The sequence below is a fragment of the Tamandua tetradactyla genome, chromosome 2 (genome assembly GCF_023851605.1).
Source record: "Tamandua tetradactyla isolate mTamTet1 chromosome 2, mTamTet1.pri, whole genome shotgun sequence".
Classification (NCBI taxonomy): Eukaryota; Metazoa; Chordata; class Mammalia; order Pilosa; family Myrmecophagidae; genus Tamandua; species Tamandua tetradactyla.
Genome location: NC_135328.1, coordinates 202,334,858 through 202,406,946, shown reverse-complemented (window position 1 = coordinate 202,406,946; position 72,089 = coordinate 202,334,858). Strand labels below are relative to the sequence as shown.

The 72,089-nt window shown below is 42.0% G+C and overlaps 2 protein-coding genes across 3 annotated transcripts; both read right to left on the bottom strand.

Annotated features, from left to right (window-relative positions):
* Nucleotides 1-18,737: 18,737 nt before the first annotated feature.
* Nucleotides 18,738-39,578, bottom strand: FUCA1 (alpha-L-fucosidase 1). Its single transcript, XM_077150844.1, has 8 exons — nucleotides 39,152-39,578; nucleotides 37,084-37,218; nucleotides 34,554-34,691; nucleotides 33,148-33,253; nucleotides 22,328-22,528; nucleotides 20,871-21,058; nucleotides 19,655-19,754; nucleotides 18,738-19,440 (listed from the first exon to the last, which is right to left on the bottom strand). Exons 1-8 carry the CDS (start codon nucleotides 39,550-39,552, stop codon nucleotides 19,300-19,302), a joined length of 1,410 nt encoding a protein of 469 aa, XP_077006959.1. The 5' UTR covers nucleotides 39,553-39,578; the 3' UTR covers nucleotides 18,738-19,299.
* Nucleotides 39,579-40,798: 1,220 nt separating this feature from the next.
* CNR2 (cannabinoid receptor 2) lies at nucleotides 40,799-62,139 on the bottom strand. Of its 2 annotated transcripts, none has more exons than XM_077150873.1 (2): nucleotides 62,017-62,139; nucleotides 40,799-44,907 (listed from the first exon to the last, which is right to left on the bottom strand). In XM_077150873.1, the coding sequence occupies exon 2, from the start codon at nucleotides 44,860-44,862 to the stop codon at nucleotides 43,789-43,791; it is 1,074 nt and encodes a 357-aa protein (XP_077006988.1). In that variant the 5' UTR covers nucleotides 44,863-44,907; nucleotides 62,017-62,139; the 3' UTR covers nucleotides 40,799-43,788. The 2 variants fall into 2 exon arrangements, with proteins under 2 accessions (XP_077006988.1, XP_077006989.1); XM_077150874.1 differs by lacking the exon at nucleotides 62,017-62,139 and adding an exon at nucleotides 48,827-51,241.
* Nucleotides 62,140-72,089: the final 9,950 nt, after the last annotated feature.

Sequence of the window (72,089 nt, the reverse complement as noted above, 5' to 3'; positions counted from 1 at the left end):
TTCATAAGAGGCTCAATCCACAGTCTTTACTGTAAATTATTTTGGCCTGTCCTGGTAATTCTAATGCTGAATTATTTAAGACATTTGAAAGAGTTGAGGGTAAACTTTTGCAAGGAGCACAAATACTCCAAAGGAGATATACTGCATGCAGGTTTGCTAAAGACATTAAATACAATTTGGAAGGTTTAAGCATTGGGGACACACTATGGATCTCCATTTTGAATTCAGCTGTCTTCACAGCAAACCATCTTGTCCATGCACCCTTCACTGAGACATTCCACATGATCATGGAGGCTGAAAAGAAACATCACACCTCCAACTTTGATTTTTGTAAGGAGTTGAATCTACCAGTCTCCATTAGAACCATCCTGGAATCACACTCAATAGCTTGGACTTACTTCAGACATTTAACATCATATTGAATAGTTAAGAGTTGGGGACACATCAGGGGCTCAGTTTCATAAGGTGTTGGATCTGCCAGTTTTCACAGTAGTCATTCCTGAATAACATCCAACAGCATAGACTGGTTCAGGTCACTGGATGCAATATTGAAGACTTAGAGTAGGGGACATACTTTAGAACCCAATTTTGAAAGGAGTTTGCATCTATGCTTCTCCATTAAAACTTTCTTTGAATCATGTCTGTTTTAGTTTCCTAGGCTGCTTAAAGAAGATATCATGAAATGGGTTGGCTTAAAAAATGGGAATTTATTAGCTTACAGTTTGAAGCTGTGAAAATATCCAAATCCAGGCATCAAGTCAATGCTTTCTTCCTGAAGACTGGCAGCTGGGGATCCTAGGCTTCTCTGCCACATGGCAAGGCACATGGTGGTGTCTGCTGGTGTCATGGTCAGGTTCATGTGTCAACTTGGCCAAGTTGTGGTACCTCTTTGTCTGGTTGGGCAAGTGCTGGCCTGTCTGTTGCAATGAGGACATTTCATAGAATTAGATCATGATCACATCAGCTGATTCCATTTGTAATCAGCAAAAGGGGCGTGTCTTCTGCAATGAGTGATGCTTAATCAAATCATGGGAAGCCTTTTAAGGAGGATTCAGAAGAGACAGGTTCTATTTCTGCTCCGGCTGGTGAGCCTCTCCTATGGAGTTCGTCCAGACCCTCCATCAGAGTTGTTGGCTTCACAGACTGCCCTCCGGATTTTGGACTCTGTGTTCCCACGGTTACATGAGACACTTTTTAAAATATATTTGCGAGTGTTCCCTGTTGATTCTGTTTCTCTAGAGAACCCTTACTAATACATCTGGTCTCTCCCTTCCCTTCCGGGTTTCCTTGATTTCAGGTCCTTGCTTCCGTGGCTTTCTTTCTCTTTCTCTGTATTCATTCGTTTTATAAAGGACTGCAATTATAGGATTAAGTCCCATCCTGAATGAGGTGGGTCACACCTTAACTGAAGTAGCCTCAACAAAAAGTTCTACTTACAATGGGCTCACATCTACAGGAGTAGATTAAATTTAAGAATATGTTTTTCTGGGGATACATACAGCTTCAAACCACTACAATGCCCAACAGGTCAGATTTATTCCAGATATTTTATGCAATCTAGAATATTTAAGAGTTGTGGATGTATATTGGACCTCAATTTTATAAGGAGTTGCAGATACTATTTTTTTCACAATAGTCATTCTCAAAGAATGCTCAGTAGTGCAGATTTACTTGAGACATTCAATGCAATATAGAACATTTTGAGTTGGGAACACACTTTGGGACTCATATTTGTGAGGAGTTGAACCTACCTCTCTCCATATGAACCATTCTGGCCTGTCACTCTCCCACCCTGAATTATTCCAGATATTTTATACCTTCTGGAAGATTTGAGCCACAATTTTGTAAGGAGTTTGAACTACTTGTCTCCACTGTGAACATTCCAACTTAATATCATCCAGATGGGATTCACCAACTCAGACTTACTGGTCACATTTCCTTCAATCGAGAGACTGAATCATGAAAACATCCAGCAGATCTGAGAGTCTGGCCTGGAGCCATCTTGTCATCTGGCTTTATCTATCTCCAAGTACAGTTTGGGCCTTGGAGCTACTATAAGTGGGAGTCTTTTGCATAACTTTTGTTAATTTTCTTTTAGGTCACTTTTATCTTTGGTTGTTATGATGAATGTAATTTTGGCATTGTTTTTTAGTTTCTGAAGAGTAGAAAAGCAAATTTTTTTGTAATTGAATTTTTTAAATTAATTAAAAAAAATTTAACAAAAAACAAACTAAAACATTGACATGTGATCATTCCATTCTACATATATAATCAGTAATTCACAACATCATCATTTAGTTGCATATTCATCATTTCTTAGAACATTTGCATCAATTCAGAAAAAGAAATAAAACTAAACAGAAAGAAAAAAAAAAGATTATACATACCATACCCCTTACCCCTCGCTTTCATTGGTCACTAACATTTCAAACTAAATTTATTTTAACATTTGTTCCCCCTATTGTTTGTTTTTATTCTGTATATTCTACTCGTCTGTTGACAAGGTAGATAAAAGGAGCAACAGACACAAGGTTTTTACAATCACACAGTCATATTGTGAAAGCTGTATTCAATCATCATGAAGAAACATGGTTACTGGAAGACAGCTCTATATTTTCAGGCAGTTCCCTCCAGCCTCTCCATTACATCTTGAATAACAAAGAGATATCTACTTAATGCATAAGAATAACCTCCAGGATAACCTCTCGACTCTGTTTGGAATCTCTCAGCCATCAACACTTTGTCTCATTTCACTCTTCCCTCCTTTGGTCGAGAAGGTTTTCTCAATCCCTTGATGCTGAGTCTCAGCTCATTCTAGGATTTCTGTCCCACATTGCCAGGAAGGTCCACACCCCTGGGAGTCATGTCCCACGCAGAGAGGGGGAGGGTGGTGAGACTGCTCTTCGTGTTGGCTGGAGAGAGAAGCCACATCTGAGCAACAAAAGAGGCTCTCTTGGGGATGACTCTTAGGCCTAAACTTTAAGTAGACTTGACCTATCCTTTGTGGGGTTAAGTTTCATATGAACAAACCCCAGGACTCGGGGCTCAACCTATAGCTTTGGTTGTCCACACTGCTTGTGAGAATATCAAGAATTCAACTTGGGGAGGTTGAATTTCTCCCTGTTCCCACCATTCCCCGAAGGGGACTTGACAAATACTTTTCCACTCACTGATCGAATCACTCTGGATTCATTGGGGAATCACTCTGGATTCATCGGGGCATCACTCTGTACAAACCAACAAAATTTCATGTCCTACCCAAGATTCCAAGTACTTATGGTGTTCAATCAAGCTATCTACATAAGTTATATTAGGAAATGCACTAGTCAAAATATAAATTTTGTACCAAATAAACATATTTTGCTTTAGTCTCACACATAAGGTGAAATTTTAAAATATTAATTACCATCTATTTTCAGCACCCTGCAGTAATGACATTCCTTTGTTCTTCCTCATGCAAAAACATTTTTAAAATTTGTACATTTAGCCACTATTATTATACACTCTAGGAATTCCTAGATTATACCATCTCAATCTTTATCGTCTATCTTTCTTTGAGATTTCATTTATGCCCCCAGCCCTCCTCCCTCTATCATTCTCATATGCAGCTTCATTCAGTGTTTTAACATTGTATGTAATTGAATTTTTTATATTGTACATAGCAGCTTGTTAAACCATGCTATTCTAATAATTCATCTGTATATTGTTTGAGGTTTTCTATGGGGACAATCACATTACAGAGAACAATACAGTTTAGTGTCAACCTTACTAAACCTTTTACCCCTTATTTCTTTTACTAGTTTTACTGTGTTAGTTAGGTCCTCTCAAACTACATTGAATACAGTAATACTGGGAACAGAGTCTCATTCATGATTGGAAAGGTTTGTTTCTGACATCTTGCCTTTAAGCATAACATTTGCTGTAAATTGTTAGTATACAGCCACTTCTAGTCCTGCTTTGTGAAGAGCTTTATCACAAATATATATTGAATTTTATCAAAAGCTTTTTGCAATACCATTAAAAGTATCATCTGGATTTTCTCCTTTTATCTGTTAATGTGGTGAATTCATTCACAGATTTTTTGTGTGTGTCAAAACAACTTTAAATTCTTAAGATATCACCAATTTTGACACGAATTACATTTTTATGAAGATTGCCTGGATTCAGTCTGCCAACATTTTGTTTGGAATTTTTTACATCTATGTTCGTGGGTGAATTGGTATATCCTTTTTACTTTTCCGTGATGATTGGGTTCAGGTGTCAACTTGCTCAAGTGATGGTGCCCAGCTGTCCGGTCAGGCAAGCACTGGCCTAACCATGAAGACATTTCATAGACTGAAATCATCAGTCAGTTGATTGCCTCTCTGGCTGATTACATTTAAGATCAACTAAGGGAGAGAATCCAATCAGCTGGATTTGATATGGTTGGTTGGCTGTAAACCAATCCGTTGACGATTTTTAAGGGAGAAGTCAGAAGAAAGAACTTTTGTGTCTACTTCAGCCAGCAGCCTCACCTGGGAATTCACTGAAGATCTTTATCTTCGTTGCCAGCTCACAGCCTGCTCTCTGAAATTTGGACTCGTGCATCCCCACAGTTGTGTGTCACTTTGATAAAATCTCTTATTTACAAGTATCTCCTGTTGGCTCTGTTTCCCTAGAGGACTCTAATACATCTTCCTTATCTAATTGCAGTATCAAAGTTATCATGGTACTATAAATGTGGTATACCAGAAATGAAAAGGCTTTTAAAAGGGGAATTCAATAAGTTACAAGTTTACAGTTCTAAGCCTATACAAATGTCCAAATTAAGACAAAAAGGGAAAGATACTTAATTCAAGGAAAGCCAGTGAGTCAGGAATGATGTGGGGCGCACTGAGAGACCACATAATTCAAAACTGCAAGCCAATTTGGAGTCTTTATTAGCCGGCCGACGACTGCCTCAGAAACTTCCAAGAAGGAAGATTCAGAGAGCAGCCCCCAGAGGTTTTCAAGGTGTGCTTATAAAGGCTAAAATCATGTTGTGGTTTTGCAGTTGCTAGCAAGCAAACATATCACAGAAGCAGAAGATTTCCGTTAGCTGTTGCCAAAACACATCCCGTTCCCTCAGTTTCCTAACACTGGTTATTGTTTAACTTTTGGGGACATTCCATCCCAATGTTGTGGGGACTTTCCCTGCTTGGGCCTGATTGATTGCTCCTGGCCCTCCACAAGGAACACCTCTGTCAGCTGGGAAGTCACGTGGCTGGCATCTGCTGGTCCCTTGCTCCTGGGCTCCGCTGCTTTCAGCCTCTGTTCCTGTAGGGCTTCCTCACTTTGCTTCTCTGGGGCTGGCTTTCATTGCTTGGCTTCCCTTGGCTCTCTCCAGGTTCTGGCCTGCTTAACATCTCATGTCGACATCTTCTGGGCTCCAAGTGTCTCCAACATCCGTGTCTCTATTCTCCAAGGGTAGGCATCTGTGTCTGCTCTGCTCTGAAGTTTCTGTCAGCTCTGTCATTTCTGAGGCTTCTGTCATTTCTGACACTCTCCAGCATGTTTCCTCTTTTAAAAGCTTCCAGGAAAATAATCAGGACCTATCTGGAATGCATGGAGTCACATCTCCATCTAATCAAAAGGTCAACCCACAATTGGGTATGCCACATCTTATGGAGGTAATCTAAAAAAAATCTCCAGCATACATTATTGAATCAGGATTAAATGAAATGGCTGCCTCAAGATTGAATCACGATTAAAACGTAGCATTTCTGGGGTACATAATACTTTCAAACTAGCGCAGGTGTGCTCCCTTTTTCTACTGTATGAGGAAGTGTTAAGACTGAAATGATCTCTTCCTTGGAAATTTTGTGGGGCACTCACGTGTAAAGCCACCTGTGTTTGATGTTTTGTGAGAAGATTGTGCACTGCTGATTCATTTTCTTTAAATGTTAAAGGACTGTCAGATTTTGTTTTCCTTAAGCGATTTTTCTTAATATTTTCTAGGAATGAGATCACATTGTTTTACATTTTGTTGGTATAAAATCATCCATATTATTCTCTATCATTTTAATATTGGTATTATCTGTAATGTATCCTTTTTTATTCCTATAATTGTATATCTGTGTCTTATCTCTTTTCCCCCCCATTTCTGTTTATCTGTTCTGTCGTATTTCAAAGAATGATGTTTGGGCTTGAGGCTCATTATTGTTTTCTGCTGTTTTACTTCCAGCTTTTAATTTTATTACTTCTTTCTTTGGACCAGTGTGCTTTCTTCCCCCCCCCCCCCCCCCCAATTTCTTTATATTATCACTTAGCTCATTAAATTTCAGTGTTTCTCATATGGAATAAAAATAAATGATGGGGGAACAAATGTTAAAATACATTTAGTTTGAAATGCTAGTGATCAATGAAAGGGAGGGGTAAGGGGTATGGTATGTATAAATTTTTTTTCTGTTTTCATTTAATTTCTTTTTCTGAATAGATGCAAATGTTCCAAGAAATGACCATGATGACGAATATGCAACTATGTGATGATATTGTGAATTACTGATTATATATGTAGAACAGAATGATCAAAATAGGAATGTTTGAGTTTGTTTGGTGTTTTGGTATTTAAAAAAATAAAATGAAAAAATTATTTTAAAAAGTCAGTGTTGGGCGGGCCGCGGTGGCTCAGCGGGCAAAGTGTTTGCCTGCTATGCCGGAGGACCTCGGTTCGATTCCCGGCCCCAGCCCATGTAACAAAAACGGAGAAACAGAATACAATAAAACAAGAAAATGTTTAAAAATGTTTCCCTTTCTTCCTTCCTTCCTTCCTTCTATCCTTCCTTCCTTCTCTCTGTCTTTCCTTTAAAAAAAAAAAAAAAAAAAAAAAAAAAAAAAGTCAGTGTTTCTCTTTTGCAACATGAGCATATAAAGATATATTTTCCTTTACATATGTATTTTTTAAGCTACATCTCACAAGTTTCAAAACATAGCGTTTTCATTATCATTGTAAGTATTTTCTAATAATTCCTTCTATGGGGTCTCCTATGATCAATGAGGTATTTAGAAGTGCATTTTTAAATTCCCAAACATACTGCTTTTTTCCCTCCAAATTTTTGTTATTGCCCTTTATGCTGTAGATATAACATGTAGTCTATATGAGACTGTCTCTTTTGTATTTAAGATGTGTAAATATTCCATATGTGTTTGAGTGAAGCATATATTCCTTTTTTGTTTTGTTTTGTTTGTTTTGGGAAGTGCATGGTTCAGGAAATGAACCTGGGTCTCCCACATGGCAGGTGAGAATTCTACCACTGAACTATCTTTGTATTGCCTGAGAAAAGCATATATTTCTTAAATGCTGGGTAAGGATTTCTTACCAAATACAATATACAATAAAAATGGTATAGAGGGAGATTTCCAGAAAGATTTTTTGGAATAGGGAGTTGTACTGCTCATTCCTCTTCCAAAAACAGTTAGTGGACAGGAAGAAACTCTCTGAAACAACAGTTCTGTGCACTGGAGACTGGTGGAGCTCTGCACAGCATCCAGGGAACAGTGCAAGAAAGAGACTGAGGAACAACAGGGAAGAACCGTAACTTGCTCAGCTGCATCTCCTGGCACCCATTCCTGACCCTTGAAGCAAGCAGCTTCTAGCTGGCCTGGTCCCTACCTGGTGGGCTGCTGCAGACGGAGAGCGGTGGCTGCCCTCCTCCCCAAGAACAGAGAGGGCATGGCCTAGTACTGAGCTAACAACTGGCTGCAGAATTTAGACCACTAGGTCCCGCTGCTTTAGCCTGTCTCTGGCAGACAACACAGGGGTCATTGTTGCTATCCAGTCAGAGGTGGAGCTGCCAGAGGACAACTGGTCTCCACACATCTACATCTGCTCTGTCATTTCTGAGATTTCTCCAAAATGTTTCCTCTTTTAAGGATTCTAGCAAAGTAATCATGACCTACCTGGAATGGGTGGAGTCACATCTCCTTCTAATCAGAAGGTCACACCCAGAATTGGGCGTGCCACATTTCCATGGAGATAATTTAATCAAAAGTTTATGCCCTGGAGGGGCCAAGATGGCGGCTTAGCAATGTGCGCATTTTAGTTTGCCCTCCAGAACAACTACTAAATAACCAGAAACAGTACCGAACAGCTCCCGGAGCCACGTCAGTGACCAGACACACAGCGTACCCCAGTCAGGACAAGCTGGACCGGCTGCAGGCCTCCCCAAAACCATGAGTTCCCCAAGCCGCGGCAGCCAGCGCCCGGCGCCCCTCCCCCACAGGTGGCTTCCCAGATGGAAAGGAAAGAGACTCTAAACCTGGTCAAGGCAGAGGTCAATCATTGGGCTCACAGAAAAAGAGGAAAGGGGAGGAAACGGAGGCTTTAGTGGCTGTTTCTCTACAGAGACTTGGCAGCCTCTGGATTCAGCGACGGGACTTCTCAGGCTGCAACTGCCCCAGGCATAGGCAGAAACAGGCTGCTTTCAGGGCTGTCTCCCACCTGTGCCTTCCCTAGGAGAGGGGTGAAGTCCAACTCAGGTGGAATCCCTCCATCAAGGAACTCAGACCCCAGGGCTTGGCAATTTGAAGCCATTAAAACCAGCCTATAACCTCTCCTCTGTCTCCATCACGCTCCCAGCAGGGAGAGTCTTCCAAAGTTAAAAGTGCCACAACATCTTTTGCTAGTGTGACCTGCAGGCAGACGCGCCACATACTGGGCAGGATAAGAAAAACAGAGCCCAGAGATTTCACAGGAATGTCTTTTAACCTGCTGGGTCTCACCCTCAGGGAAAACTGACGCAGGTGACTCCTTGCCCTGACAGGAGGCCAGTTTAGTCTGGGAAAACCCGGCTCGAGTCTATAATACCTACCTAGACCCTCTTAAGGGTGGGGAGGGAAAAGGCACCATACAAGCAGGGCAAGAAACAAGAAAACAAGAACTGAAAAATTATCCTCTGTTAAACAAAACCTAAGCTAGAGATCCAGAAAAGGCTGAACTGAAGGTCAGAGAACAGACAACAAATTCATCTAGCAAGAAAACCCTAGGTAAGAGAAGTGAAAGCAATCACCAGAATAAACTAATTAAGGTAATTAAGTGTCTAGACGCCAGCAAAAAATAACAAATCACACCAGGAAAATTGAAGACATGGCCCAGTCAAAGGAACAAACCAATAGTTCAATCAAGATAGAAGAGCTGAAACAACTAATTCAGAATATACGAACAGACATGGAAAACCTCATCAAAAACCAAATTAATGAATTGAGGGAGGATATGAAGAAGGCAAGGAATGAATAAAAAGAAGAAATGGAAAATCTGAAAAAACAAATCATGGAACTTATGGGGATGAAAGATACAGTAGAAGAGATGAAAAAAAACAATGGAAACCTACAATGGTAGATTTCAAGAGACAGAGGTTAGGATTAGTGAACTGGAGGACGGAACATCTGAAATCCGACAAGATACAGAAACTATAGGGAAAAAAAATGGAAAAATATGAGCAGGGACTCAGGGAACTGAATGATAATATGAAGCGCACAAATATACATGTTGTGGGAGTCCTGGAAGGAGAAGAGAAGGGAAAAGGAGGAGAAAAACTAATGGAAGAAATTATCACTGAAAATTTCCCAACTCTTATGAAAGACCTAAAATTACAGATCCAAGAAGTGCAGCATACCCCAAAGAGAATAGATCCAAACAGACATTCTCCAAGACACTTACTAGTCAGAATGTCAAAGGTCAAAGAGAAAGAGAGGATCTTGAAAGCAGCAAGAGAAAAGCAATCCATCACATACAAGGGAAACCCAATAAGACTATGTGTAGATCTCTCAGCAGAAACCATGAAGGCAAGAAGACAGTGGGATGATATATTTAAACTACTAAAAGAGAAAAACTGCCAACCAAGAATCCTATACCCAGCAAAATTGTCCTTCAAAAATGAAGGAGAAATTAAAACATTTTCAGACAAAAAAGCACTGAGAGAATTTGTGACCAAGAGACCAGCTCTGCAAGAAATACTAAAGGGAGCACTAGAGACAGATACGAAAAGACAGAAGAGAGAGGTGTGGAGAAGAGTGTAGAAAGAAGGAAAATTAGATATGACATACAAAATACAAAAGGTAAAATGGTAGAGAAAAGTACTACCCAAACAGTAATAACACTAAATGTTAATGGATTGAACTCCCCAATCAAAAGACATAGACTGGCAGAATGGATTAAAAAACAGGATCCTTCTATATGTTGTCTACAGGAAACACATCTTAGACCCAAAGATAAACACAGGTTGAAAGTGAAGGGTTGGGAAAAGATATTTCATGCAAATAAGAACCAGAAAAGAGCAGGAGTAGCTATACTAATATCCAACAAATTAGACTTCAAATGTAAAACAGTTAAAAGAGACAAAGAAGGATACTATCTACTAATAAAAGGAACAATTAAACAAGAAGACATAACAATCATAAATATTTATGCACTGAATCAGAATGGCCCAAAATATGTGAGGAATACACTGCAATCACTGAAAAGGGAAATAGAAATATCTACCATAATAGTTGGAGACTTCAATTCGCCACTCTCATCAATGGACAGAACATCTAGACAGAGGATCAATAAAGAAACTGAGAATTTGAATATTACAATAAATGAGCTAGACTTAACAGACATTTATAGGACATTACACCCCACAACAGCAGGATACACCTTTTTCTCAAGTGCTCATGGATCATTCTCAAAGATAGACCATATGCTGGGTCACAAAGCAAGTCTCAACAAATTTAAAAAGATTGAAATCATACAAAACACTTTCTCAGATCATAAGGGAATGAAGCTGGAAATCAATAATAGGCAAAGCGCCAGAAAATTCACAAATATGTGGAGGCTCAACAACACACTCTTAAACAACGAGTGGGTCAAGGAAGAAATTACAAGAGAAATCAGTAAATATCTTGAAGCAAATGAAAATGAAAACACAACATACCAAAACTTATGGGATGCAGCAAAGGCAGTGCTAAGAGGGAAATTTATTGCCCTAAATGCCTATATCAAAAAAGAAGAGGGCGAGTCATGGTGGCTCAGCAGGCAAGAATGCTTGCCTGCCATGCCAGAGGACCCAGGTTCGATTCCTGGTGCCTGCCCATGTAAAAAAAAAAAAAAAAAAAAAAAAGAAGAAAGGGCAAAAATTCAGGAATTAACTGTCCACTTGGAAGAACTGGAGAAAGAACAGCAAACTAACCCCAAAGCAAGCAAAAGGAAAGAAATAACAAAGATTAAAGCAGAAATAAATGAAATTGAGAACATGAAAACAATTGAGAAAATCAATAAAACCAGAAGTTTGTTCTATGAGAAAATCAATAAGATTGATGGGCCCTTAGCAAGATTGACAAAAAGAAGAAGAGAGAGGATGCAAATAAATAAGATCAGAAAAGGAAGAGGAGACATAACCACTGACCCCACAGAAATAAAGGAGGAAATAACAGGATACTATGAACAACTTTACACTAATAAATACAGCAATGTAGATGAAATGGACAACTTCCTAGAAGGGCATGAACAACCAACTTTGACTCAAGAAGAAATAGATGACCTCAACAAACCAATCACAAGTAAAGAAATTGAATCAGTCATTAAAAAGCTTCCCAAAAAGAAAAGTCCAGGACCAGACGGCTTCACATGTGAATTCTATCAAACATTCCAGAAAGAATTAGTAGCAACCCTGCTCAAACTCTTCAAAAAAATTGAAGTGGAGGGAAAGCTACCTAATTCATTCTATGAAGCCAACATCACCCTCATACCAAAACCAGGCAAAGATATTACAAAAAAAGAAAACTACAGACCAATCTCTCTAATGAATATAGATGCAAAAATCCTCAACAAAATTCTAGCAAATCGAATCCAGCAACACATTAAAAGAATTATACATCATGACCAAGTAGGATTCATCCCAGGTATGCAAGGATGGTTCAACAGAAGAAAATCAATTAATGTAATACACCATATCAACAAATCAAAGCAGAAAAACCACATGATCATCTCAATTGATGCAGAGACGGCATTTGACAAAATTCAACATCCTTTCCTGTTGAAAACACTTCAAAGGATAGGAATACAAGGGAATTTCCTTAAAATGATAAAGGGAATATATGAAAAACCCACAGCTAATATCGTCCTCAATGGGGAAAAACTGAAAACTTTCCCCCTAAGATCAGGAACAAGACAGGATGTCCACTATCACCACTGTTATTCAACATTGTGTTGGAAATTCTAGCCAGAGCAATTAGACAAGAAAATGAAATACAAGGCATCTGTTCTAGTTTGCTAGCTGCTGGAATGCAATATACCAGAAACGGAATGGCTTTTAACAAGGGGAATTTAATGAGTTGCTAGTTTACAGATCTAAGGCCGAGAAAATGTCCCAATTAAAACAAGTCTATAGAAATGTCCAATCAAAGGCATCTGGGGAAAGATACCTTGGTTCAGGAAGGCCGATGAAGTTCAGGGTTTCTCTCTCATCTGGAAAGGCACATGGCGAACACAGTCAGGGCTTCTCTCTCAGCTGGAAGGGCACATGGCTAATACGGTATCATCTGCTAGCTTTCTCTCCTGGCTTCCTATTTCATGAAGCTCCCCGGGAGGCACTTTCCTTCTTCAGCTCCAAAGGTTGCTGGCTCGTGGACTCTGCCTCGTGGTGCTGCAGCATTCTCTGCTCTCTCCGAGTCTCTCATTCTCCAAAATGTTTCCTCTTTTATAGGACTTCAGAAACTAATCAAGACCCACTCAGATGGGTGGAGACGTGTCATCCCCTAATCCAGTTTAACAACCGTTCTTAACTAAATCTCATCAACCAGGGAGATGATCCCATCACAGTCCCAAATACACAGCATTGAATAGAGACTATTCTACCTTTAAGAAATGGGATCCATATTAAAACATGGCTTTTCTTAGGGGGCATACTTCCCTTCAAACCAGCACAGCATCAAAATTGGAAAGGAAGTAAAACTATCACTGTTTGCAGATGATATGATAGTATATGTCGAAAACCCTGAAAAAGCCACAGTAAAATTACTAGAGCTAATAAATGAGTACAGCAAAGTGGCAGGTTACAAGATCAACATTCAAAAATCTGTAGTGTTTCTATACACTAGTAATGAACAATCTGAAGGGGAAATCAAGAAACGAATTCCATTTACAATTGCAACTAAAAGAATAAAATACTTTGGAATAAATTTAACTAAAGAGACAAAAGACCTATACAAAGAAAACTACAACAAACTGTTAAAAGAAATCACAGAAGACCTAAATAGATGGAAAGGCATACCGTGTTCATGGATTAGAAGACTAAATATAGTTAAGATGTAAATTCTACCTACATTGATTTACAGATTCAACACAATACCAATCAAAATCCCAACAACTTACTTTTCAGAAATAGAAAAACCAATAAGCAAATTTATCTGGAAGGGCAGGGTGCCCCGAATTGCTAAAAGTATCTTGAGGAAAAAAAACGAAGCTGTAGGTCTCACGCTGCCTGACTTTAAGGCATATTATGAAGCCACAGTGGTCAAAACAGACCACTGGCATAAAGATAGCTATATCGACCAATAGAATTGAATAGAGTGTTCAGATATAGACCCTCTCATCTATGGACATTTGATCTTTGATAAGGCAGTCAAGCCAACTCACCTGGGGCAGAACAGTCTCTTCAATGGTGCCTAGAGAACTGGATATCCATATGCAAAAGAATGAAAGAGGACCCGTATCTCACACCCTATACAAAAGTTAACTCAAAATGGATCAAAGATCTAAACATTAGGTCTAAGACCATAAAACAGTTAGAGGAAAATGTAGGGAAATATCTTATAAATCTTATAATTGGAGGCGGTTTTATAGACCTTACACCTAAAGCAAGAGCATGAAGAAAGAAAGAAAGAAATGGGAACTCCTCAAAATTAAACACTTTTGTGCATCAAAGAACTTCATCAAGAAATTAACAAGACAGCCTACACAATGGGAGACAATATTTGGAAACGACATATCAGATAAAGGTCTAGTATCCAGAATTTATAAAGAGATTGTTCGACTCAACAACAAAAAGACAGCCAATCCAATTACAAAATGGGAAAAAGACTTGAACAGACACTTCTCAGAAGAGGAAATACAAATGGCCAAAAGGCACATGAAGAGATGCTCAATGTCCCTGGCCATTAGAGAAATGCAAATCAAAACCACAATGAGATATCATCTCACACCCACCAGAATGGCCATTATCAACAAAATAGAAAATGACAAGTGCTGGAGAGGATGTGGAGAAAGAGGCACATTTATTCACTGTTGGTGGGAATGTCAAATGGTGCAACTACTGTGAAAGGCAGTTTGGCGGTTCCTCAAAAAGCTGAATATAGAATTGCCATATGACCCAGCAATACCACTGCTACGTATCTACTCTGAGGACATAAGGGCAAAGACACAAGCGGACATTTGCACACCAATGTTTATAGCAGCATTATTTACAATTGCAAGGAGATGGAAACAGCCAAAATGTCCATCAACAGACGAGTGGCTAAACAAACTGTGGTATATACATACGATGGACTATTATGCAGCTGTAAGACAGAATAAACTTATGAAGTATGTAACAACATGGAAGGACCTTGAGAACATTATGCTGAGTGGGACTAGCCAAAAACTAAAAGACAAATACTGTATGGTCTCATTGATATGAACTGACATTAGTGAATAAACTTGGAATATTTTTTTCATAACAGAGACCATCAGGAGATAGAAATAGGGTAAGATATTGGGTAATTGGAGCTGAAGGGATACAGACTGTGCAACAGGACTGGATAAAAAAACTCAGAAATGGACAGCACAATACTACCTAACTGTAATAAAATTATGTTAAAACACTGAATGAAGCTGCATGTGAGAATGCTAGAGGGAAGAGGGCTGGGGACATATTGAAATCAGAAAGATAGATGTTAAAGATTGAGATGGTATAATCTAGGAATGCCTAGAGTATACAATAACAGTGAAATGTACAAGGTACAATTTTAAAAATTTTTGCATGAGGAAGAGCAAAGGAATATCATTATTGCAGGATACTGAAAATAGATGGTAATTAATATTTTAAAATGCCACCTTCTGTGTGAGACTAAAGCAAAAAATGTTTATCTGTTACAAAATTAGTATTTTGACTAGTGCATTTCCTAATATAACTTATGTAGATAGTTTGATTGAACTCCATAAGTACTTGGAATCTCAGGTAGGACATGAGATTTTGTTGGTTTGTCCAGAGTGATGCCCCAATGAATCCCAGAGTGATTCGATTAGTGAGTGGAAAAGTATCTGCAAAGCCCCCTTTGGGGAGTGGTGAGAACGGGGAGAAATTCAACTTCCCCAAGTTGAATTCTTGATATTCTCACAAACAGTGTGGACAACCAAAGCTATAGGCAGAGCCCCCCCGTCTTGGGGTTTGTTCATATGAAACTTAACCCCACAAAGGATAGGTCAAGTCTACTTAAAATTTAGGCCTAAGAGTCACCCCCAAGAGAGCCTCTTTTGTTGCTCAGATGTGGCCCCTCTCTCCAGCCAACACAACGAGTAGTCTCACTACCCTACCCCTGTCTACGTGGGACATGACTCCCAGGGGTGTGGACCTTCCTGGCAATGTGGGACAGAGATCTTGGAATGAGCGGAGACTCAGCATCAAGGGATTGAGAAAAACCCTAGAATGAGCTGAGACTTAGCATCAAGGGATTGAGAAAACCTTCTCGACCAAAAGGGGGAAGAGGGAAATGAGACAAAGTGTCAATGGCTGAGAGATTCCAAACAGAGTCGAGAGGTTATCCTGGAGGTTATTCTTATGCATCAAGTAGATATCATCTTGTTATTCAAGATGTAATGGAGAGGCTGGAGGGAACTGCCTGAAAATGTAGAGCTGTGTTCCAGTAGCCATGTTTCTTGATGATGATTGTATAATGATATAGCTTTCACAATGTGACTGTGTGATTGTGGAAACCTTGTGTCTGATGCTCCTTTTATCTTATTTGTCAACAGATGAGTAGAATATATGGAACAAAAGTAAATAATAGGGGGAACAAATGTTAAAATAAATTTAGTTTGAAATGCTAATGATCAATAAAGCGAGGGGTAAGGGGTATGGTATGTAAAATTTTTTTTCCTGTTTTTATTTTTCTGATGTCTTTTTATGTCTTTTTCTGAATTGATGCAAATGTGTGGGAAATGATCATGATGATGAATATGCAACTATGTGATGATATTGTGAATTGCTGAGTGTATATGTTGGGAATGTTTGTGCTTCTTGTAATTTTTTTTTAATTAATAAAAAATTAAGAAAAAAAGTTTATGTCCTACAAAATTGAATTAGAATTAAAAGAAACAGCCGCTTCCACAAGATTGGATCAGGATTAAACATGGCTTTTTTGAGTACATAATTTCAAACTGGCACACTACTTATTTCGACTGAAAAATAAAAAGTGAAAGGCTGGAAAAAGATAAACCACACAAACAGTAATTAAAATAGAACTGGGATAGCTATACTAGTATCGGACAAAATCAGACTTTAAATGCAAAAATGCTAAAAATTTTAGCATTTTTTAGGGTCCATTGATTTTTGACAAGGCTGCCAAATCCTCAACTGGCACAGAACAGTCTCCTAAACAAATGGAGCTGGAAGAACTGAACATCCATATCCAAAACAATGAAAGAAGACCCCTATCTCACACCTTACACAAAAATTAACTCAAAATGGATCAAAGACCTAAATATAGGAGCCAGGGCCATGAAATGTAGGGAAGCATCTTCAAGATCTTGTGGTAGGCAGCAATAGTTTCTTAGACTTTACATACAAATCACAGTCAATGACATGAAAAAAAAGATAAATGGGTCCTTCTCAAAACTGAATACTTTGTGCTTCAAAGGACTCTCAAAAATGTAAAAAGACAGCCTACTCAATTGGGGAAAATATTTGGAAACCACACATCTGAAAGGGCTTAATAGCCAGAATATATAAAGAAATCTTACCACTCAACAATAAAAAGACAACCCAATCAAAATGGGCAAAATATTTCAATAAACATTTTTCCAAAGAGAAAACTCATCTGGCTAAAATGCATATGCAAAGACACTCAACTTTACTAGCTGTTAGGGAAATGCAATCAAAACCACATCATTTCACGTCTACTAAAAGGGCCACTTTTTTTTTTTTTTTTTTCGCTTTTAAAAAGGGAAATTTATTGAGTTGCAAGTTTACAGCTCTAAGGCCATGAAAATGTCCAAATTAAGGCAAGGCTATGAAAATGTTCAAATTAAGGCACCAACAAGAGGTTACCTCCACTCAAGAAAAGCCAGTGAAGCTCAGGGTTTCTCGCTCAGCTGGAGGGGTACATGGTAAAATCTGCTAGCTGTCTCTCTAAAAGGGCCACTATTAAACAAACAAAACTACAAAGGGTTGGAGAGGATGTGGAGAAATAGGAACACTTATTCACTGCTGGTGCAAATGTAAAATAGTACAACTGCTGTGGAAGACAGCGTGGTGGTTCCTTGGGATGCTACATATAGAACTGTCACATGACCTGGCAAAACCACTACTAGGTGTATACTCAGAACTGAAAGCAGGGACACAAATGCACACCAATGTACAGAGAGGCATTACTCACATTATTCACAACTGCCAAAAGAGGGAAACAACAACCCAAATGTCCATCAGCTAAGGAATGGATAAACAAAATTCAGGACATACATACAAAGGAGTATTGTTCAGCTGTCAAGAAATAAGACCCTGATGCACACAACATAGATAAACTTCGACATCGAATGAAGTAAGCCAGACACAGAAGGACAAGTTTGATCTCACTAATATGAACTAAATATAATGAGCAAACACATGGCATTAATATCTAGAATATAGGTGATGCTTAATGTGTGCAGAATTTTTAATAAGGTTAAATTAAAAGTTTGGAAAATGGATAGAGGTGATGGTAGCACATTTGTGTAGTGTAATTAACAGCAATGAGCTGTGTGTGACTGTGGTTGAAGGGAGAAGTTTAGGGCCGCATATGTCACTAGAAGAAAAGCTAGAGGACGAACATGAGAGTTTTTAACATAGTGAGCCCTGTTACGGATAATGAAGGTGGTTAATAGTACAAATGTAAGAATGTTCTCCCATGAACTACAGTAATGTATGTCACTGTTGCTAGGTATTAAGAAGAGTGTTAAATGGGGAAAAATATACCTAATGAGAATTATGGACTATGGTTAACAGTATTATTACAATGCTCTTCCATCAGTTTTAACAAAGATACCACACTAATGCTAACTATCAATAATTGGGAGCAGGGGTTTAAGGCTTACAGGTTTTTCTTTTTGGAAGAATGAATATTCTAAAATTGGTTGTGGTGATGAAAGCACAGGTCTATGATTATACTGAGAACCACTGATTGGACACAATGAATGGGTTGATGAGTGAATAAAACTGCTTAAAAAAAAAAGATCCAGAAAATCTGATCAGACCTATAACAAAGAGGATGAATTGGTATCAATTCAGAAAAATGGTACTAGAAGTGCTGAGCAATAAAAAACAAAGGGATTATATTCTTTGTTTTTTACTAAGGAGACTAGGGTAGGCCTTTTTTTTTTTTAATGGAAACTGATTATAAAGCGATAAACAGTCCAAATGGAAGCTAGGAAAATAAAGAGCTATAACATGCTTTTTTATTTAAATGATTTGACATAAGTATTTATTTGATTATATTTAAAAAGGCATATGGAAGAATCACATTCATTTTATTAATACTATTGCTGTAAACAGACTGAATTTAAGAACTCTTGCTTTGCTTTGGAAACTTCTGAAATGACTATTAAATAGCTTAGTAAGCCTCCTTCCCTTCCCTCCAGGCTCTCTGTTCTTTGGGCCTTGTGGTGATGGGGACAAGTGATGCCAAACAAACAGCAAGTGGTTGACTCTATGTCTTCCTATAGGCAACAGTATGACTAAAACCATTGAGTAAGCAAGTAGGTTAATAAACCTCAAGAGTGGAGGGAACTTTCCATTGTAGATAATTTCCAAAATTAGGAATGATGAACTCAGAGCTTAACTTTTCAGTCCCTTCTCCTGTCGACCAGGGAGAGGCATGCTAGCAATAGATTTCAGATCCCTGGTCCACTGGAGGTAAAAGTGCAATATATTCAGTTCCTTTGATTGAAACGTGTTAGAAAAGTTTTCTGCGGATGGGGAAGAGAAGTCAGTTTATTACAATGATGGTACAATAAGAGGAAAATCAAAGCAGTAAACGGCAGGCAGTGTTTCCTGTCCTCTTGAACTAAAATGATCACTTCACTTCTGTCAGCTTGATAGTCCAAGCAAACTCAACTGGGAGAGCAGAGGGCGGTAACTGGGGCAGAGAAATGAGGAGGCCTTGAACTGGATCACTAGACCACTTCAGAAATCCTTCAATTCCCAGCACTGTTATCTGCAGAAAGCAAAAAAAGGAATGGGAGAAAAACATTAAGGAATACAGGATGTAGTCTCAACATGGGGGGAGACACTCAGGATGGCCAAGGAAAGACAGTCTAAAGGGAGAATAAATATGCGAGAAACTTGGGGGAGGATGGAAGAAGTAATGAAGCTTGCCAATTCCTTCAGAAGAGGTTACATCCTAGAAAGGAGTGAATGAGATTCCTTACCTTTGTAGGCAAGGTAGTTACAGGGGATGGAAGGCATAAGACTCCATTATCTGGCCAGGACAGGAAAATGGCATAAACAACTGATCCTTTTGAGGTATACCTGGGAAAAGAGAAGCATCATTGACAAAGATAATGATGTGAACCTGACATATAATCTTACACATTTCCCTTTCTCTACCAATTCCAAGACCTTGAATCTCTCAGTGCTGCTGGGAAGCACTAATAACTTGATCTCAATTAAGGTCAATGGGAAGGAAGCAAGCCTATAAAACTATTTCTTGGGATCTCTTTCACTTTCTTTTTCTATGGGATTATTAAGACCTTCAAAAATTTTTTTTAACTCTTCCGCTTGTTTTTGATATTGAAGCCATTTACCCTATCATTAAAATCTTTTTTCATCTCCAAATCCATGTGAAAGGAAATTCATAGAGAATATAGCAAGGGTAAGATATGAAATAAATGTAAATGTGTTGTTCTGAGATTTTACTGTGTTTAGAGATGAGGAAGAAAATCACTAAATGGATAACTCAGCCCAAACCGAGGGACTGACACATCTCCCCTGACTCTTTGGTCTTTAGTGGTAACACTAGCAATTGCCCTTTACTGAGTCTCTATGTACCTGGCACTATTCTGGGGGCTTTACATACAGTATCTCATTTCATCCTTATGAGGTCAAGTTTCATCGCTCCACTTGGCAACAGAAAAAAGAGAGACCCAAGAACAAAAACCAGAGCTAAAATTCTGAGTTTGAATCATGGTTTCTCCACTTGCTAGTTCTGCAATCCTAGACAATAATAAAGCTACTGCTCTGGCCTCCAATTCTCACCTGTAACATGGGGATAACAGTCTCTACCTTGTGGGATGGGTGAGATAAAACAAGGGGAAAGCACCCTGGACAGGGCCCAGCACACTGTAAGTGCTGTCCAAGCATTAGCTCCTTCTATTTCCAAGAGGCAGGGTGACAGTCCCAGCTAAACTGGCTGATGCTACTTTGTAGCTCCTTTTCTTGTCACCAACCCCACTGCCTCCGGTCAAAGATATCCTGGTGGCTCGAGACACAACCCAGCAGACACACAACTTTTATAGCAGAAGAGTGGCTCTGGGGTTTCTTCAAGATGACTTCCAGACTGGTTTGAAAGATTGTGTACCCAAGGTCATACTTCAGGACGGGCCATGGTGCCACACATTCCTGCAGGTGGCTGAAGACAAGACTCACCACACAGTTGCATTGTTATCTGACTGCACCCTCCATGGTTTGGAGGCATAGATAGCCTCCCCATTGATGCTCAGCCACTTCCCAACAGCAAGAAGCCTTTCTTGGAAGATGGGAACAATCACTCCATCTTTAGTAGGTCCAACGTTGAGAAGATAGTTGCCTCCCAAACTTACTGTCTGAACCAGTTCCTGGAGAGAGGAGAAACAATGAAGTCCTCGCTCCAAATGCCCAGCCTGGTACAATGCTTAGAACACACGGATGGTATGAGAACATAAAAGAATCTAGAGCACATCCTCCCTGCTTTGTGAACAGCCTTTATCCTTTTACGATAGTATTTTTATTTTTGTCATTATAAAAACAAACAGGCTCCTATGAGAAAACCAAAAAATCCATTTACTACATGGAGAAATAAACTAACTCACATTCCAGGAAGGGATGATTATGGTTAAAAAAAAAAAAAACCAAACCAAACCAACACAAAAATGAGAATCGGAGGTGAGACTGCACTTCCTACGGTGCGGGGGCAGTGGTCATGGGCCAGAAGCACCAAGTGTGAGCAGAGGAGCGGAGCAGGCGAGCAGGAAGCAGAAGGCAGAGAAGGGAATGTGTGGCGCGACAGAGAGAGCACAGGGGACAGAGAGGAGAGATTTTGAGAAGTTGCGGTGGAGACTTTCGGGAGATAAAGAGATAGGAAGAATTTCAGAATACTCTACTGTGTGATGGGCTGTAAAAACTTGCATTCTGAAGAAAACAAACTCTGATAAGCATGTTCTTCAAGGTTTCTGGGGTGGGATTTGTGTGTGTGTGTGTGTTTACTGTGATCTCGAGCAGGTGTGCTTCAAGGAAACCCAGCAAAACTAAGAGTGCATACTGAAATTTTAAAAAGCAGAAATTCATTATAACACCCCAAAGACACCATCATTAACATCTGATGTTTCCTTCTGGTCTATTTCCTGTGCAGTTCATTTGACATAGTTGTGATAAAGCTGATATACATGTAACCTAATTTTGCACTCAACCCTCTAAGCATTAATGCACATCACATTCATAAACACTTCGGTGGTGAAGGAAGAGTCCCAAATCTACATCTTTATGGTTGCAAGAAATTCAAACAGCCTATGTGTCCAACTGAAAATAATTCCGGAAAGAATATCTCTGCATGTACAAGTTTACTCTGTATTTGTAATTATTTCCTTAGGACAGATTTCTTTTAGTATGTTCAAGAAGTCTGAAGGGTTCTACCAACTTACAGTCCCATCCAGAGAGCCTCCTCTTTGTTAGGAGGCTGGTTTCAGGTAAGTCGTTATAAACTTACCCACTCACAAAGCTGACTATGGTGATGAATGCACAACTGTGATGATACTAAAAGCCAATGATTGCACACGCTGGTTGGAAGTTTGGTAGGTGACTAAATCTCAATAAAAATGCTTAAAAAGAAAACTGAGAGATGCACTCACCGAAATGATTTCTGATTCACTGGAGATGTCAGACATGACCATGTCCCGCCGGTAGCCCCAGGACATCTTGTCGATGCTGGTACACATCTCCCACTTGTGATGTGGCAAGGTCCCCGGCTTGAATTTATCCTGACAGTTGTAGTACCCTCCGTGGTGACAGGAGCAGTTCTGACCCCATCGATCATTTACTACCACATTATCCTAGAGGAGGAGAGAATGGTCACTGGGGGTGACACCAATCAGCTTCCTTAATGCGGACTGTGTAAGAAAGCGAGTCCATATGGAAGCAAGGGAAAGACTTGGTTGAGAGCCCCTGGTTCTCAATCAGGAGGAATTGTGCCCATTTCACACACACACACACACACACACACACACACACACACACACACACACACGCCCTCCCGGGGGTGAAGGGAACATTTGGCAAAATCCAGAGACATTTTCAGTTGTCACACTGGGGTGGGGTCACTGTCTGGTGGATAGAGGCCAGGATGCTGCCCAGCACCCCCCGTGCACAGGCTGCTCCCCACAGCAAAGGAGGATCTGGCCCCAGGCCCCCACAGCACTGAAGCTGAGGAAGCCTGGCCTACAGACACATAAACACCATCTAGTAAACCACTTATTCTATCAGAAGAGAAATGGAGGCTCCGAGAGGAGAGAGAGGCCTTGCCGGAAGTCACAGCCCTGGGCCGTGGGAAAGCTGGGACTATGAATCAAGTTTCTGAACCCAACCCAGGACACTTTACAGCACGTAACTATGACTTTCTAGGTAAAGGGAAGTCAGCATTCAAAAATTATCCTTTTCCCTCTTTTAAAGTTTAGCTGAACTATGAGAAATCGTCAAATGGACTATCTTTTTTTTAAATTTATTTTAACATGGGCAGGCACCAGGAATCGAACCCGGGTCCTCTGGCATGGCAGGCGAGCATTCTTGCCTGCTGAGCCACCGTGGCCCACCCCACATGGACTATCTTAATATGAATGTTTAATATAGTAGCACATTTTATAACAGGGTGGTCAATACAAGGTGATAAGTGAAAATACTTTCAGCTCTTTATGGCAGAAAGGAGAGTAAAATTCCCATTTCTTCTTGCCAGTTTTGGGGTTTTTCATATTGCTGAGAAAATTTTTTCGTAACTAGGAAGTGCCAAAGCAAATCCAAAGGATACTGATTATATCTGTTGCAGTGTTTGATCCCGTGTCCTGGATCAACCAGCAATGACTAAGGTCCAGGCCTGCCCCAGCACCTATTACTCAGGGCTCTTAGGTAGGTGGGATCACCTCTTAGGTCCTGGTTACCTCTACTGTTAAAAAAAAAAAAAAAGGACCATATCACCTACCTCACAGAGGTTTGTTTTCTTTTTTGTTGTTGTTTTTAAATTTTCTTTTGTTTGCTTTTTTGCTTCTCACAGAGTTTTTGAGAGGAATAAAAGCAGCAGTGAATACAGACCCTGGCAGAGCAGCTGTTCCCTCATGCACTCCCTCATTCTCAGACATCTCAAAACAGAAGCTGCCTTGAACCTGTTTATAGCTGCAGCCTCTAAGGCAATACCCTGCATGTCAGGTATTCAGGTCGAAGTCCACAGACTGTGAAGAGCTGAGGACACAGATCGGTTGGTGCACGTATCATGCTATTTGCACGCTTCTCTTTCTCTTCAGACAGTGAGTTCCTCAGACAGAGACAATTTCATTCCACTCTGCATCCCCAGGGCTTAGCCCAGGACATGGCACAGGGCAGACTTCAACAAATCCTCGCAGAAGTAAAGGAAAACCTACAATCCCGGTATATCTATACAGACAGCATGTACAGACGGCCTCATCAGGAAAAGCAAACTGTTCTGGTTGCTCTGGAATTATTAAGAGATGCCAGAAAGCCTCGGTTCCCTTATTCAGTTGTGCTTTTAATGACATCAGGGTTGCTGTTTTCTTCCTTTCTTCCAACCCTGCCTCTTTGCCTTATCTTTTCTCCTTTCTGTGATGCTCCTTAACCAGGGACACTTGCTTATCAGCCTACACAGCATGTGACCTGGCTTCTGTGAAAGCTAATTAAGGGAAAAAAAGTATTCAAAAAAGAAAAAGATTAGCAAGAGCTGACATGGAGAGCAGAAAAAAGAAACTAAGACACAGACGTTGGAGATGCTAAGCTAAGAGATGAAATCCAGAGTTTGTTCCTGAGAAGCTAAATGAAGGCCCACTGAAGCTTAGAGCAAAAGCCACTGGAATCAGAAGCTGAAAGCAATGAACCAGGAGCAAGGACCAGCCAATACCAGTCACATGCCTTCCCAGCTGACAGAGGTGTCCAGATACTGGCTGCCTTTCCTCCGAGAAGCCATGGAAGAGAGAGCAATTCAGCAAGATGAATGTAGGCAGATCTTGGCAGAGAAGAAAAAAAAACAGAAAGAGGAGAAACTGGCCCAATTAAAGGCCCAAGAAGAGGAGTGCCAGAAGAGGGAGGCAGAAAAAAAGGAAGCTCAATTTGAAAAAAAAAAGAGAAGGGACTGAAAAAAATGAAAGAAGTAGAGAAGCAGAATAGAGAGGAACCAGGAGCTGCAAGCAATAGCCAAAGAATATTATGAAAAGTTCTTGATAAAGAAAAAAAGTCTGGAGCCTTGGGAGAGATTGAGAATGCAAAATAGGCAAAAGATCCAGGTGGCAGAAGAACATCACTCTTCAGCCATACAGAGGTATACCCTAGTGACCTGGTTCCGGCGTCGTCAGGAAACGTGGCTCAAAAGATGGCCTGGCTGATCGGTTTTATTCTCAGGTATTGCTTAGGAGAGTCTTCCACAGCTGGCTACAGTACCTGACTCATCCAGAGGAATAAGTAAGAAAACTCTGTGTACATTTTTCTTTTTTTTTCCAAAAGATTTTCAGGGCCTGGTTTAACAGGGTCAGGAAGGTCAAGATCAAGTCTCAGAGCAAGTGTGAGACTGTGGCAGAGCCTAGTGACAGGAAGCTTCGCTGGATCATGTTTTAGATGTGGAAGAAGCATGCAAAATTTATGAAAGAGGTAAGACCAAAAGAAGATAGGAGCGATCAACTCCATAAGAAGGTAGCTGAAATTCTTCCAGACTTCCAGATGCTGGTGCAATCATGACTATTAGTCGCCTCGCGTGAGACAAGCCTTTGGCAGGCAGTGGACAAAAACTAGTGTGGTGTTGAGGAGGGGAATCACGATGGGTTCATGGTGAACATCTCCACACACTCACATCCACACCTATACACACATACCTGACTCGCTTCCTGTCACATACTTCTAAGATCAAAGCAATTATTTTAGAACCTTCCTTCTTTGATTTCTCTTGGATTGCTACTCAGGAGTTCACTAAAACAACTGTCACATGAGATCATTACAAAGGAACAGGCTGGAGTCCCATTGTTCAAATGTATCCCGCTTAGGTTTAGCAGAGTAAACTTTAAGAAGGGTGAGTGTTTGCCTGCTTGAGCACGGTAAGGAAAATATGTGCCTTATAGTTTAATGAGTTGTTGAAAAATATTAACTTTAAATAGAAATTAGTAGTAGCAGGTATTTAGGAAAGGAGGTGGAGGCTGTCAGTCCTGTAGTACCTAGGATCAGAGCTGGCATCCTAGCAGACCCCGTTCTCTCCGCACATCTCTGTGTGTGAAAGGTCCTCTGCACAGCTGCTGCAAAGAGTGGCAGCTTATTCTGATTTCAGAGAAACCGAGACACCAAAGATACTTCTCTTCAGTGGACCTTAATAAACATGAAGCAACATTCCAAAAGCTAATGACTAGATTAAAGACGATCTAGCAACTCATTAAAATGTCTGCTGATGCTCCTGACTGCAATTCCTAAATAATATACTATCTGTCTTCTAGTCCTCAGCTCAGTTTGATCTACATATCAGAATATTTGTCTTCAGTATGAAATGTTTTAATCTTTCATGCTGCTAAGGCTATAAAAGACTGAAAAAAATGGTCCCTTCTATGAACAGGTTTTCTAGAGAACCAGAAAAATTCTTCATTACAAAATGCATGTTTATTACAACAAATTCAAGCAGTCCATAAACGCACACACTAAAATGAGAAAGTCCCTTCCAGCCCTGCGGTAACTGTTAGTTGGTATATTTGAAAATAGGATTTGGTGAAATTAATTACCATGGTTGTTTAAGTGGAAAACACAATACAAAAGATTAGCAATCCTAATCTTTGGTTTTTGAGGAGTATTTTACTCCAGGGAAGTGCAGGGCTTAGCTACCATGCAGGTACAGCAGACAGAAGGAATGGTAAAGAAGGGGACCTATTTCTTTTGATGACTAAGACCCCACCCTCATGCCTTGTGGAGACTGCTGTGCTCCCCGGGTGCACCGCAAAAGCGAGACCAGAATGGACTGGAGAGGATGGAAGGAGCAGGAAAGTAGAGCGGCAGCCAGCATCCCGGCATCTCTGCCCCTCCCAATTTGTCTCTGAGCTATCTTAAATTTGCCATCTGGATATGGCTTTGAACAAAAGTAACCACATCTCTCCTAAAAATACTTTCCTAGCATGAGTACAGGTCTAAAATAACCTCTTTTCTCCCATCCGAGAATGCATCTGGAATAAGGGTGAGTACCACGTCCCTCCCAAGGGCCCATGTCGGAGCCCACCCCCACCGCACCCCCAACCCCACTGGGAGAACCTTGGGGAGAAAGACGATGGTGAGTAGCTGGGGGGGGGGGGCACATCAATAGGTCTCAGAAAACCACTCTGAAATTGTCTTTATTCATCACCCAGGATTCCTTTCCCTTTTCCCTCCTTTCCGTTTTCCAAGTTTAGTAATAGTTACCCAATAAGCTCCCAAGAGCTTTAGGAATCTACCAGGTACTTCAGTTCAAAGTGGTTTTATACTTAAGATTGGTTCTTTTTTTTTTTTTTTTTTTTTTTATCCTCAACAAATTTAGGAAATGTAAAATTTTTAAATTTTTCTTTGGTGAAGATGGAGACTTCTGCTACTTTGTACGTGTACTGAAATACAAACCTAAGCAGGGTGTGAGAGCTGAGCCAGAGGAACAAGCAAGGGTGGAAAGTGCCGCCACGGAGAATCACCATCTCGACACTCCCCGGCCCCCTCCAGCAGCTGCATTCTCGTGACACACCCCAGCAGTTGCTTTCTAGAGATAAATTCCCCTGAACAAATATCCGTCCTCCTCTGGCAGTTACAACCTTGTGGAACTGAAGCAGTGTTTTAATTTTTTTTTATTAATCAAAAAAAAGAAAAGAAATTAACACAACATTTGGAAATCATTCCATTCTACAAATGCACTCAGTAATTCTTAGTATCATCACCTAGATGTATGATCATCATTTCTTAGTACATTTGCATCGATTTAGGAAAAGAACTAGCAAAACAGCAGAAAAAGATATAGAATGTTAATATAGAGAAGAGAATAAAAATAATAATACTAATAAAAAAATATATATATATAAAAAGGAAAAAGAAAAAACAAAAACAAAAGATACAAACAAACAAACAAACAAACAAAAAACTATATTTCAGGTGCAGCTTCATTCAGTGTTCCAACATAGTTACATTACACTTAGGTATTATTGTGCTGTCCATTTTTGAGTTTTTGTATCTAGTCCTGTTGCACAGTCTGTATCCCTTCAGCTCCAATTACCCATTATCTTACCCTGTTTCTAACTCCTGCTGGTCTCTGTTACCAATGATATATTCCAAGCTGATTCTCGAATGTCGGTTCACATCAGTGGGACCATACAGTATTTGTCCTTTAGTTTTTGGCTAGACTCACTCAGCATAATGTTCTCTAGGTCCATCCATGTTATTACATGCTTCATAAGTTTAGTCTGTCTTAAAGCTGCATAATATTCCATCGTAGGTATACGCCACAGTTTGTTTAGCCACTCGTCTGTTGATGGACATTTTGGCTGTTTCCATCTCTTTGCAATTGTAGATAATGCTGCTATAAACACTGGTGTGCAAATGTCCGTCTGTGTCTTTGCCCTTAAGTCCTTTGAGTAGATACCTAGCAGTGGTATTGCTGGGTCGTAATCCATTCTGCCATTCTATGTCTTTTGATTGGGAAATTCAGTCCATTAACTTTTAGTGTTATTACTGTTTGGATAATATTTTCCTCTACCATTTTGGCTTTTGTATTATATATATCATATCTGATTTTCCTTCTTTCTACACTTTACTCCATACCTCTCTCTTCTGTCTTTTCGTATCTGACTCTAGTGCTCCCTTTAGTATTTCTTGCAGAGCTGGTCTCTTGGTCACAAATTCTCTCAGTGACTTTTTGTCTATAAATGTTTTAATTTCTCCTTCATTTTTGAAGGACAATTTTGCTGGATATAGAAGTCTTGGTTGGCAGTTTTTCTCTTTTAGTAATTTAAATACATCATCCCACTGTCTTCTAGCTTCCATGGTTTCTGCTGAGAAATCTACACATAGTCTTATTGGGTTTCTCTTGTATGTGACAGATTGTTTTTCTCTTGCTGCTTTCAAGATCCTCTCTTTCTCTTTGACCTCTGACATTCTAACTAGTAAGTGTCTTGGAGAACGCCTATTTGGGTCTATTCTCTTTGGGGTGTGCTGCACTTCTTGGATCTGTAATTTTAGGTCTTTCATAAGAGTTGGGAAATTTTCAGTGATAATTTCTTCCATTAGTTTTTCTCCTCCTTTTCCCTTCTCTTCTCCTTCTGGGACACCCACAACACGTATATTTGTGCGCTTCATATTGTCATTCAGTTCCCTGATCCCCTGCTCAAGTTTTTCCATTCTTTTCCCTATAGTTTCTGTTTCTTTTTGGAATTCAGATGTTCCATCCTCCAGTTCACTAATTGTAGCTTCTGTCTCTTTAGATCTACCATTGTAGGTATCCATTGTTTTTTCCATTTTTTCTTCTTTGTCCTTCACTCCCATAAGTTCTGTGATTTGTTTTTCCAGATTTTCTATTTCTTCTTTTTGTTCAGCCCATGTCTTCTTCATGTCCTCCCTCAATTTATTGATTTGGTTTTTGAAGAGGTTTTCCATTTCTGTTCGTATATTCAGCATTAGTTGTCTCAGCTCCTGTATCTCATTTGAGCTATTGGTTTGTTCCTTTGACTGGGCCATATCTTCAATTTTCCGAGCGTCATCCATTATTTTCTGCTGGTGTCTGGGCATTTGATCAGATTTCCCTGGGTGTGGGACCCGGCTGGTTGAAAGGTTTTTCTGTGAAATCTCTGGGCTCTGTTTTTCTTTTCCTGCCCAGTAGGTGGCGCTCGTGGCGCTCGTCTGTCTGAGGGTCCCACCAGTAAAAGATGCTGTGGCTCCTTTAACTTGCCAATCCAAATCTCGCAGTCGGCCCGGGAAACTGCGTGTGGAGGGGGGGGTCGCCGGCCGCCGCGGCTTGGGGGAGTGCCGGTCCAAATTGCCCAGCTGGCCCGAGACGCCAAGCGTGGCGGGAGGGCCCTGCTATCCAACGTTCCCAGTCAGACCAGGGAGCCACGTGCGTGGAGGGGACCCCAGTCGCCAGCCACCCCGACCAGGAAAACGTGCTCCCCTCGGGTATCTCACCGCAGCAGATTCTCCCTGCCCGTTCAGCCGTTCCAGAATGGGGTACGCTGTCTTTTTGGTCTCTGTCGTGGCTCCGGGAGTTGTTTCGTATTGTTTCTGTTTCTTTAGTTGCTGTTCTGGAGGAGGAACTAAGACCCGCGCGTCTTACTAAGCCGCCATCTTCTCCGGAAGTCAGTGTTTTAATTTTTAACCACACTTATGGAAAGCTGCCAACTCCCAAAAACCCATCCATGAGAAACCCGCCTAACTCTACCCTCAACTCCCTTTAAAAACTCCTACTTGACTTGAATTCTTGAGTCAACTCTCCCTGCTGCTTCTCCACTAATAAACCTTCCTTCCCCCACTGCCGTGTCTCGTCTCTGACTCCAACCTCCCAAGTCCAGGGCTTTCACAGGGTAGCTCTTATGTATTGGATAACAGTTCTGATTATGGGGAGGGGGGTTAGAATTGGGGAAATTCCCTCAAGAATTTGAGTTCAGGGACGTGAACTTGCCCCTCAAGAGTTACAACATATAATGAATGTAGATAAATGAGGTCAGAGATATTTGCCTTTTATTCCTATCACTTAATTTCATGTTTTTTATGAATTAATTTTTTTGTATATTAATTTTTGAGGAGGTGTTCCCACTTACATTAGAGTTTATTTCATTTTCCCTATTGATGGTTTGGGGATTCTACATACTGCTTCTGTTCTACTATTCAAATATAACTATAGTTAAGCCTAATTTTGTCAAAATCAAGAAATCAAGGAGAAAATGTCAACAGGCAGGGGGCATGGGGAAGGGATACGGATTGGTTGTGGAAGAAAAGGAAATGTCTTCAGATAGGTTATGGTAACAAAGACATGTCTATACACTTAGGTTAGATCGTATCATGTGTGAATAAAACTGTTTAAAAATGAACAGACAGAAGTAAGCGCTAGAGAAAATGCAGAGAAAGTGATGTACCTATTCACTGTTGGTAGGGAAAGTGAGAGATGCAGCCCTTGGAGGACAGTGTGGTGGTTCCACAGGAGGCGAGGGGTGGGGTTGCTATATGATCCTGAAACCCCGTTGCTCAATTCATACCTGGAGGAACTCAGTGTGGGGACTTGAATGGACATTTGCACACTGGTGTCTATGGCGGTGGTGTTCACAATCCACAACGGATGGAGGTGACCTAAGGGGAATGGAAAGGGGAACTATGGCGTATGCATACAACGGCCACAAGAAGGAATGAAGTGCTGTGGCATGCAACTAGGTGAATGGACCTTAAGGACTGTATGCTGAATGAAATGTCAGGAACAAAAAGAGAAATATTATCATGCCTCAATCATATGGATCAATTACAATGTAAACACTCGGTGAAGTGAAGTCAAGAGCATGGGGTATCAGGTTGGGGTCTATTGTAAAGGGTCCTAGATTGTGAGCTTTTAGAGCAGTCACATATATTCAAGAGTTGTAATTGTTATTTCTAAATTCTGAGATACTGAGCTGTTGTATATAGCATAGTCTTTTCCAGAAACTCTGGGTATTTAAGTGACACCTAAGACTCAGAGTCAGAGCCCTGAAGCTTTAAGAGTCAGCAGTACCCTTTACAGGAACTGTTTAAAAAGTTTTAAAAGGGATCTGACTTCGAGTGATGTGAACGCAGCAGATCTGGACAGAACGAAAGTAAATTAGAATACAGGGTAAAGGCTGATATCGTCCATATTTTAAAACTTCAACCTCTGTGTGAGACCAAAGGGAGAGATGTTTATTTGGTGCAAAATTTTTATTTTGTAGTACATTTCCTACTTTAATTTGTATGGTCAGTTTAGTTGAACACTGTAAGCACATGGAATCTTGAATAGGACATGAGACTTTGTTGGTTTGTCCAGGTTAGTATGATGTCCATATATATCCCACAGTAACATGGGCAGTGAATAAAGAAGTATTTGCAAAGTACCCTTGGGGGACTGGGGAGAAAGGAGGAAATATTCAACTTCTCCATTTGGAGAATTTCTGATATTCTCACAAGCAGGCCAAGCCCTCGATCTTGGGATTTGCCCCCATAAAACTTATTTCTGCAAAAGACAGTCTAAGCCTACTTAAAATTAGGCCTAAGAGTCACTCCCAGAGAACCTCTTTTGTTGCTCAGATGTGGCCTCTGTCTCTCAACCAACACGGCAAGGAAACTCACTGCCCTCCCCCTCTCTACGTGGGATGTGACTCTCAGGGGTGTAAATCTTCCTGGCAACATAGGACAGAAATCCCAGGATGAACTGGGACCACCATTAAGGGATTGAGGAAACCTTCTTGACCAAAACGGGAAAGAGAGAAATGAGACAAAATAAAGTTTCAGTGGCTGAGAGATATCAAAGAGAGTTGAGAGGTTATGCTGGAGGTTATTCTTAGGCATTATATAAATATCCCTTTTTAGTTTATGGTGTATTGGAGTGGCTAGAGGGAAGTACTTGAAACTGTTGAGCTGTGTTCCAGTAGCCTAGATTCTTTTTTTTTTTTTTATTTTTTTATTTTTTTATTAACGGAAAGAAAAAAAAAAGAAATTAACACAACATTTAGAAATCATACCGTTCTACATATGCACTCAGTAATTCTTAACATCATCACATAGATGCATGATCATTGTTTCTTAGTACATTTGCATCGGTTTAGAGGAACTAGCAACACAACAGAAAAAGATATAAAATGTTAATATAAAGAAAAGAAATAAAAGTAGTAATAATAGTAAAAAACAACAACAACAAACAAACCAACAAGCAAACAAAAACAAAAAAAACCCTATAGCTCAGAAAGCCTAGATTCTTGAAGACAATTGTATAATGATACAGCTTTTACAATGTGACTATGTGATTGTGAAAACCTAGGGTCTGATGCTCCTTTAACCCAGAGTATGGACTGATGAGTAAAAAATATGGATAATATATAAATAAATAATGGGGGGATAAGGGGTAAAATAAATTGAGTAGATGGAAATACTAGTGGTCAGTGAGAGGGAGGGGTAAGGGGTATGGTATGTATGAGTTTTTTCTTTTTATTTCTTTTTCTGGAGTGATGCAAATGTTCTAAAAAATGATCATGGTGATGAATACAGAATTATGTTATGATATTGTGAGCCACTGATTGTATACCATGTATGGAATGTTTGTGTGTTAAGACATCAAAAAAAAAAAAAGAAAGAAAGAAATCAAAGAGAAACCTTTAATATCCATGAAGACCCCTTTATTTAATATTACTATTGTTATTACTCCAGATCTTGGCTCCTTGGACTTTCTTTTATCAGAATAAATAAACAAGAAAGATGTCATATAATCACATACCTTGACAGGGCTATCATTATAGAGCCAAGAAAGAAAATTGGTGGAGTTCCAGTAAGTATCAGGACATTCCCACTCTCCATCAGACCAAATCAGATCTGGTTTGTACCTGAAAGTCATAAGATTGGGCAAAGTTTATTATTGGAATCCATTTACAGGGAAGTCTTGTGGACCTATTTTTGCAATAAACATTTAAAAATTAATCTTCCCCCATTTTGAAAATACCATAAAATCATCACAATACAGAGAATGGAGAGAACTGAAAAGACAAAAACTACAAAAGTCACTTAGCTAACATAACACAAAACTTTGCTAAAACATCAGAAACACCATGATTTGGTATATTTCTTCCTAATCTCTTTCTCTGTGCCTTTTCAGAAAATGGAATTGCAATCAGTATACAATTTGGTATCCTTTCAGCAACTGATTCCAATGAAAACAGTGATGGTTCCTAAACCACAGGATTGGGGTTTCTGCTTTTAAGATGTGTTGAGAGCTTAAACTTTCTTCCAAATGCGTTGTTTCTCTTTTCACGAATACTTAAAAGTTTCTACTGTAAAGGTTCTACAGACTCCATATAACCCCCTGCTGTATCTTTCACATATTATTACTGTTTGTGCTCTAAGGTAGGCATTATTATTCCCATTTCAGAGATTGAAATTCTGAACTCCTCCTTTGGGTGTCAAACTTGTTAAGTAATGGGAGCTGTAACTCAAATGCAAATCTTTCCAACATCAAATCCTACACTGTGCTCAGTAATTAGGAGAGCAAGAGGGAAAAGGCCGCACACCTAAGTGGCAAGATGTAACACAGGTAGTTTGTGTTTTACTGTATATAAGAAACTGTATGCTCACTGCCTTATTATTTCTCATAATTCTATGGTATATTATTATTCCCACTTCACAGACAATGAAATTGAGATCTACAGAGATAAAGTAGTTTGCTCAAGGCCATACAGCCAGTACTACTACACCAGGTACTTTTCCCATATTATTCTGAGCCCTACCAGGAAAGCATTATTATCCCCACTTTATAGAGCAAGAACCCGAGGCTCAGAAGGACGATCTGTTTAAGGTGACAAAGCTTCTACGTAATGAGAGCTGGAACACAAATGCAAATGCCAGATGCCAAATCCTCGGGCGTGTCCAATACAGCTCCCTGCCTCTCTCCAACGTCCTGACAAAGGGAACAGTACGTGGGGAAGGATGACTTACTCTTGGACTGGGTTTTGTTTGTTTGCTTGAATTCATAAAGGAAACAACACCAAATACAGAAGTTTGAAAATAAGGAGGAAAAAACATAAAACATAATTTACCTTAACACAACTTCTACTTTTAGCATGGGTAATAATAAAATCAGTACCCTACAGGAGCTCTGATTGCATTGATAAAGTCACTTCTGTTTCTTACTTGTTAACTAGGTCGTACAGCTCTGGCATTGTTTTTGAACTGACAAAGTACTGTGTTTTGAAGCCATTTTTCTTATCAAGCAAGTAGAGTGGATGGAACCATTCAAAGAGGGAGTGATAGAGTCCATAACGTATACTCCTTAAATGGAAAAACAGAAAGGTAATAGTAACAACAGCAACAAGAAAAAGATTATTTTAAGGAAAATCAGTCCCAGCATTTACACATCTCAATGAAACTCACCCATAAGGGTGTGGAGGGAAGTGGGACCCAAAACCATTTCCTCAGATTACCTCTTATCATTCATTTACACACACACATACACAAAGGTTTACTGTGTTTTTGCTAATACACATAACTATATTTTTAGACAAACATTTTAACACCAGTCAGTTAAATCTCCTTTTAAGTCAGTTATCAACATTTGATATGTAGTCCTACCTTTTAAAAACTTTTATGCATCAATTACAAAGATACATATTGTAGAAAAATTGGGAAGTAAAGTATAAAGAATAAACTGTCCAAAATCCTATCACTCAGAAATAATCATTAGTAACATTTTCTATATGATTGAAATCAATGAATATAGTTGGTTCATTGTTTTATTTACCTAAGAATTACTGATAGCTCTTAACACACCCAAAATGAAACATGGTTAAAATGACCTATTTTCATATATAATACTGCTGTTTTGTGTTAAAATGGTGACTGTTACAGAAACATTATAATGGGAGAAGGATAACATCGTAATGGCACAGATAAGGCAGAAAGAATTGAAGTTAGTTATTTCATCATTTGACTTAGGGGCTAAATAAATAAAAAGGTAAAAAATGGGAATTCCTAAAGTGCAGATCTAATCAACAGCTCAAAGTTTTATAGCAGGACTATCAATAAAACACAGCACTGGAAAGGTGATGAGAGTCAGCAAGATTTTTCTCAAAGGGTTAGTTAGTAAAACAAAAAAAAGAAAGAGCTAGATAGCATTTTTTTTCTTTTTGTATGCTGTATGGCAGGGGTCACATTTCATCTTTTTCCATGTGAGTATCCTGTCATTGTAACACTGTTTGCTGAATTTTTGTTTGTTTGTTTTGGGGAAGTGTATGGGCTGGGAGTCAAACCCAGGTCTCCTGCACAGCAGGCAAGAGAATTCTACCACTGAACTACACTAACACTCCCAGCCAGATAGTATTTTTGGCTTTGCAGGTCATATGGTCTCTATCACAACTACTCAATTCTGAAATTGTAGCTCAAAAGCAATAAATGAATGGCTATGCTCCAATCAAACTTTATTTACATAAACAGACAGCTGGCCTACCCTGACGCAGGACATCAAGTTTACCAAATCACAATAGAGCTGAGGTTAGGCATGGCACAACTATCACTTTTCCTCTTCACTGGCAAATACACCCAGGGCTCTGGGGTCCTCAGACAGCATACCTGGATTCAAATCTCAGCTCTGCCACTTCCAGCTCTTTGATTTAGGGAAGTTACTTTCTATAAAGTGGAAAATATTAGGGAACACTGATTAGAATCCTAATCAGGTGTCTCCTTAGCTCATTTTTTTCTGGCTGTCACTGCCCTTTTCAGTCCCCTACTGGATCTACCACGTATCCAAACTTTCCCTAACTGCCTTCAATGCTCTGTGCTGATGGCTCAGGAGGACACAAAGATGGGAGACCCAGTCGCCAGCCTCCATCAGAGAAAGGACCCAGGGTGGAAAAGGCCCTGGTTGGGAGGCTTGGTAGAGGGACTCCTTCACCGACTACATATGGAGCTCTGTGGTCTGCGCCAGGCACTCTTCGCCTAACCAGCTACGGCCATGAACTTCACTCTTGGGCCCCCCTTTAGCCATATGGAAGTATAACTGCTGAGCTTCAGACACTGCTAATTATTTTTTTTCTTTCTTGTTTTGATATTTAATAAGAGGAAAGGAGAGAAGCAGAGTGACAAAATTGCTTTCTCTTAATGGGTACACAATAAATAAGCCCCAATCCACAAAGCTTCCCGCCAAATGCTGTTCGCTCAGACCTCTGCACCATCTGTTTCTTTATCATTACTCTTCCTAGTCATCACTTATCTTTCGATGAACCCATTATGTGGTCTGAAGGGACAGAGATGTCCCACACTCATGTGAATAATAGGTTTACAAGTTTTCAGCTGGTATTCTATTTGTTGGGAGTAGAAGAATTTCTAGACCCCCTGACTACTCTTGGTTTGACAAAATGACACAATAAATGAGATTACCATCAATGTCTTTTAGTTAGATGCTTCAGAAACTATACATTAGCTCCACTTTATTTGTCAACACTTAAGTGATCCATGCGAAGTCATTAAAAAAAAAAGACTATAAATTTATTTATTTACTGACTTTTTATTAGAGAAGTTGCAGGTTTACCGACACTGCTAATGTGAAGGCCAGAAGCTCTTCAGGTTACCTCAATTACTTCCTACACTGGAAATTTAGAAAACACATGAGAGTAGAGAAGGAATGGAGCACTGCATTGCTAGATCAAGAGCGAAGATAGATACACACCTCTTCCGGAGCGCTGTTCCCAACTCACCAACCAAATCACGATGGGGTCCCACGTCCTGAGAGTTCCAGTTCCAAGACACACCACTTGGCCAGTTTGTGAAGCCTTCGTGATGCTTTGCAGTCAGGACTACATACCTGTGGACATCAGAATCATATGAGCAAAAAAGCAGGCAGGGGACTGTGTGTATGAATTTGCCCAGGGTTCCGGAGGCTTTAAAAGTGGTTGGAAGAACTACAGGAAATACACACTGGGGGATGCCGCAGTCACAACTCCCCTGGAGGAGGGGGGGTGTTCGTTCCAGCAATGGAGGCAAATTAGAGTTAGCCACTGCCCTTCATTTGCAGCCTAGAAGGCCTAGAGGGAAAAAAATGTACCTAAGCACTTTCATTCTTTAACCCTTCAATATTATTAGCCTTTTATTTTAACCCTTTGCGTGAAGATAATAGAAAATTAAGTTTTTTTTTTTTAACCAAGATTATATGAATTGCCTCTCATTTACAGAGATGACAAAGGATCACAAGTGCTAGGGAGAAACAGCACATGTTGAAATCACAACCAAAATCATTTATTTGCTTTTATGGCAGAAAAACAGGTATGTCTCCATGTGATAACTTACTCACTGACTGGTGTGGGGAACTACAGAAACTATCATGCGACTGATGTGGCCTGTCTGAGAAACAGCTTTTATACAAAAGGCTGAATCCATTATCACAAATTTAAGACACTTCATTTTGGGACTTGTCATCTTTGTGCTGTAGAGTTTTCCTACAAAAAGCCAGATAGTATTTTAGGCTTTCTGGGCTGCAGTCACCTCTGTGGCATATTCTTTGTTTTTTACATCCCTTTAAAAATGTAAAAACCATTCTTAATTCCTGGGCCCTCTGGCATTGTTTGCAGGCTTCCAGTGTAAGGGAAAGAACCCTCATCTTGGAGTCACTGGACCTGAAGTTTAGGATCTCAGGTCCCTTCCTCTCTCTGGGACAGTCACCTCATTCATAAAATAAGGGGTCTAGACAGTGCATGTCCCCCAGACTTTATTTTTTCATTTTGTAAATTACAGCTCTTAAAGATCCCTTGAAGCTAGAGAACACTGCCTCTAGTTATTCAAGTCTTATATTCCCATACATTTTATGGAAACACGAAATGCTGGTTATAATTTCTCGTTAGTGTAAGTCACACCAAAACTAGAATCCCAAAGATGACTGAGGAATAAAGTGTGGATGGAAGACTGCTCTGTGTTCTAAACCAGGAAGTGGGGAAACCCGTCTGCCTCCCTCCAAGCACTTCTCCAACCCACTTGCCTCCCTGAAGCCAAACCAACCCTTCAAGCAGCTGAGTAAGCACTCCTTGGTGTCCACTGCCGCAAGGCTTACTTCTCCTGGACTACCCTGCCTTGCCTTCAACAACCTGTTCTTTCAACAACGGAGGTCTTTGCCCCCCTCCACCCCACGGCTGTAGCTGGCCTTTCAGTTCTTTGAAACCACCACCCGCAGGCTCCAACAGTTCTCAAAACAATTCAAACATTTCTTGGGCACTTTCTATGGGCAAGGCACTGGGAACAGCAGACGAACGAAAATCTACTGTGCCCCGAATACACTGCACCCCACAACTCCCTTGCCTCCCTTTTCATCTTAGAGATATTAGAACTGAACGAACTATGACAACGAAGGGGGCTGCAGGGGGGATGTGAAGCGACGTGTTAAAGCTGAGTTCACAGTTGAGCTGGGACCTGAATCCACGCCACGGGTTCAAAATCCTGGAATCCTGTCTGGTGGGCCCGGAAAGGACATCAGGTGCCACCCACGTCAGAGGACTGCGTAGCGACTGAGGGCTTTCCAGCTCACCTGCTTCCCGAAACCTTTATTTTCTAATCCCCAACCAGTCGAAACTTCTAGCTTCCCAACACGCTGTGCCACAATCAATCCTGCGTCCTTCAGGAGGCAAACACAGGAGCTTGGGGACAGCTGCGAGCCAGCTGCGTGACCTCGCCTCCGGCCCCCCCTCCTGGCGCCCGGGCGGCTCCAGCCGGGGCAGGGGCGCTCCGCCCACCCGCGCGTCCACACTCACTTGGCGCCCGCGGCCTGGAAAAGGTCAGCCCACTCCTCAGCGTGGAAGAAGCCCGCCGTGAACTGCGGCCCGAAGTCGGCGTAGCTGAAGCCGGCCGGGTAGTTGTCGCTCATGAACTGCTGGTACTGGGGCCACCCCTCGCCCTTCCAGTGCCACCAGAACCACTCGCTACCCCAGGCCGGCACCGAGAACACGCCCCAGTGAACAAACACCCCAAACTTGGCCTCGTCGAACCAGCCCGGCAGCGGCCGGGAGTCCAGACTCGGCCAGTCCGGGGTGTAGCGTCGCTGAGTCCCGCGCCGGCGCGGAGCCCGGAGCTCGGCCTCGGCGTCCCCCGGGACCGGCGGCACCAACAGCGCCTGCAGCAGCAGCAGCGCGGCGTGCCCCGCCCGCGTCCTCATCTCCGGGTCCGCAGGGCTGCGCCTTCCGCCCTCCCCTTAACGCGTAGGTGTGGGGCGCGCGGTCTCCGCCCACTAGCCAATGATTGGCTCGAAAGGAAGGCGGGTCAACTCTCACGGCTTCGCTAGTCTCTTCCCCTCCGCCTCGGTCGGCTCTGTAGCGCCCCCTGGCGCTCCAAGGGGAAAGGCAAAAGGAGGCGTTGGGAGCGCCGGGCTGACGGAGGAATGAGGATTTATAAAGGAATCCACTGCAAAGTTAGATCGTGGAGAAGGGGAGGTCCGGGTGTGTACAGACAACTGAGAACGGCTGAAGTCAGATCACAGGTGGGCAGTTGGGAGCCATAGAGAACTTTGGAGCTGTAGTGTGCACAGGCTAAGGATGAAACCGCGGATACTGGATGGAAGGGCATTGTAACAGCCCTGGCAGGAATGAAGAGGCGCAGGATAATGGAAGGAAGGCCTATGAGTGGAGACGCGGGAGAAAAGTAGCCATTGAAAGAGAAAGGGCAGGGCAGGCCATGGTGGCTCAGCAGGTAAGAATACTTACCTGCCATGCCCGAGGACCCGGGTTCGATTCCCAGTGCCTGCCCATGTTAAAAAAAAAAAAAAGAGGAAGGGCAGGTGTGACTATTTCTAATCTCTTAAACTCCCTTTGGGTAAGTGACTTCAAAGACCTTAGCGTCGAATTGAAAAGACAAAACCTATGCTTAGGTCTCCATGGAGGAATATTTTTCAGAGAACCAGCGCCAGAAAATCATAGTCGGGTCAGGCGTGGGAAAAGACAAAACCTATGCTTAGGTCTCCATGGAGGAATATTTTTCAGAGAACCAGCGCCAGAAAATCATAGTCGGGTCAGGCGTGGGACCAGGACCCAGTTCTCGGGCTGCAGATTCTATGCCTGTCTCCACTCTGCTTCTGTCCTGCACCCAGGGTTCCGGGTGGGATTAGACTCCCTGTTGATAGAACCACATGCTTCCTCATTCTGGGAATGATAAGGAAACGCAATGGCTGTTGCTGAATAAACTGTTGCTTTCTTTATCTTCTGTATTTTGAACCAGTGATTTTTCCTCTGTAAGATTGTTGAAATATTGCAGTAGAGCACTCAGAACTAGAAGTTAGGAAACTTGGATTTCTTGTCCTGGACACCATGTCACTGGGTCTCCGTGGGCAAGTTTCATTCATTGTCTGAGCCTGTTTTCCATCCAAGCAGTGAGGGCAGTTCTTGATGATACCCTGGGCCCTTCCCCTCCCCCTGCTTGCTCTCCTCCCCTCCATAAACTCTGCTTCTCTACTTAAAGCAGAAATAGAGCATGGCAGAAGAGGAAGGTAGAAAGCATGAAAGAGACAGCACTTAATTACATGATTTTTAAAATCTAAATTTATTCACTCAACAAATATTTACTGAGTACCAATTTGTGCCAGGCACTTGGACATTTTCTTTGCTAAAATGACAGAAGAAATATATGAAGATGCAATATCAACACTGTATGAACAGGCAAATTGACCTTTAAAAAATTGTGGCATTTCTTTGCTCTACAAAAAGATAGGTTAAAATAAAATTTGATTTTCCAAAATGTAGTTCATGGTCAGCTTTTCAGAAAAAGTTCATTTCTACAAACATTGGCAGGTCCTTAAGGAATCTTAAGAACCGCTCCTTGCTGTGAAAGCACTGGGGATCCAGAGGAGAACACAGAGCTCATCTTCTCATGAGGAAAGCCAAAATAGAGACTGTCGGTTAACACAGTCCTTGATATAGGTTTAATAGAGGGGCAGCCTTTGTTTCTGGGGGCATAAAGTGAAGCACATTGAGAAACAATGATGAGTCAGTTGGCAGTGACTTGAAGTTACAGAAAACTGATATTATTCCTCAGGAGCAATATTCAAACAGAATTTAACTGAACTAGGCCAACAGGTGAATGGATAAGTCAAACAGATGGCTTCAAAGTCAAACAGATCTGGGTTGGAAACTCCAGCTTTGGTACCTATGAGTAACCTTGAGCAAGTGAGTTTACTTTTTGATATTTCTTCATCCATAAAATGAAGATACCAAGACCCTCTTCATGAGATTATTGTGAGAACCAAGTAAGATGAAGCAAGTAAAAGCATCAGCCTGGTGCCTGGCATATGGTAAAGGCTCAATTAAAGCCAAGAGTGACCAGAGTACATAGTAGGTCTAGCCTACCTAAAGTTGCATGCCCCAAGTAATCCCTATCATGTGACCTGGTTGATCTCCTTCATTGTACCATCTATAATTATCTTCTTCATTTAGGTTTGCCTCTGTTTTAGTTCGTAAGCTGCCAGAATGCAATATACCAGAAATGGAATAACTTTTATAAAGGGAATTTAATAAATTGTAAGTTTACAGTTCTAAGCCTATAAAGATGTCCACACTAAGGCATCCAGGGAAACATATTAATTCAAGGAAGCTTACTGGGTCTGGAAAAGCTCTGTCAGCTGGGAAGTCATGTGGCTGGCATCTGCTGGCTCTGTGCTCCTGGGCTCCGTTGCTTTCACCCTCTGTTCCTGTAGGGGTTCCTCACTTTGCTTCTCTGGGGCTGACTTTCATCTCTTGACTTCCCTTAGCTCTCTTTATATTCTAACTTGCTTAACATCTCATAGTGACATCTTCTGGGCTCCAAGCATCTCCAAACATGTGTATCTCTGTTCTTTAAGTGTCGGCATCTGTGTCAGTTCTGCTCTCTCCAAAATGTTTCCTCTTTTAAAGGACTTCAGTAAACTAATCAAGACCCCATCTGGCATGGGTGGAGTCACATCTCCATCTAATCAAAAGGCCACACCCACAGTTGGGCATACCACATCTCCAAGGAAATTATCTAATAAAAATTTCCACCCTACAATATTGAATCAGTATTACAAGAAATGGCTGCCTGCTACAAGATTGAATCAGGATTAAAACATGGATTTTCTAGGTACATAATACTTTCAAACCTGCACAACCTCCTTACTATTTCTCTCCCCCACTAGAATGTAGAATATTAGCTCCTAGAGACAGGGGCAAATCTCATTCATGGCTGGACATGCACAAGCTAGGACAGAGCCTGGCACATATTTTTAAAATAGATGGCTGTGTGAATGAATAGTGGACCTCATCTTGTAAGTATTAAATGAGCACACGTTTACTGAATATCTTTCCTTCCATTCAATCTGTGGTCCCAAACAATTGCATTGGAATTCCTCTGCAATTTTTCATCAGTAACAGTTAAGCCCCTCTAGTAGGAACTCAGCCTCCCTCATATGTGAAGTATAGATACATCCAAAGCATGAGGCTGTATTCTTGCTGCATCTGGGATGGGATAATGGACCGTGGGATGTCAGCCCAATGCCTGGTATATAGTAAGGGAATATTCCTCTCCTCCTACTTGTTCCGCATATTACACAGTCCATGAAGGAGGCAAAGAAGGTTGAATTCAGAGGAGACTGGGAACAATCCTGGGGCTTTTAAATTCTTTGTGAAGGTGAGAAGGTGTCACTGCCTGCTCCAGTGACCACCAAGCAGGACTCCACAGGGCCAATTACAATCTCTAAAGACACTGTGTCCCAAGTGGTCCCAGCCTCCCCTATGTTCCCCAGGGACCAGTGGCTATAAGTGGGGATTAGCAAGGTGTCAGGGGGGACCCTTGCCCTAATAATAGCAAGGTGCCTTGGGAAGGAGGCTTGACGGTTTCTTATGAAGGAGGTGGATCAACAGTCCTTAATGATCAGGGAGACTGGAAGGTTGGTCCCAAGGCATCTGCTTTCAGAGGCCCCAATTCAAGAAGGCCTCATAATTAAGCAGGAACAAGGGACTGGCTAGGCCATCTCATCTGATACCTGAAGTTTCCAGGAGGACAATCCATTCTTTCCCCAGGTTTCCTCTGGGTCTCTCACTGACAAGTCCAAAGGCTCCCTTTTGCTCCTGTGGTCTCTGGAGGATGAAGGCACTAAGCCATCTGAGTGGGGAAGGTTTTCCTGACCTGACATGGATTGAGCTGTCCCAGGCCCTCTCGTGCCGCCAACTTTACCACCCCTTACAGGGCCTGGCCACCCAAGAGACCAAGTGCAGATAGGGACTACCAAGTTATCCTCCAGAGGTCAGTCCCAACACCCATCAGCCAAAAGGGGTAAGTGTCCGGGCCCCAGACCTGCTTCGAGTAAGATGAGAGGGTCAAGATGGCTGTCTCCTCCAGGGAGTGAAATCAGGTCTGACTCTGATTGCCTGAAAATGGCAAAGAGGCCTCATCAGATGTAGAGACTTATGGATTCTGGCCATTGAGTGATTTTCACATCAGCCTCTGTCTCGGAGATCGAAGACTTCGGGGCCTCTTCTTTCCCCTCATGCCCAAGGCCTGGCAGGTGCTTTTTCCAGCGGGCCAGGCAGCGGCGGGCGGAGGAGCGGATCTCCCCACTCCGCAGGGCATAAATGACGGGGTTGACCAAGGAGTTGACAAGACACAGCATGGAGCAGAAGGCAAAGGCCTTTTTGACCTGATCGCTTAGTGTGGTGGCCAGGCTGTATACCATGAGGGCCAGGACTGGGAACCAACATGTGAAAAGCACAGCCAGCACCACCCCCAGCGTCTTGGCCAACCTCACATCCAGTCTCATCCGGGCCAGCCCTGGCAGCTGCCTGTCCTGGTGCTCAGCCAAGCTGGCCACATGCTGATGGGCCTTCCAGAGGACGTGCACATAGGTGGAGATGATGCCAGAGAAGAGGAAGGCAATGAACAGGAGCCAGCCCAGCAGATAGTCATTGGGGATCAGAGGGAAGAGCTCAGAGCAAGGTCTGGGACAGCAAGTCCATCCCATGAGGGGCAGGTAGGAAACCAATGCTGAGAGGCCCCACATGATGCCCAGGGTCACCAGTGCCCTGCTGCGGGTGAGTAGAGCCTTGTATGTAGGTGGGTGGCGCAGGCAGAGGTAGCGGTCAACAGCAGTCAGCAGCAGGCTACCCACAGAGGCTGTGAATGCCATGGTCACACTGCCAATCTTCAGCAGGAAGGTAGCCTTGGAATCCACACCATGGAAGACATGGAAGCTTACAAAGCTGCAGGCAAAGACCACACTGGCCAGGAAGTCAGCCCCTGCCAAGCTGCCAATGAATAGGTATGAGGGCTTCCTGCGGAGCCGGTGGGAGGACAGGATCAGGTGGAGGACAGCCAGATTCTCCAGGGCACTCAGCAGACCCAGAAGGGTACACAACACTGCAACAGCTATCTTTTGAGGGCTGCTCAGGATCATGTACTCTTTCATGGGGTTGAAATCCAAGCCATCTTTGGAGCCATTGGCAGCCTCCATCAGCCAGCATCTCTCCATGGGGTGGGTCCCTCAGCTTTTCCTGCTCCTGCCAAGAAGTCTTTGCTGCAGTACAATGAGAAGAAGAAAAGGGAATCTTTTTCAATCAGCACAGTAAAGACCTCCTACAACAATGACTCTAATCAAACCTTTTACCTATGGATGGAGCATTTGTTGAAATATCAATTTCTATTTTGTTCCACTATATTTTGGCCTTTCTTCATTCAAGTGGAGAGCCAGGTCTGTACTGGTTGTTGCAGGGGAGGTATGTGAGAATGTAAGAAGGAGAAGTGGCCAGCAAGTTTTTTTGCCTTTTGTTTTCCAAAAGACTAAACCTAAGACTTGCCTTTGAGAGTAAGGGAAATTCCTAAGATATTTTAAAATCAAGAGGAAATCAAAAGCCAAAAAATGAGGAATAAGGTGGAGGGGGTTTGGGGTTTGGGTATTAGTCTTTTTTTGGTGGAGGGGGACGTGTTGTCCTTTGGCAACTAAGGTGCTGAAGTTTTAACGACTATTTGGGGGTGGGAAATGAGACTGTGGCTTCACACCAAGTGGTAGAATTGTTAAACTTGCATGTGAGATAAATAATGAATAAGTGTTTAGTATAAATATGTTCCGAAACTGAGAAGAAAAAAAAAACTAAAACCACAAACAATCCAAGACACCCAAATATTGCATGGGACCTTTTAAGAAAAATCTAAATTTCTCTAGAGAGATATACTCTCTATCCAGATTTCACAGTTTTCCCACATTAAAAGGCCCATGGAATTTGAACTCACAATGTAAAGTTACAAAATACCTAAAGTAACACGAGCAAAAGTTAGCAGAAATATCAGACAGTAGAGTTAGACTTCCATGAACTTCATACAATATATTTCTTCATATAATTTTTCATAAAATACAAATATTAGGTATATATTATATCATATTAATGTGTGTAAGCAAAAAGGAGTTGAAAATATGAGAATGGAATGGAAGACTGGCAGACAGACCTGAAGAATAATCAAGTGGAATTTCTGGAAATGAAAAATAAAGTAATTGGAAAAAGAAACCCTCAAGGGATGGGCTAAAAGAGCAGAATAGATCAGTCAAAAAGCATTAATCTGGAGGGTATATCTGGACAAATATCTGAAAATACAACAAGCAGATAAAGAGATTAAAAATATGAAAGACAAGGTAAGAGATGTGAAGGATTGAATGAAAACGTTTAAGATATATCCATTTAGAGTTTCAGAAGAGAAGAATAGAGAGAAGTTGTGGTGGGCACTGAGTAGGTGATATTAAAAGAGTTAATACTGAAGAAATGTCCAGAATTACTGAGAGACAAGCAGAATTTTAAAACCTAACTAAATCCACACTCACATATATTGTAACAAAAATCCAGAACAACAGAATAAAGGGAAAAAATTGAAAGCATAAAGAAAAGGCCAATTGCCTGCAGAGCATCATCACTAAATTTAAAAGCAGAGTTCCCAATAGCAACAATAAAAGCCAGTTGATAGAGAAAAAGCTAGAGTTTTATACCTAGCTAAACCGTTACTCAAGAATGAGGGCAAAATAAAGAATTGTCAAACAAATACAAATATTGTCCACTAACAGACTTTCACTGAAAGACCATCTTCTAAAGGACATGCTTTCAGAAGAAGGAAATTCAACCTAGAACAAAGAACAGAAAGGCAGCAAAGAATGGTGAGCAATTGAGTTGATGAGTATACGAGTAAATAAAAACCAATGTCAGGCAGTGCGATGGTGGCTCGGTAGCAGAATTTTTTTTTGGATTTTTAAAATATAATTTATTTTGTGTTATCAAACCAGAACAACATACAAACATGAACATTCTTAACATACAAACATTCTGTGTATGGTGTACAATCAATGGCTCACAATGTCATCACATAAGAGTATACTCATCGCCACGGTCATTTTTTAGAACACTTGCATCACTCCAGAAAAAGAAATAAAAAGAAAAAAGAAAAAACTCACACCTACCAACCCCTTACCCCTTCCTCTCATTGACACTAGTATTTCTATTTACTCAATAGATTAAAAATTCCCCCTATTTTTTCTATACCCCTTACCATTCCCTTTTACCGTTCAGTAATATCTCAATATACTCAATTTATTTTAACCTTTGTTCCCCCTATTATTTATTTATTTTGGGTTTTTTTGTTTTTTTTATTTATGAAACATAACCACATACAAACACAAACATTCTTAGCGTATGATCATTCCGTTCTTGTTACATAATCAATAACTCACAATATCATCACATATTCATATTGTGCAGTTGCATATTCATCATCATAATCATTTGCATCAATTCAGAAAAAGAAAATAAAAAGAAAACAGAAAAAAATTCATGCATACCATATCTCTTACCCCTCCCTTTCATTGATTATTAGCATTTCAATGTACTAAATTTACTTTAACATTTGTTTCCCCTATTATTTATTTATTTATTTATTTATTTATTTATTTTTTTTTAAAAGGAAAGACAGAGAGAAGGAAGGAAGGATAGAAGGAAGGAAGAGAGGAAGAAAGGGAAACATCTTTTTTAAACATTTTCTTGTTTTTTTTTATTGTATTTTGTTTCTCCGTTTTCGTTACATGGGCTGGGGCCGGGAATCGAACCGAGGTCCTCCGGCATAGCAGGCAAGCACTTTGCCCGCTGAGCCACCGCGGCCCGCCCTATTTATTTATTTTTAATCCATATATTTTACTTACCTTCCTTCTTGACATCCCCTCTGGGCTTATTGCTCCATCCCCCAGTCACACACCATGCTCCCAGCTTTACTCTGCATATATCGTGGCCATTTCTCCAACTAGATTAATAAATGCCTTAACTAACATTTGTGTGGAGCTTAAATTCTACAAAAGACTTTTCACAGCCACAGTCTAATTTAATCCACACAATCCTATGACATAAGGATTATGCATATTGTTCATTCACGTATAACACGGGAACAGAGAGGTTTAAATGACTTGGCTGAGGCCACATAACTGAAAAGATTGAATTTCTCAAGGTAAGGGGCTGGGAACCTTCATCATTTCTGGATCTCTAGTGCCTTTGCACCATAACTGGTGCTCAAAAACCATCAACTGAATGAAACCCACTTCATGGCCAAGAGCTACCTCAAACAGAGTGGATCGAACAGAAAGGGAGAAGATGATCTAGGTTTAAATCTCAGCCAAGTGGTCTTGTTCAAAATACCTAATGCTTTGATTTCCTCATCTGAAGAATGGGATTTTTAAATGAGGATTTAAATAAAATAATACATGGAAGTGCTTATTATTGCAGCTGCTATTATTATGGTTTAAATTATTATAATACAGTTCATCTTCAAATGGGGATAAGCTACCTACTTAGTGAGGAACAATCTAAGAGCTCAATAAATGGTAGCCCTAATTATAATCCGGTGGTTTTTAAGTTTTAGGAGAGCAGATACTATTTACAATCGGTGGAACCCCTATTTATTAAGCAGGTAAAATCTGAGTTCATGTCATGTATGTCCTCCCTTTGCTCCAAGGAACACAGATTGGAACGCTGCTCTGATACAACTCCATCATTTTACCATCAAGAAAATAGACCAAAGGTGGGGAAGTATTTTGCCGGTCACCCAACAAGGTCGTGGCAGGTCTGGGACTAGATGCTACAAACCCTGATTCACAAGACAGAACTCTAGCTCTGTATGCACAGAGGAGCCACTGCCCGGAGAAGCTGGAAAGAGGCATTTCCCAAAGACAGATGCCATTTGCTCAGTGTTTCCAAGCTCCCACCTGAGCTGAGACAGAAAATGCTGCCAATGGAGCTCTTGGTCCTGGTTATAAGTAAGTGACAGCCAGTACAGGTCTCTCTCAGCTCCCACAACCTTACCCTGCCACTTCTGGAAGCTTCTACCTTAGGGGACCGGATGTGGGGCACTCTGTCTTCCCACATTTCCCTTGGGAATTGGAGTCCCAGCCCTCCAGTCAGGGAATGGCTTACCCTGTGCAGAGTCCAGCCTAGAAGAAGGATGCTGGGCGGTGGGATTGGGTTTTAAACCTCACCGACGCCTGGTGTGACCACCAGCAGCGGTTATCATCCAAAGCAGTAAAGAGAGGAAATGCAGACGTTGGGGTGAGGGTCCTGACAAGACAGCATCCGACAATAACAGAACATACAGAACAACAGGACGTCCAGTTCCTTCTCTGTCTTCCCTTTGGACAGATAGAAATCTCTTATGGAGTCAGGAAACGTGACTTCTAGACGGCGCCTTCCTTCAGGAAAAGCACTGCGTCTTATTTTTCACCAAATACCCAGTTCAGAGAGCGGCTCAGCGTTTGGTGAGCTGAATGGTTCTAGTTCCACCTCTGCTGTGGCTTGTCACGTGACTTTGGGCAAGTCCCTTCAACTTTCTGAGCCTCTTTTCTCACATGTGAAATGATGATAACAATATCTGTCCCATTCTCCTTGGGAAGACCAAAGGGGGTGATCTCCAGCCTAGCTTTTTAACCTGGAGCGCCGGGGTGGGCTTTAATGAGGTCTACCAATCCTTGTAAAGATTAGACTTTTATCTGTACATTTTTGAGAGGAGAGTATGAAGACGTTCAATCAGTGTGACAGTGGTGTTCCAAATATTAAGAACCACTGATGCATGCAAAACCATTTTGTAACTTCACACCAGACAAATGTAAGATGAAAAGAGAACCAAAAATTATGGAAAGTTTTAGTAATGGTTGGTGGTGATGGTAGTACGACACTGCGAATGGGTTGATGCCACTGAATCACATACTTGGCAGTGATTGAGATGGGAACTTTTCAGTGGAATATATGTTAGCACAATTTAGAGAGAGAGAGAAAGAGAGAGAGAGAGAATCTAAAGAGACAATGACAATTAAATATAATACATGATCCTGGACTGGAAGGACAAATGGAGGACAAAATGCCCCAAAGGACATTATTTTGGGACAACCGGAAAAAAATGGAATATGGGCTGCGTGCTCTCTATCAAGACTAGATTTCTGGAACCTGATAGCTGTGCTTAGGGTGGTTACATAAGTGAGTGTCTTTGTTCTTCAGAAATGTACATGGAAAGGTTAAGTGTTAGAGGACTATGATGTATGCCATCTACTCTCAGATGTTTAGAAATATAGATATATTGATAGAGATAAATGAAATGACATAACAAATGTGGCAAGCTGCTAATAGTTGCTAAGTTTGGGTATCTGGGTGGGGAATATGTTGGAATTCTATGTATCGTTTCTGTACTATTATTACAGTTTTCCTGTATGTTTGAAGCTATCTCAAAATTAAAAGTTGAGAATTAGAGAGAGAGAGAGAGAACCAACCAAGTCCTTTCCCACCTAACAGAAGAATGCTGAAGCTCAGAAACCACCTGACATTCTCTAGCAGGAGCATCTTGGAGCTGAGCTTGGTGCCCAGAGGCTGAGCTTGGAGGAGACTTGACTCATGTTGAGTGTCTGGAAAGGGCACCTCGAGGGTCCAGGAAATTGCTCATAAAAAGGTGTGCCTGGGGTGGAGGGGGGGGCAGGGGGTTATTTTCTTGACATGAAGTGAAAGTGTGAAATGAAAGAACCCACAGCCCCAGGTGGCACCACCGTAGCTGCTGCGCTCAAAGTCTCCCTTGGGGCTGAAGGTCACCTGGAGACTAACACACGCTGAAAAGGAGAACGGCCCTCTGGCTGTGGCTCCTGAGATTGGAGCACCCAGGACTTGCGTTGTTTTTATCCCTGACTCGGAGTGGGAGGCCTGGCTTCCAGTCCCCTGTTCCCGTCTCCTTTCTGGGCCTTTCTGTTCCCATCTTAAGACAGGTGGGTAGGCATTTCTTTGCACTGCCCCATTGCACTCTTTAACACCCCTGATTTCCTGAGCTTGTCTGCTAGGCCCTGTGCTGATTCTGTATCTTGGCAGCTTCTTCTCAGGGACTGCCACCTAAACCATGCAAATTTTGTACTCACAATCCACTCTCAGGCATGATTTTTATCCCCAACTTTGGGGTCTAAAAACAATTTCATCTTAATTTCCAGCCTTGCGAGGACCCCTGAGGGCAGCCCATACCTTGTTTAGCCGGTGGGGCGGTGACAAAAGGGAGTGGGGCTGGTTAGCAGTAAGAATTTTTCAAATGCCATGTTCATACAGAAATACAATAAGTGAGAATGTACTCTGATTCAGAAATGCTTACTTTGTATATAGATTGTGAAGCCTCAGGTATATATTCTGAATATATATTCCACCTTCCCCCGTGATTTATACGTCCACGTTTGGTAAAGAATCAGAGTATTGTACTAAATGACAGCTTAACTGTTCCTTGGAATAAAACGTCCAAGCTTGACAACTTTTCATATCATAACAAAAACAGTGCTGTCAAAATGTAACAGTATTATAAGAAACTCGTAAACATCTAATTGTTCTCTCCTCTTCCTAGTCGTTCTATTGCTATAACCGTGATAGGGAATGATATTCTGGTCTGATTAGGTACTCTCTTCTACCAGGAAAGCTGAAATTAATCTCTTACCTTCCCCTACTTCCTGATTGTCAACTAAATAGGATCTAAGACTCTCACAACATCTCTCACTACAGTTTACCTATTTATAAAAATAAAGATACAATCTTTCTTTTGGGGAAAAAAACAACTAATGTCAAGAAGAAATACTTCATTAATATACAAAAATTCTCTCTCCTTCCAGATTATTTCAGAGTCTCTAACTATTGGCTTTATGTTTCAACTTTGTAATGGAGATTGTAGGAGTGTATAGTTCTAAAAGATTTATATTATATATGTGATGTTTATGTGAAATCGACATGATTTTAATTCCAGAAAATATATATTGGCAACCAAAAAAAAAAAAGGAATGTTAGCTGTAGGTTTTGGTACATAACTTAACCTAATAAAACATGTTTCCTTCTATTTTTTTAATGCTGAAAAAAAAATTCAGGTGGTTGGATGGGGTGATTTCTGAGGTCTCCTCTAAGAGACTCGCCCTGTTGGACTTCAGCATCCTAGACTTTGGAACCAGACCTCTCCGGATTCAAATCCAGCTTTGCAACTTATGGGCTTTGTGACCTTGGACACAAAGTGTCCAAGGTGTGAAGTTACTTCACTTCTCTGAGCTTCTGTTGCATTCTGATGTAAACTGGAGAGATATTGTCCCTATCACATTGTTGTTCACATTAAGTGGTAGAAGTTAACTAAGTTCATGGCACCTGGCTGACTTACAGTCAGGGCCTAATGAGAGGCAGGAAATGCTCACTAGAATTGGTTTATAGGATTTTTCAGGATTCTGTGCTCGGGTCTTGCTGGACCTTCTGAGAGCCTCAAACTGAGGCAGATAGAAAGATACCCACTCACAGCTGAAGCTTTATGATCATGAAGGCCAAACCATCAAACCTGTCTGACGTGCAGGAACAAGGCTTCAGTGATAGACCAAGGGGATCTCCTTGACTTGCCCCCCCATCCCCACCCCCATCTGCTGGGGCCTCAGAGGTATCTCCAGCCCCAGGAAAGGTGTCACGGGCCTTTCTTCCACAATTTTCCTCATAGTCCCCTGTGCTTGATAGCAGTTGGTTGCAGTTGCAAGAAAGTTTCCTGGACTTCTGGGCTGCAGGTTTTGGTCCAGATCTTAGCCATTTTTTTTCAGGTCCCACATCAGAAGTCACCTTCTCCGGGAAGCATCCCCTGATGTCCCCTCACCCGTCCAGTTGGATGAAGTTGAGCCCTATGACATGATCCTTGTCTGCACTGCATGATTTGTGACCATTTCTTATCTTGCTTCCTGGACTATGAACTTCTAATCTTGAGAGTGGAACCTGGGGCTTGGTTATCTTTGTATGACATTCCCATTCACATCAAAAAAATAAGTGTCTCTTAGCGCAATGTTATGCCCACTGTAGATTCTCAGTGAAAATCTTTTGAATGAGGAGCCAGAGCCAAGCCAAGCCAAGTCGTCCTCATAGTGCCAGAACTCAGCTCAGCAGACTAGGCAATGAGGTGGCCCTGGGCCACCCCTGCCTGTTCATGGCCCGTGTTGCTCACAGTCATGTCCTCTTCCTTCCTAAGCCTCGCTGTTCTCAGTACACTGCCATCGGGAACCAGATTTGGGGAAGAGCTGGGAACCACCAGCTAAAGCTCTGGAGCAGAAATTGACCTAGAAGCCTGGCAACTGCCCAGGTTATTTGACATTGTAAACAGACTCCCAGGCTGGTCACACCTAAAATGGGTTCAGCAGGGATGTGGGTGGGGCAGCACTGTGGGGGAAGGAATTTCTAATCTCTCTAGTGATATAAATTACCCAAGTTTATTGATGCAAGGCAGCGTAGGAGAGAGACGAAAAGAGCTGCCAAAGGGATTATTTTTCCCAAATCAATTCCTTTAATAAATTCCTCTTGGTATTTCCGGTGCCTGGCACGGTGCTTGGTGCAAAGAAGGCAATTAAATAAATAAGTACTTAAAAATATATTTGTGTAACAAACAAATGAATGAATAAACACATATTAGGAAAAGTCTATGCATCCTCTTCAGATCGACTTTTTCCTTAACTGCCAGGAAGCTCAAAGCTTAATTTAACACCAGCCTTAGTTGCTGAGTCATTCAAAGTTCCTGATTCACTTCTTTCTCCTTTTAGTAGTTTTTAATACTTTGCTTTTGTTTTAAATTGTCTTAATTCATGTTGTAGGCCACCTCTAGTCCTTTTTGGAAATAATTTTTAATTGATAGAATTGGGGCAAAAAATCGTTAAGGTCTTCTATATAATTCTCTTCAGCAATGTCTATTGTTTATCAACGAAACCAGCCCCCATGGGTGTGTGTGGAGCTGAAGGATTTCATCCTAAGCCTGCTGTCCACTCACCATCTATCGTCCCTCACCCAGGTTCTGGGTCACCATCTGATTGGCTGGAGACATCCCCTCTGGGCCTTTGCTCCTCGCCTGTTGGTATTTCCAGCCTCTCTCCCAGGTGGGATTGGGCTAAATGTTGTCCAAAGCCTCTTTCTACTAAAGGAAAGGTTAAGTGCAAATGCCTTGGAATGAAAACATCTCTGGGTTCAAACCCTAGGTCTGCCATTGAAGGGCTGTGTGACTTTGGGCAAGTTATTGAAATTCTCTGACCCTCAGTTTCTTCATCTGTGAATGGGGAAACTAATACCTGCATTCTTGATGTGCAGTTAAATTATTATTTAAAACTAATTAAGCAGTAATTGCCTGATTGAATTATGGAGTGTGCATGTGACATAGTGGAAAGAAAAGGTTTCCATGTTAAGAATCAGGGGCTCGCCCCAATCTTGGGGTTTGTTCATATGAAACTTAACCCGACAAAGGATAGGTCAAGCCTACTTAAAATTAGGCCTAAGAGTCACCCCCAAGAGAACCTCTTTTGTTGCTCAGATGTGGCCTCTCTCTCTAGCCAACACAACAAGCAAACTCACTGCCCTCCCCCTGTCTATGTGGAACATGACCCCCAGGGGTGTGGGCCTTCCTTGCAATTTAGGACAGAAATCCTAGAATGAGCTGGGACTCAGCATCAAGGGGTTGAGAAAACCTTCTCAACCAAAAGGGGGAAGAATGAAATGAGACAAAATACAGTGTCAAGGGCTAAAAGATTCCAAACAGAGTCGAGAGGTTATCCTGGAGGTTATTCTTACGCATTAAATAGATATCACCTTGTTAGTCAAGATGTAATGGAGAGGCTGGAGGGAACTGCCTGAAGTGTAGAGCTGCGTTCTAGCAGCCATGTTTCTTTTTTTTTTTTTTTTAGCTTATGATCATTCCATTCTATATATATAATCAGTAATTCACAAAATCATCACATAGTTGCATACTCATCATCATGATCATTTCTTAGTATATTTGCATCAATTCCGAAAAAGAAATAAAAAGACAACAGAAAAAAATTCATGTATACCATACCCCTTACCCCTCCTTTTCATTGATCACTAGCATTTCAATTTAAATGTTTTAACATTTGTTCCCCCTATTGTTTATTTTCATTCCATATGTTTTACTCATCTGTTGATAAGGTAGATAAATCATCTTGAAGACAACTGTATAATGATATAGCTTTCACAATGTGACTATGTAGTTGTGAAAAGCTTGTGTCTGATGCTCCTTTTATCTACGCACATTCATATACTTAACAGTTTACAAAGCCAGGGAAGGCTCCCGGCTGGTATGCAGGCAGTATTCCTTGAGCAAACAGATTCAGGGAGGAGAATGACTTGCCCCAAATCCCACAGGAAGTGGCAGGGGAAGACATTGGTCTTGCGATAGAGCCCTCGTGGTATGACAAGGTCAAGGAGGGTAAACAGACTGACCCATTGCTCCACGCTGCCCAGGGTGGGGGGCCCTAACAGTGGACAAAGACAATCTTTTGCCTTTATTCCCAAGGACAAATCACATCCTTTTCTTCTCTCATTTTTACTTTTTCCTCTTCTGACCAGCCTCACTCAGTGATGCCTCTGGGGCCACCATTCACTGGCCCTAGATTTTAGTCGCTTACTGGGGGCGCCTTATAAAATATTGAAAATAGCATAAAACTCCCCATTTCCTGCCTTCCCAGACCCCAGGACCCAGGGCCTCAATATGGAGAGGCTGACTTCAGGCTGTCCACAGGCACGATCTTAGTTCTGCCCCTGTAGCTCCCTTGTGGTTCCGGCGAAGTCACTCCGATTCTCTGCCCTTTACCTTCATCTTTACGGTCGGAACTTAGAAGCCTATCTCCCTCTTCCCAAGAAAATCTGCTACAATTCGAAGCCCGGTTTTTTACTAAACTGTGAATGGTTGATAGTGTGATTTTCTCATCAGGGAGAAAGCTTGTTACTGGTGAAATCTCAGTGTGCTTGTGCTTGCATGGTTTGGTGGACGCTGTTAAAATCACACTAGGAAGGGGCCAATCACCCCTTCTGCTCATGAGGTGCTCTTGGGAGGAAAGGAGCCCTTTGTGCAAAGTAAGGCATAACCACGAAGAGAGAGGGAACTTGAGAGACCATGTAGCTTTTCACGGTGGCTTATTCATATAGGAGCAGAGTGGGAAAGGGTTAACCACGAAGTGGACATTTTGAATCACCTGTGGTTTCCCTCCGGGCTGCTCTGCTTCTTCTCGGCCTGGCCATATTGTGCTTCTGGTTTGTTTATAGGGTTGCAGGGATGGGGATGTGGATTGCAATTCAGGCTCATTCTCTAAGCAGGAGTTAGAAGTGGGGAGGGTGTGATGTGTAGAGCCTTGGAGACTCAGCTTTTCAAACATTCTGTTAACAATGACAATGATATGACTCCCAGGGGTGTAAATCTCCCTGGCAACATGAGACAGGCCTCCTGGGAATGAGCCGGGACCTGGCATCGTGGGAATGAGAAAGCCTTCTTGACCAAAAGGGGGAAGAGAGAAATGAGACACAATCAATTCTCAGTGGCTGAGAGATTTCAAACACAGTTGAAAGGTTATCCTGGAGTTTATTCTTATGCATTATATGGATATCCCTTTTTAGTGTATGGTGTATTGGAGTGGCTGGAGGGAAGTACCTGAAATTGCTGAGCTCTGTTCCAGTAGCCTTGATTCCTGAAGATGATTGCATAACTACATAGCTTTTACATGGGGACCGTGTGATTTTGAAAACCTTGTGGCTGATGCTCCCTTTATTTCGGGTATAGACAGATGAGTAAGAAATAAGGAGGAAAAAAATAAATAATGGGGGGAATGGGGTAAAGAAAAATGGGTAGATTGGAATACTAGTGATCGATGAGATGAAGGGGTAACGGGTATGGAATGTATTTTTTTTAATTGCTTTTTCTGGAGTGATTCAAATGTTCTAAAAAATGATAATGATAATGAATACCCAACTATGTGATGATATTGGGAGTTGCTGATTGTATTCTTTGGATGGACTGTTTGATGCTATCTCAATAAAAATATATATTTTTAATGACAATGATAGTCACCAACATTGAATGAGCACTTACTGTATACTGTGTGCCAGGTATTACTCCCATACTTTATAGCCTTAGCTTATATATTCTACATGACAAGCCAATGAAGAAAACCAGTATCACTCATTTTATAACGAAGGAAACTAGCACCAGAAAAGAATCTATCTGACTCATCAGGCTTTGAGCTGCTAAGAACTGTGAGTGGTGGCAGAGTTGCTGGAGGGGTCCCAGGGACAGCTGGATAGAACCCATGCATGCAGGAATGAAACCAGATGGTGGGTTTTGAGGCCATGGGGAGATGAGGAGAGGCTGGGGACAGGCCAGAATCTGGGGAGCTGGTCCTCACGCACATTCCACCTACCCCGAAATATAATTAATTTGTGTTCACTGGTGGATATTTTGGCTTTTGGTCCCTGGGACCCTAAAAAGAAAGGCATATTACCACCTCTGGCCAGGGATTTTGGAACAGGCCCAGCTGTAGCACTAACTTGTAAAGTGACCTGGATTTCTGTCTCCTCCTTCTGGGAAGAAAGGTAGTTGACCAAATAAGGATCAACTGAGTATAAGAGGTTTAAGATGCAGTCTGACATCACAGCTGTGAGTTCTGGTGCTGCCCCTCAGTAAAGCGTGTCCTCTTTGGCAAATTTCCTCACCTCTCTGAACCTCAGTGTTCTCATTTATAAAATGGGGATAACAAAAGTACCTCTACCCGGGACTGTCGTGAGGATTAAATGGGATGCGTGGTACGTAGAAAGTACAAAGCTCAGTGCTTGGCTGGCACTTACTACTCAATAAATGTTAGTTATTATGTTGACTGTCTATTGTGCATTTTCTTTGCAATGTTACTTAAGGATCCTATCCAAACTTTAAACATTAAAATAAATTAGATTGAAGAGATTGGACTAGAACGTGTCCTATCTCTTCTGACTTAGGAGGCGGTTTCTTAGTAATATTTGATTTTACAAACCTCAGTGGGAATTATTTGAACCATCTCATAATTTTCCATGGTCAATGATAAAAGAAGTGATTTTAAGTCAAATTAACTATTTTCAATATGCATATCATTTAAATTTTACCCTACCATTTATTTTAAACCACTTAAACTATATGCATTATATATGAAAATAATTTTTTACTTTCCCCTCTTTATAAGTGGCATTTGTGTTTGATTTACTTTAAATTCACGACATAAGAAAATGCATCTTTGTTCCACAGATTTTAAAATGATATAGGATGTTTTATTTGAGGATCAAATGTACATGGAAATGACTGAAATATAATAAAAGGACAAAAACCTCTTTCAGGACCTAAAGATTAGAATTCTTGTATGTGGTACTTAAGAAGTACTTTAGTACATTCTCTTTAGAGTTTTGTGTTTTAAGTGGTGAGAAAAAAAATAGGTCTCAAGTTCCTATTTGTAAGCTCCTCTCTGCAACACATTATCTTATCAATCTTTGGAGTTTTTTGTAGTAGCAGAACTTCCCTGATATGCTATATAAGAAATTGGATCAGTAAATGTAATTTATGAATCTTGCGGCAGATTTACTGAGGGGTTATCATCTTCATTTTCCTTATTTCTTTTTATTCTTATGGTCAGTGTTCCTTTTGTTTCCTGTCTTTAATTGCTTCATTAAGGGTATAAATTGAACAATTTAGGATTAAGAAAAATTAAAAAAAGTAAAACCATATGTCAGCCAAGGCCACTCCAATGGCCAAATGATAAGCCTTCTGGCCATGAGTCATGAAACAATCATTCCTTGATCCCACTAGCTGCTGCTTTTGCTTCTTCCATCTATCCTAGGGAGCTCATGAACTGTTGCCAGTTTTAAAGGGGGAAAATAAGTTTTAATACGAAAATCATTAGTGTATTCACCGATTTTTTTTTTTTAATAGAAACTGGTACCAAGGCCTTCAGGAACTCTTTTGCGATCCCTCCCTCCCTGTTGGGAAAAGCTGGTAGAAAGTAGTGGGAGGACAGACTTGGGCTTGAATTCTGCCCTGTCATTTATCTGCTGTGTTTTCAGGCGCCTCTGAGTCTCCGTGGTCTCAGCCGTCCAGAAGGTATGAATAAGATTGGCCTCACATGAGGACTAGGAAGATTGGTGAAGAGCCTTCTTCCTCCTGGTTCTCAGTAGGAAGACCCCCCTGCCATTAGTTCCATCAAATTTCCCAGGACCCAGAGAGAGCCACAGAGAGCTACAGAGTGTTGAATTCTGGCAGAGGCAACACCGTGAACGCAGCTGTCGTTCTCAAAGAGGAACTCTGGGGTGGCCCAAACCCCTAGGGAGACAGGAGGCCCACCGAGAGACAGGCAGAGGGGGCTGTGGTTGGGAGGGGCTGACTCTGACTCACTGTGTGAGTGGAAGATCGGGGGGCTTTCCCTGCAGGGGTGGGAGCCAAGGGGGGAGAGGGGGAGAAGAAGCAAAACCCACAGGATGCTCAGCCCACACATCATTTCTGCCCCGAGGCCATGCCAACTTCCTCCCCATTTGGATGGGTCCCCAGTACCCTTCTCTGCCGTCCCAGGCCTCTCTGGCTGGCTCTGTGGGGCTCCTCCTCCTTTCTCTGATCCACTCCGTGATCTGCCCTTGTCTGCCATAGTCTTTCTTTAGCATTTGGGGTCTTCACTGAATGTGATGGGGGCAGAAAATGCCCCATGTTCTGGGGACTCTTTTGCTTCCCAGCAGATGGAAAGAAGAGCGAGTGGTTTTCTCCTTTTCCGAGCTCTGCTGGAAGAGGGTTTAGACCACTGATCTTAGTGGGCTCGTCCTCTAGCCCCCCAGCTGCCGTGGCATCAGTTTGCCCCGGTGCCCACTGCCCTCTGACTCTTTGGCCTTGACAAGGAAGTTACTCCTCACAGACCTCAGCTTCTGGTTTGTACTTGGAGAGTGAAAGAGAACTTCCTCGATGGAGCTGTGGTGAGGATTAGTAAGGTAATGCCGGTGACAGCCTGGAGCACAGGTAGGGAAGGTCACATGGACTTCAGAAGAATGAAGAGTCACCTGGGCCTGGGTGATGCCCCAGGATGTGGCACAGAGTGGGCCACAGGAAGTGGCTGTTGGACTGGACTGTCCAGTTTGGCGGGAGAGTGGTAACGCCAGGCTTATTTATATTATATGTTCCCCTTCTCACCCCACAAAGGCTCCCAGGCTATCCATTCCTGTGGAGCGTGAAACACAACACCCTGCACGTGACGATGCTGAAGACACCAACCATGCTCCAAGCCTGCATGGCACCTTAGAGCTCACAAAGCACTTTCCACACTCATTCTCCTATTTGATTCTTGCCATGCTATAGCAGGGTTCTGCACACAGACAGACCTGAGTTTGAGCCTTGACTTTGCTGCATACCTCCAGCCCGTACACCTCCAGCTGGGTGATATCTGGCAAGGTCTTAAGCCTTAGTGAGCTTCGGCTTCTCATCTCTCAAAGGAGCGCAGTGGCAGCACCTCCCTCACACAACTTCCTGAGGATCGAATGAGGCCAGGTTGCAACACTGGCAGAGCTGTAGTGTGCAATCAATGCTCAGTAAATGTTAACAAGAGAAAAACGCACAATACCTTTGAGGCAGGTTGGTAATGCTATCATGGCTCCAATTTTCGAGTTGAACTGAGGTTCAGAAAGGCGTTGGGTACCTCACCCAATGTCACATGGCTAATTAGTGAAGGACATTCTTACACATGGTTTGGTAATTGAAAACACAAACCTTAGAGCCCCGTAGACCCAAACTCAAAGTCTGACTCTGCCATTCTAAGACACGTGACCTTGAGCAGGTCGCAGCTGCCTCTGAGCCCCCTTGCCCTTGTCTGTAAGATAGGACTTGATGGCTTCCTCAAAGAGCACCTTGGTGCCTCCAGGCTTGGGGACTTTTTGCAGGGTTGGGTAGAAAACAGAAACTTTTTGAAGTCAACCTTCCTGTCTTGGAGAAAACCTGAGCCCAGTGAGATGGTTAAACTTCATCTCTGTCCCAGGAATGCTGATCAAAGGGTACGGGATGCACTTCACCAGGTGAGCCCCAAGATGGTTAGAGAGCTGGGGCCAGGGGTCTTGTGTGACGCCTCCCGGACCTCCCCACAGTCCTCACTGGCCCCTCCTCTGCCCTCGAGTCTCAGTCCTGGTCAGCGCACTCAGCTGGTGAAAAACAGCCCATTGCCTCATTTTATCCTCACCTCTCTTCCACAGCAAGGGCAGATGGGGTGAAGATCTAATCTTGACTGCCGCCATTTACCAGTGGGTGAGGTACCCAACGCGGTGCCAAGCACATTGCCAGCATCATCCAATCAACTCTTAAAACAAGGCTATGAGGGCACACAGGTGCTAGAACGCTCGCCTGCCACGCGGGAGACCAGGGTTCGATTCTCAGCCCAGGCAGTATGAGTGCTACTCTTGGGTCCACATTCCTCAAAAGAGGAAGCTGAGCCCAAGAGAGGTGGAATGATTTGACTGAGGCCATAGAATTGGTGGTGGCAGAGCTGGAATTCAACTCAGGCACTGACTCTGGGGCCATCCTGGAAAGCACTATTCTTCGGCCAAGTGGAATGCCCACTGAACCAAGCAGCTGCCCTCCTGGGGCGAGTGCTGGCTCTAGCACCACCCAGCTACCTCTTCCAGGGAAGCTGCGTCTCCCTGTGCCTCAGTTTCCTCATCTGTAAAACAAGGGCACTGAACTCACCAGACGATGACTAAGGTCTCTGCCAACTCTAGCAATTTAGGGGTCCTTTCCTGGCCAGCCCAGTTACAGGCCTGTGCCTTGAATGGCAGTATAGGCTAGTGGCATAAGAGTGGACTTTGGTGCCAGAGTGTGAGGTTCAAATCCAGAGCCCTCACTTAATTCCGGTGTGACTTCAGGTAAGCCACTTAGTGCCCCCCCCCCCCCCCAGAGTGAGGAATAATTATAGTACTCATTGTATACAGTTGTTAGGAAAGATTAAATAGATTAAACCAGGAAAGGCCCTAGAGTTGGGACTGGCACTTAGCAAAGCTGTATACCTGTTTGCCGCTAATACCTCTGCCACAACCTTTGTGGAAGTGAAAACCAAATGCTGGTTCTCGGTCCCATCTGAGGACATGCTTCCCTGTGGCCGGTTCTCAGAAGCCTCGGGTGTCTAAGATGTTGTACATCCCTGCCCCAGCCCGGACAGGCACCCAGTTCTTACCTCCCGGCAGGGAAGGGAGGAAGTAAGAACAACACAGGTTTTCTAGAATGAAGAAGCCAAACACAAAACAAAACAAAAAAACATCAAACAATAGACCCGACTCACGTGGTCTGTGGCTGGGTTCCCGGCCCCTGCCGGCGCTGACCAGTCCTGGTGGTTTGGGCCCAGATCCCTGGCAGGGCACCCACTCAGCTGCTGGCCCCTGAACCAGCTTTCTCTTGCTCTTGCTCTTTCTCATAGAAGAGTGAGCACGGGGAGGTCTGGCCTTCCGTCCCCGTCACCACTTCCCCTCCAGGCCCCCAGTGCCACAGCGTCTTGCCCATACAGTTCAGTATTTCTCAAAGAGAAGCTCGACCTGGGGTGGGGCAGGGGCAAAGGTCTGGAGTCGAGGGATGTGGATTCCAATCCAGTTTAGTTGTTACCTTTGAGCAATCCATTTAACCTCCCTAAACCTTGGTTTCTTCACCTGTAAAGTGGGGGTAACACACCTGCCTTATATTCCAATTCTGATGCCTCATCCCCCTAGACCAGAGATCTGAAATACAAATGACTACAGGCTCTAGGCAGACAACATAAATGAAGAAGGGGTACTGGTAGGGGGCAACAGAGAGGGGTGGGAGCTGTGGGGAATAGGAGAGCACCTGACCTCCTACCCAGTGGGGGCAGGTACCTCTCAATTCCAGCCAAGCCTTGCCATTTGGAAGTAGAAGCCCTGTTGCTAGATGTTCCTAGCATTTGCCACATTTTCACATGGTCATCCTAGTGACCCCGGCTTCAATAGTAGTTTCCAAATTTAAAATGTTGACCGCAAAGTCAAATCTTTTAAAAAATCTTTGGGGGGGAAAGGAAGCATCATTTTCAACTTATATATATTAGACTATGAGCTTCCTGAGGGCAGGGAATATCCCTAATGGCAAGCCCTAGGCTAAGTGTCAGATGCTGTACCTGATACCTTCCAAAAAAAGTGTTTCACATCTATTATCACATAAAATATTTCATGAGACTCTACTAGGCTGTAGGGACACAAAGACGAGTATCATGAAGTCTCTGCCCTCCTAGGCTCACGGTTTATGATTATCTTATCAGATTCTCTTATGAACTGTGCCCTGTATCTCAGACCCCTAGGAATGGTTCGCAGCAAAGGGGATTTTGCCCCTGAGATGTCATTGCCAGATCTATCAAATAAAAATATTTGGGACATATCTGTACTAAAAAAATTCTTCACTGTTTATCTGGAAATGAAATTTGGGTGTCCCATAATTTATCTAGCAACGCTACCCAGAGGGGACATTAGTAACAAGTGGGGACGCCTTTGATTGCCACAACTGGGGAGTTCTACTGACATCTAGCGGGCAGAGAGCAGGGATTCTACTCCATGTCCTAGGATTCCCAGGACAGCCCCAGGACAAGGAATCATCCAGCTCACAGTATCAGTAGTGCCAAAGGTGAGAAACTTTTCTCTAGATTTAGCCCTGGTTCTTTCAGAACAAATGCCAAATTGAAGCTTGGAGGGCTTTAATTTGATAAGCGCCTCCTGCTCTTACGTCTTTCCCAACAGCAACAAATCGGTGAGAAATGGGACTGAGAACCTGGGGGCAAGGAGAGAGATTGGAAAAACACAAAGGAGAATAATGGGAGAGATGGGGAGTGGCGGCCACTCACAATTTACATCAGTTTTGTCTGAGCCAGATTTGGAGCACACCAGGAGTGAGCTGGGAAAGACCTAGCAGATGCTTCTGTGATGCCAAATCCGTGATGATGTGTGAGGCTCCCCCAAGTGCATAATGGTAGGCTGAATGCATGCATGAATGAATGAATAGAAGAATGGATGCATGGACGAATGAAGAAAGGAAGAGAGCAACTTAAAGGCTAACATGGAAAGAACCCTGGGAATCTGAGTAGGAATGGCCTCTACCGCTGCCTGGCTGTGTGACAATTGACTTCCTTTATATGTCTTCAATTTCCTCATTCCTAAAATGAAGAAGCTGGAGACGGCAGATATTTCTTAAACTTCTGCTTGTATCGGAATCACCCAGAGGGGCAGAGAGGTCATTAAAACACAGATCACTGCTGGGCTCCATCCCCAGGGTTTCTGATTGAGCAGGTCCGGGGTGGGGCCTGAGACTCTGCATCCCTGACGAATTCCCAGGTGAGGCTGGTGCTGCTTGTCCTTGGGCCCACCTCGGGTGGGCCTTTCCTCCTCAGTCACTCCAGGATCCCCCAGTCCCCTGCGAACCCTTGGCAGGGCCCATGGGGCCCCCACAGGAAGTCTGTTCTCTTTGTCCCCTGGAAGGACTGGGTGCATTTGCAGTGAGGGTCCAGGAGTTGATTTTTCTCTTGTGATTCTTCGGACGTGTGAAGCCCTGGTCCCACAAGACGCTGCCATCTACTGGGCTGTCGGTGCCTGCCCAGCCCGCCGTCTTATATAGGGCCTGGCTGAATAGGACCGTTCCCTCCAGGCCACAGGGAAACAGCTTTTGTAATCTGTGCGCCCTGGGACACCTTCAATTGATTCAGCTTCCAGTACACGCGTTTCTGCCTGGGTTAACCTGGTACGATGAAAACACAGTGAGTCTGCGAGAGTGTGTGAGAACATCTTTGCATTAATTGGTGGCTATCTTTTTTTTCTTTTGAAAAACCTGACATATTGCATTGAGGAACACAGGAATGTCATTACTGCAGGGTGTTGACAATAGATAGTAATTAATATTTTAAAATTTTAACTTATGTGTGAGACTAAAGCAAAAAATATTTATTTGGTACAAAATTTATATTTTGACTAGTGCATTTCCTAATATAACTATGTAGACAGCTTAAGTGAACACCATAAGTACATGGAACCTTGAGTAGGGCATGAGATTTTGTTGGTTTGTCCAGAGTGATGCCCCAATAAATCCCAGAGTGATTTGAACAGTGAATGAAAAACTATTTGCAAAGTCCCCTTGGGGGAATGGTGAGAAAGGGGTAAAATTCAACTTTCCCAAGTTGAATTCTTGATATTCTCACAAGCAGTGGGGACAACCAAAGCAATAGGCTGAGTCCCCAATCTTGGGTGTTGTTCATATGAAACAACTCCACAAAGGATAGGTCAAGTCTACTTAAAATTAGGCCTAAGAGTCACCCCTAAGAGAACCTCTTTTGTTGCTCAGATGTGGCCTCTCTCTCCTAGTCAACACAACAAGCAAATTCACCCCCGCCCACCCTGTCTACATGGGACATGACCCCCAGGGGTGTGGAACTTCCTGGCAACGTGGGACAGAAATCCTAGAATGAGCTGGGACTCAGCATCAAGGGATTGAGAAAACCTTCTCAACCAAAAGGGGGAAGAGTGAAATGAGACAAAATAAAGTGTCAATGGCTGAGAGATTCCAAACAGTCGAAAGGTTATCCTGGAGGTTATTCTTACACATTAAATAGATATCACCTTGTTAGTCAAGATGTAATGGAGAGGCTGGAGGGAACTGCCTGAAAATGTTGAGCTGTATTCCAGCATCCATGTTTCTTGAATATGATTGAATAATGATAGAGCTTTCACAATGTGACTGTGTGATTGTGAAAACCTTGTGTCTGATGCTCCTTTTATCTACCTTATCAACAGATGAGTAAAACATATGGAATAAAAATAAATAATAGGGGGAACAAATGTTAAAATAAATTTAGATTGAAATGCTAGTGATCAATGAAAGGGCGGGATAAGGGGTATGATATGTATGAATTTTTTTCCGTTGTCTTTTTATTTCTTTTTCTGAATTGATGCAAATGTTCTAAGAAATGATCATGATGATGAATATGCAACTATGTGATGATATTATGAATTACTGATTATATATGTAGGACGGAATGTCCTAATAAAAAAAACAAAAAAATACCTGATACATGGCTTACAAATATTTCTAAGGGAAAAAGCTCGCATACCTTTTAAATGTTTTCACAGCAAGCAGGCTTTTAAGGAAGTTCCAAAAGGTACATTTAAAAAGTATTGATTCACTTCTCAAATTAGACAAGGAAGAAGGAAAGCAGAAACAGTGTAGCCATGAGCCTGACAGCAGAGGCGCTCTCTCATACTGGCTGATGGCAGCAGAACCAGGCGCAATCTTTGGGAATATAATCTGGTCCTTGGTTTTCTCACGTGTTTGTGGTGGTTTGAGCACAGTCTCTGGAATTAGGCTAGAACGCTAACTGAGAAATCAGAATTTAAGGGATGATTTTGCTTACTGAATCGTTATATAAATATTCCTTTTTGCTTTCTAGCATATTGCAGTAAACAGGGAAATACCTGAAATCTCTGAATTGTAATCCAGCTGCCTTGATTTCCGATAATGGTTGGATAGCCCTTATCTTCTGCCCCTGTGATTGTAAAAACCTTGTGACTAACCTTCATCTGTACCTAGTTACCCAGTTCTTCAACCTTAGAGTCTTATAATCAGTAAAGATGGCCACTAATGGCTGTTAATGAAGGGTCTTGGGTCCGCCCAGAACTAACCCACCCCAAATCCAAAATTATCTTGCTGACCATTGGATTTAACCTATGTGGGCCACCTGACATGCGCAGTAGCTTAGACTTTAACCTACAAGTCACCTACCCCCCATGCCGCCATTTTCTTTCATACATTCGGCGACTAAGCGTGCACTCAATCTGCACACGCTCAATAACTAGATCACCTCTAATTACGTCATCTGGGGCCACAGAGCCCATTACCCTAAACCCTGCCCACCTTTTCCCTAATAAACTATCCGAATTACTGCAGTTCGGGGAGACAGATTTTGGGTCCTTAGGCCATCTGCTCTCCTACTATGCGTGTAGTAATAAACTCTCTTTTTGAAGCCCTGGTGTCTCAGGAATTGGTTATTGAGCTCTTGGGCAAAAGAATCCACAGCCTTTGTCTGATAACAGAAGTAGGTTTGAATTGTGGCTAGGAAGATCCTTTATTAGCCTGGTCAAGGTGCTTTCTTCTTCTGTTTTCAATTCCTTCAACTCAAAATGGGGAACTTGGAGACAGTCATTGTTTCCCAAATCGAGCTGCATCAGAATTACCTGGAAAACTGGTTAAAGTGCAAATTCTTGGGCCAGTCCCAAGACACTGGTTCAGTGGTGCTGAGATGGAGCTGCTATTCCACATTTCCTTCCAGCTCCCACATCACTTGTGCAAACATGGGACGTGGGCCAGTGCACCCTCTGAGCCTCTGCTTCCTCACCTGGGAATCCCCAAAGGATGTCGGCTGATGTGAGAGGGTGTGTATGAAAGTATTGCTTTCATGAATTTTAAACATGATCATAGTATTTGAATCAGTGATTACATGTCTAGAAATCTATTTTACGAGTTAATTATAAGATCAAAGATGCTCATGATGCTATTATTTAGGATAGTGAGAACTTGGGAACACTCTGCTGCTAATAAAAATTAGGTTTCCAAAAAAAATTAAATGGCTTGGGAAATTGCTCACAATCTAATGTTGAGAAAAGAACAAAGTACAAAACTGTTTTTAAGACAGCCTGTTAGAAAAGTGGGCAAAAGACCCGGACATCAAAAGAAGAGATCCAAAATGACACTAAACATACAAAAAGGTGCTCAACAGAATTAATCATTAAGGAAATGTAATTTTAAAGTCAATGGGATACAGCGGCACACCCACCAAAGAGGCTAAAATGAAAAAAGCTGGGACAGGTCAAGTGTTGGTAAGGATGTAAAGGAACAAGAACCCTCATACACTCTTAGTGGGAGTCAAAACTGGTTCAACCACTTTGGGAAACTGGTAGAATCTCCTAAAGCTAAACATAGAGTACGCTGTGACCCAGTTTTTTTTTTTTTTGGATGGTCCAGTTTTTTAGTTAAAAATCTCTTTGTTCAAGAGCATGGTGGGTGGTTTTGCATCCCTCCCTTTTGGCTGGGATTGTGCCAGAGTTGGGGGGCAACTTTCTCCCAATTCCTCAGTAACAGAGGAAGCCCAGATTATAGGGGACAGTGTGGCAGGGAAAGGGAGCAGGAAAGCCTAAGGCAAGCGAAGAGAAGAGGGTAAACTGACCTCAAACAGCAACTGGGGAGGGTGCACAGGTGGTTCAGTGGTAGAATGCTCACCTGCCATGCTGGAGACCCAAGTTCAATTCCTGGCCCAGGCACCCCCCAAACAAACAAAAACAAACCAATAGTAATTGGGGCAGGGAATAGGGAGGTATATATATATATATATAATGAACAGGAATGTGTATTCATGTTCACCAAAGGCATTTATTCAAATAGTACTATTTGTAATAGCCCCAAATTGCATAAGAGGCCTACAGCCACGTGCGGGAAAAACTTGAATGAAACTCACAAACACAATAAAGGTATTTTGTACAAAGTGTAAAAAAAATTACTAAACTAATCTATGCTCTTAGAAGTTGCACCAGTGATTACCCTTGAGGGACTGCGAGTGGAAGGGGGCACGTTGAGGGCTTTTGGTGCTAGCACGTCTCTCCATCTGGATGTTGGTTACGTGGGGCTGCTCAGCTTGTAGATTTAGGCAAGTGCACTAAAAAAAAAATGGTTTAAAAAACTCTGCTTATACATGGGAACACTGTCTTTTATGCATGATTTTTCTATAAACCCACAATTTCTCTCTCCCTAAAAAAACAAAAAACTACTTAGAGAATGACCTGAGTAATGGAAAGATTTTATATCTATATATAGAAAAAAAGAAAAACGATCAAAATATTTATAGGGATCATCATTTTTTTCAAAATTTTGTGTCTTTTCCACGTTTTCTTCAATAATCACTTGCAATTTTTGTAATCGGAAAACATGACTTTTTTTAACATAGGGAAATGAGATAGGATTTCAAGGAAAGCATCAGAAGGAAAGGAAATAAACTGATAAAAAGGAGCTTGAAAGTGCTGAGACTGCAACTTCTGAAAGCAACAGTGTCGACACTGCTGGCTCCTCTCTGGTCTTGAGGATTCTCAGGGCAGAGTGGCCCTTCCCAGATCATCTAGAACCCCTCCATTTCCCAGGTGAGGAAACTGAGGCCAGGAAATCCAGCAAGACTCCCTGTGTCAACCCAGCTGGCCAGGGACACTGTTGGTTTCCATCACACCGGCCTGGGACTGACTGCAACTCAGTCGCTCAACAAGCATTTTTAAATGAGATGGAGGAAAGACAGGCCAGTGGTCAGCTCAGACCAAAGCTCCCGCAAGCCCCTGCCCAGCCCTGAGCCTCATCTCCCCGTCTGTCTCTGTCCTCTCCCACCCCCCACCCCCCACCCCCCCCCACCCCCCCACCCCCCCCACCCCCCCACCCCCGGCAGACAACTGAAAGCTTCTTAGAGACTAATACACACACACACACACACACACACACACACACACACACACCCTCCCTAGGGCACCTCCTACTCCCTTTTTCCAGGAAATCGCCTTTGAATTTCAAAAGAAAAAGGGAAATTTGACTTTGGGTCTGTTCCCAGCTATCCCTGAAATCAGGGCCATCCAATTGATCTGTTATGTCTTTTTTTCCCCATTCTGATTATTATGAATAAAAGCAACAAACCAGTTATCTGCACATGTGCCAAGTTAAAAAAAAAAAAAAAACCAAGAAATACCTACTTGTACCAAACGGTACAGCACATTTTACAAGGATACAATTACAGTCAAGGATACTTACCAAGTCAGAGGCACCCCAGAGGGGTGTCAAAGAAAAAACTGCATGGGACAATGTCAAAAAAAAAACCAGGCAAGGATGATTTCATCCTGGGGCAATGAAATGGGGGTGGGCCGTGGAACTCCACTCCATGGAAACCAAGGACAGTCAGCTCTTACAGGGCTGGGAATGGAGGGAAGAGCCTGGCTGATGGGAGGGGGCTGACCACTGATGGAGTGAGAGATTTACTGAGGTTGCAGCTGGGGTCGTTTGGCTCCACTAAGGTGGGTAAGAGCTTTATGGAGGTTGTAGCTAGGACCACCTGCTTCGGAATGTTTTCCTTTAAGGCAATTAGTGCCTGGTAGCTGAGGGCAAGGGGAATGGGAGGTTGGGACGGGTTTGAAATTTACATTATTTAGGATTTGATGTTACTTCTCCTGCAGTCCGAGCTTCTTTTCTCTGCAGGCTCAAGCTGCAGGGCTGGTTTCAAGGGAATCGGGACATGGGCGGGAGCGGGGAGGGGTGGGGAGGAGTGAGCCTGGCAGCGGGTCAAGAGAAAGTCAACTAGAGTTGGTCAAGGGTCGCCTGTGGTTGGGGTGGATGTCGGGGGTGGGGAAGGAATGCAGATGAGAGAAACTGAATGCATCAATGACAGTTCACGAGCCATCCCCGAGGGGCCTTGTGCCACGGTGGTGAGCCCTAAACTGAGGGCTTCTGCTTAAGAAGCAAAAACAATAGGAATTTATAAGTTATAGATATTTATGAGTTACAAGTCTGATCTACTTAAGGGAGGATGGTCTAAGAACATTGGACCGGGAGATGCTCTGTCCAGTTCCTAGTTCTACTCTTAACTCCTTCTAAGAGCTTGAACAAAATCTCCTCTTCTCTCTGGGCCACCATTTCCTCATCTGTAAAATGCACAGATTGGGTTTGGTAGTTTTCTTTTTCTCACTCTCTTTTTTTAAATTACAATCCATAAGAAATTCATTTTCATTTTACATTATGACCCAGAAAACATGTATTATTTATATACTGTATATAAAATCGCAACATCAGTTTCATGAAACAATAGTTACTTTTACTATATGGATTGCACCCTGATATTTTCCCTTCTATTTTAATCTCTTTTAATCTATTCTATTTATTATTAGAGAAGTTGTGGGTTTACAGAACAATCATGCATAAAATACAGGGTTCCCCATACATTACCCCCCCACCACCATTTGCATTGGTGTGAAAAGTTTGTTACAATTGATGATAACACTTTCTTTGTAATTCTACTATTTTTTAACAGTAGTTACATTGGTCACAAATCGATGAAAGATTCTAAAGATTATTAAAGTAGTACTGTAACTATTGTCCATATTTTGCGTAGGGTTTCCCCCCATATTCCTTACATATTTTTTTTCACGCATATCTTTATTTTATTACTCATCTATCCAGGCACTGGATTGAGGGAGTGTTAGTCACAAGGTTTTTACAATTATATGGTTACACAATAAAAGCTATGTAGTAATACACTATCAAAGATAAAGGCTACTGATTACAGTTCAACAATTTCAGTTATTTCCTTCTGGCTATTCTAAGACACTGGAAACTAAAAAGAAATATCTATATAATGAGTCAGTAGCCATAATCATTTGTTAAATCCCACTTTCTCAGTTATATCTCCTCCTTCTCATTTGGTCATTTTCTCATTCTTCAGGGTTATCCAGGTAATAACCATTTCAACTTCTTCATTCTGGAAAAGGGTGCCGACATATAGAGGAATGAAACTGGTTGATGTTCTTGGGGAGACAGTACCTCTGAGTTTCAGGGCTCATCTGGCATAGGAACAATCTGGAGGCCTTAAGTTTCTGCAAAAATAAACTAAGTAAAACTTTTATAGAGTCTTAGACAGAGCCCTGGGTATTCTTTCGGGTTTTCAGGATTACTGTTGGCTGGGGCTTCGTGTACTGTGGCTATTTGCAATATTTCGCTAACTTGTGCATAAGAATAACCTTTATAATGACCTCTTGACTCTATTTGAAATCTCTGAGTCACTGAAACTTTAATTTGTTTCATTTATTTTCCCCTTTTGGTCAAGGAGGCATTCTTAATCTATAATGCCAGGGCCAGGCTCATCCCTGGGAGTCATTTCCTACATAGGGGTGAGGGCAGTGAGTTCACCCGCCGAGTTGGCTTAGAGAGAGAGAGGCCACATCTGAGCAACAAAAGAAGTTCTCTGGGGGTGACTCTTAGGCATGTTTATAAGTAGACTTAGCTTACCATTATAGAAACAAGTTTTATGAGGGCAAGGCTCCATATCAACGGCTTGCTTTATTAAATTGGGAGTCCTTAATGCCTGAGAGAAAAGGTGGGGGTGTTTAATAGTTCAGCATTTTCCCCCAGTCCCTCAAGGGAACTTTCCAAATATATATATATATATTTTATCTTCTGTCCCAAATACTCTGGAATGTCAGGGTATTACATTAATCTGTACGGAGTAAGAAGATCACATTCCCTATTCTAGCTTCCATGTAATTAGGTTGTTTAAATAAACTGATCAGACAGGTAAAATTTCTA

Bases quoted from the DNA above. Each gene is read 5' to 3' on its own strand.
- CNR2 (XM_077150873.1), bottom strand. From the start codon at position 44,862: ATGGAGAGATGCTGGCTGATGGAGGCTGCCAATGGCTCCAAAGATGGC.
- FUCA1 (XM_077150844.1), bottom strand. From the start codon at position 39,552: ATGAGGACGCGGGCGGGGCACGCCGCGCTGCTGCTGCTGCAGGCGCTG. The intron at 37,219-39,151 runs GTGAGTGTGGAC...TGATGTCCACAG, and splicing joins TTCCAGGCCGCGGGCGCCAA to GTATGTAGTCCTGACTGCAA. The intron at 34,692-37,083 runs GTGTGTATCTAT...TTTCCATTTAAG, and splicing joins GGAACAGCGCTCCGGAAGAG to GAGTATACGTTATGGACTCT.